Below are 60,948 nucleotides of genomic sequence, written 5' to 3' on the forward strand. Positions count from 1 at the left end.
TTTAACATACGGGCTGTCTACAAAAGCATTAGAACAGAATAACATTTTATACTGTAAAGTCAACCTACCTGTTCTGTAGAAGTTTTAGCAAAAGCTTGTTATGCCCTTGATCACGAGCACAGAAGTTTTATTAGGTGAAGACAATGAAAGAGACTCAGAGCCACAGCAGGTGCATTCCCTGCCTTTCAAAAGCATCAAATAAACCCAAAGAAATTTTCAGGACTCTAGAGCTAGACAACTTATTTCTAGCATCTTCAAGAGCAAAGACTCATTCCAACTGTGGCAGCAGCTAACTCCTGGAGCCAGACAAAGGCCTTGCACTGTAGGGTAACAGGAAAAATGAGATGGTAAAAGTGGACAGATGCGAGTCTGGATATTCACCTAGGCCTGGTAGAGATCCTGTAGCTGCTGCTCAGTGCCCTGATCAAATGACCACCGTAAAAAAAAAAAAAAAAAAAAAGTACTCTTTCAAGGACCCTATTCCAAAGCTGCTCAGGCTGCACAGAAACCTCCAGCTTCCCAGCAGTGATTTAGCCTCTTGTCTTCTCTGTTTACAGTGTAGAGACAGCACCAACCTTTCCTCTCTCCTACCTCTGTAGGAAGAGGCCAAAAGAGCGAGAAAGAGCCAGTAGTGGGTGGAGTGCTGCTGTTTTCAGTCTGTTGTGCAACAGCACCATCCAGCTGTCAAACAAAAAAGTTATCCAACGTTCCTGCCACTATCCAGATTTGGTCCTTGTGCCACAAACAAAATGAATAATTACACCTATTAAAAAAAACAAACAAAAAAACCTCAAACAAAAAACAACCAACCAACCTACAGGTCCCTTCCCTGTTTCTGAATTAATTATATTGATCCCCTGTGTAATGTTTCCTGCATTAGTATACAAGAGTGTGCTTTAGCAAAACTAAGAATTCAGCGCAGTTTATTTCTGCCCAGTAAGACTGGCAGGCTACAGCTTACCTTGGTGTTTCAGTGAAGTGTGGAATATAAGCTCTCAGGTATGAGGAAAAGACCATTATCTTTGGCTCCCAACCAAAGACAGTTAATCACACCACAGAAATTAATGGAAAAACTCAACCATTTCATACATAAGAGCCTATGTTTTAGCTATCATAATTTACCACTTGAGCTTCAGTAGTGAAAGCAAGAACAGCAAACTCCAGTGAGGGAGAAAAATGATGAAAACTCATACTCAACTAACAGATCACTCTTGAGAGACATTATGACACAAGGAAGAAAACTTCTTGCTCTCCCAAGATTTTTCATAAGCTTGTGTTACTTAACAGTAACTATAAGGCATATGTAATGGAAATAAATGGCATTCCCTACAACAGATGACTGATTACCTGAATTAAATCTACAAGTTCACTGCTTAAATTGCTCTCAGTTCTACACTAAACTCATTTTTGTTGTAACACCCACAGAGAGCTTACCATGTGTGTCCACTGATGATCAGGAAGTCTAATATCAGACTACTGTTCTTGCATTAGCCTAACTTGTGATCTCACATTCTTGCATGGATACTTGAAAGAGGGAAAGCATCTCCTTTTCCAACTTTCTGAAGTCCAGTACTAGTTCTTTACAAACACTTTACAAAGCAATACAGGGCACCTATCTAAGACTAAAGATAAGTCAGTCAACCTTTAAAAGAAAAAGAACACAAGTGGAAACTTTCCAAGTAAATACTGGCAGGAAAAAAAAATGTAAATGCAACAGTTAACCTAGGAAAAAGAATTTCTATACTCAAAAAAACCCTGAAACGAGAACGTAGGATAAATGACTGTAGAACCCTGCACTTATGCAAAGAATGAGCATAACCATATAAAGAAGAGATGCTGTTTTTCTTTTGTCTAAAATCTACTGTATGTTTTAATTAATGTGAGCCCAGACTAAGAGCACATCAGCAGAAAAACAGCAAGCACTAGAATAGTAGCTAAAGCCATAGGAGCAAAGAACATGCCCAAAGATATGGCAGAGGTGCCAAACGACAAACCAGTGCCAACTAGGAGAGAAGGTGCCCTTAGACAAGCAAGGCAGCAAATCCAGTTCAGAGACACAGCCCTAAGGAAAAGTGGACAGCAGCTCCCCCAAAATTGCAGCTGAGAGAGGTACGGCCAATGAGGAGGTATTATGGCTAAGTTTGACTAATGAAAGCAAGGAGTTCTTTCACTATGACAAGGAGAACAGAGCACAAGAGGTTCAAAAGGAGATGTATTAGAACGTCATTGCAAGACTACATCATTAGATCAGAGACAGAACAAAGGTGCTAGAAAAAAGGTGGAATGAGAACAGACCAAAATACTCAAATTAGTAAAAAAAAAAAAAAAAATTGGTGCCAAACGGGGGGGGAAAAAAAAAAAAGACTGGTATGTAGGAGGGTATTGGAAGAAGGTGGCAATGAGGCAGTGGACTAAAGCAAGCCCTTAAATCTAAAATGAAAATTTCTTATCGGTTCCACACTAGGAAAAACCAGTAAAATGTCAAAGGTTGCATTTAAGTGCAGAGAAAGTAATTTGAAATAAAGAATCCGATGATTTTGATTGAAGAAAGTCCATTTTCCTTGCCAGGAACTGACAAGAGAACTTGTGACATGGCTTGGAGGCTGCACAGCTATGCTCAGAGAATTGCATACTCAAAGGCATAGAGTTACACACTTATTCCAATAACAGAAGGGGTAGGATCAATCCGCTTCAAAACTCAGATGTAGATGGAGAACGGAAAGGAAGAGCAAATGCAGATTTTGCATAGTTATTAGGCAGATGAAATAAGGAGGGGAGGTGCAAACAGCACAAAAATCCCAGCAAGCATAGAAATAGGCCTCCAGTGGAAAGAAACAAGGCAAGCCAGACAGGAGAAACAGGAAGCCATGAAGTCTTTCCAAAACAGTCTAAATAGAGACAACACTTTTACACCATCCTCTGTGAGGTCAGCCAGAGTTCTGCCAACTTGATCCCAGTAAGTACTAGAGGATTTCACATGGAACCTGAGCTCATGACAGTAGTTTTTCTGTTTTGCCACAGGGTTCAAGCTTTTAAGCCACGACACCAGAAGGCAAAAGCTAAGACACTATCTCCACTAAACAGCAACTATTTACACTTACTAATTGTTCAGTTTAGTTAAGGAATCAATACTTCCTAAGATTAGAGTACCTGTTCAAGCTGAGCTCTCTAGCCTTGTATGAGTAAGCATTTCCAAACCTAGAGCTTCAGCTGTCCAGAGAGTCTTAGATAGATGTACTATAGTTAAACCTGCCGTGTCACTCAGAGTATATGTTTACATGTCTGCAAGTCCTCCCCCCGCCTGCCCACCAGCAAAGTATCTATTTACTATCCACAGAAAGTACTATCTTCACCACCTTTCTAACCTTGTAACAAGCAAAGCTTGCAGATCTGATTTATTGCAAGCTTCTGCTGTCACTGACAAGTACAGTGGCAGACCCAATGACAAGCTTGCTGCATTCAGGATTTTAGATTATGAACAGTCTCATTTGAAGTGGGTACACGGAATACGACACACGTGGAAATAGTGATAAGATCACACATGTGATCACACACAAGATCACAATCCATACTGTTGGGCAGAATAGCTGGGTGCATGAAACCTGTTGCATGTACCAGCTCCTCAACCTGCTCCAGTCTTAGAACCACACTGCAACACTCATCACCCCCTCTTTTCACTCAGACTTTCTGCAAGTCCCATTAATTTTATATTTAGCATTTCACAGCAAGCTAGTTTCTACTTCCAAAAGTATCTACACATAAGTTGTATTGACACTCATGTCTTCCAGTAAAAGGCCAAGCTCCCATGACAGGAAGTATGAATCAAACCAGAAGTCTTATCCTAGAAAGCTCGCTCACACATTTCAAAACTTAAGATCTTATTTTAATCCGAGATATGACAACTGTAAAGTCCAGTTCATAAAACAGTAACTTGCTGCTGGTAAGTCTTCATATGTACAGAGGAAACAGTCAATTCAAGTTTCTAGTCAATAGGGCTTCCCCATTGATTCCAAGATTTTCTTTCTCTCTTCTGCTGAGGGCATCTCTGGTTTCACACCATTTCTTCTCCTTTGCATCATAATGCCATGCTGAAAATAGAATAAAGTGATCATGAGAACAGATTTCTCAGAATCTCTGCTTCTGAGCTCCAAATGAACAAGACTGTTTAATAGAAAAACTCTTTAATATATCAAGAACCAGATACTCTATCAGGTAGTCAGACAACTAAGCTTACTAGTACTGAGTTGAAGATACCTGATAGGTTACCCTGCTGCTTCAGAAGACAGTGAAATCTGTATTCCCATTAAACTATGTCAGACTAATGCACAATTGTCTGCAAATAGTTTTTTTGCAGTTTGCCAAGTATTTAAAGGCTAAGCTAAAAACTCTTTACTGCTACGGCATAGGGAAAGAAAACAGCACAAAACATAGTTCCTCATTATACTTCTTTACCATAAGAGAGAAGGCAAAAAGAGTGAACTCTTACTAAGAATGAACCACCAAATAAGAATGAACGCTTCCTAAACTTTATCTTAAGTTAAAGCAAACATGATCCAAAACAATGGAAAATCAGATAACCTCACCTTACCTCAGAACTTTTTCATTGCCTCCATTTAAAAGAAAACTTATTACTAGAAATACCTGACTCAAATTCAGAGGGAAACATCAGATACTGCAAGAACACACAACCTAAGAGGGTAAACTTAGAAGAACCGAGTGAAATGCTTTGATGTGCATCTGCTTAAGTCTTCCAGCAACACATATTGAGACTACCCGGACCCGTAAGTTATCATAAAGACAGCAGCAGTCAGCATTAGCTAAATCTGAAGGGTTCAGAAAGCAGTGTGTCAGAAGTAATGTACTTAAAGCAAAACAGGGACTAAAATTTAGAAAGTCTACTGTGCTTACCCAGAATTTTCTGCAGTTTTTGTACTTCAAAAAATAAGCAGTACACATATCCTTCTTATAGTTGTTTTCATCCATACATTTTGTAGTGGCATCTGTTTCCTTTAATAGGGGAAAATATACTTCAGAGCTGAGGGAAGTTACTGTACTCAGGGTTTAAATACTTCAACAAGTCCCAGAATACCTATGAAGATAGGAGGCAGCTTCTCAGATGAAAGAATACTATCAAAGAGAGCAAAGGAACATCTACCACAAAGGATAATCAGTACTTCCAAGCAGTGAATTCATTTGGAGGTAACAGACATTAGTACTCTTTAAACAGTAAGGATAGAGTTCACAGAACAGTTGTTTAAAATGATGCTTAGTGTAACTCATAAAAGACTTCTAAAAAAATAACCAAGCTGGTCTAACCAGGATTTCAGGCCATGGTTTTAAGGACAGAAAATTAAAAAAGATTGCTATCAGTTGTATCACTCCTATTTATTGGGAATTGCTCATTACTTCATGCCTACTATAATGGGTGATTTTCAGCTCTTCCCATCTTTAGACTCTTAAACTTTTTATGCAAAATGCTATAATGTAAGAGTGCGATTCCTGAAAAAGGCCTTTAGAAATTACATTATTTAACATCAAAACATAAAAACATAAATCTCAATTTTATCATCTTACCGCTACACACGGATTTATATCGTGATCTCTAAGCTTTTGTGCATGCCTGGACATTCTAGACAGACACTCGTACCTTGGATAGAAACAGAAAATAAACAGGTTAAGTATCTACTTTTAATAGTAACTCAGGGTTAAGTCTGAACTTCAACATGTAATAGAGGCCTTGCAATAACACATAGAGCCTTTAAAGAAACCAAACCAGAGCCAAACCACTGCCAAACTTCTTTTGCAAAAATGGTATTTCAAAAGCAGTACCAGCATGAAAACTCAGGCAAGTTTAGTCCACCACCAAGATTGCTCACTCTCTGATGAATTTCTGCAGAGAATGGAGTCACTGCAGTAACTCTCACACTAGCCTGTGGTATCACAGAGGAAGTGACCGTGTTTAGGAGAAACAGCTCCATAGAAGCTGCTCACAGCCAACACACTGTAGGCGCTTCAATTAATAGTGTGTGGGAGGAATGTACAAGTAAACTTTTCCAGATTTGTGCCTACTCCTTCGCTGGATCACATTTGTATCTTTACTGAGCTTTCCCAGGTACAACAAGTGCCCAACTACCTCCTGTGGTGCTGTATCAAATACTTAATAGAAAGAGAAGTGTTTTCCCTGCAAGGTGGGACCAGACCCACTTACACTTGTGTGACAACTTGAATCACATTTTTCAACACTTTAGTAGTTTGACACTGACTCTAGGAACTGTAAGTTTAAGAGACACAGAGTTCAATGCCAAGAACCTACACTGATCCAAGATGATGACATCAAGATGAAGAGCAGACCCTCTTTCCCTTTACAACTTCCTATACATTGCCTCTGGCACACATATGGTCATGCAGGTATTTGTTCCAAACAAATACTAAATCTAAGCAAAAATAAATTAATGTTGACCAGATGACTGTTTGAGGCAATGCGAGTAGGAAAAGGACTAGGGAGCAAATACTGTTGATGAAGGAAACTGAGCTGGATCTTTCATTTTTTTAATTTTCCCTAAAAATTCTAAACTTAAAACTTGTTTCTGTTCACATAAGGGAAAGATAATGCAAGTCTGCAGTAAAAAGCCAGTTTTGCTTAATACCAGCAAACAAAAGTCAAATACTATTCTTTGCAGTTCACAGATAGAAAACAGGGTTTTAGATGAGATTTCTTCTTGGAGTAAAAGTAAGCCAGTCTCAGCAAACAAGCCCTAGATTTTACATCCTGTGCATGCATACTCTGCTGATGCTCTCTGCATTCCACAAGACAGTCTTCTGCAAATGGGTCTTTTAATGAAGAGCATTAGGAAACCCTTCAACTTTCCTTTGAGAACTATTCAGTGCTTAAGTTAACTTTACAAGCTAGGCAAATGTTTGCTTTCTTTGTGAGTGCAAGAGCATTTTTGATCAGGCACTTCCAACTCAAACGGAAACACATGCAGGTATACTAATAACACCCCAGACTTCAAGAAAGGAGGAGGGAGAGGAAAAGAAGTAGAAAGCAAAAGCAGCGTAACAGTGCCTCACTTAAGTCAGCATAAAAGACACAACAGTTTTAGATGTTTGTTTTTGTCTGTTATAACTCTGCATTTCACTGATATCACCATCTAAGTAGACATGCCACAAGGTGTACGGTATTAGGCTGACTTCAGACTTACTCTCTGAAAGAGTGTTTGTGAGTCATAGGATGCGTTGTCATAATCAGCGTTCATTATACAAACTGCACTTGACGCTTTCAGTTTGATTACACTACCAGAGTCTGCAACCGTGACCGGTTTAAGGAACAATGCACACAATACATTAAATACACCTACTAATGAACAGGCAGTTCAGGTTCTCACGAAGCTGCTTAGCTCAGAACAGGCAAGTGCTTAGACATTTTTAGTACTACCGAAAAGGTCTGATAGCTCCTGCCGCGTGTTCCTCTCTCCCCCTCTCCGAAGTACTTCAGGGCCTGAAACATTATCAGCTGGAAGGGCAGGCAGGTCACGCCGAAATGCCGCCGTGTGACTGAATGAGCAGTTGGGCAGGAAGCGAGCTTCCCCCTCCTCCCAGGTTTTGCACATGCACAGGCTTCCCTTCCTGCTTTCAGATCACAGGTCAGAACCCAACCACAACCAAAGGCCTGTCTATTCCGCAGTTCTTAATTATGCTTTGACACATTAACAGTTGTAAACTGTACCACAGAGAACCAGGGCTGTTGCTGGTACTCCTTAGCCCTTGGGCTTTTTCAGTTCATAAACCCATCAGGGCACTTCTCCACAGGCTCCCTCCCATTGAAAAGCGCCTGGTCTGTTCTAAATGTACATATATGCATGCAAAAACGCTAATTATGCTGCAATACAGACTAGCTTATTAAACTTTGAACCCTAAAGCCAAGGCCGTATTATAAACCCCACGGCTTTCACCGTGGCGGACGGGGGCGGGAGGCGGCAGCCGGCGGGCCCGGGCACGGCCCCGCGGAGCTGCCGCCCGGCCGAGACTCGCCTCCCGGGCCGGGGGCCCATCCAGGTGCCCACCGCCCGGCCCCTGCCTCCCCAGCCGCCGGCGGAGCGGCCGGGGGCTCCCGGCGCTCCCTTCCCCCGGCCCGGGTCGCTCCCCGCGGTCGGTCCCGCTGCCACCCCCCGGCACCACCTGCCGCCAGGGAGCGGTGCCCGGCCCGCGCCGCCGCCGGGCCCGAGCGGGGCTGCCCCGGCCCGCGGGAGGCGAAGGGCGAGAGAACCTCCCGTCCGCCGGCCGGGAAGGGGGAGCGGCGGCAGGCACAGCGCTGGTCGTCGGCAGCGGCACTCACCTCTCCGTCCCCGGCCGTGTCCGCGGGAGCGCGGGGCGGGAGGGGGACAGCCCGTCTCCAATTCGAAAGACGTCAGCGGCTCGGGCAGCGCGCTTAAGTACGGGCGCAGCCTACCCCGCTCCCGGCCCCGCGGCTCCCCCCGGCCCCGCGCCGCCGCCGCCCACGCCCCGGCGGTGCTGAGTGGCACGGCCGGGCCGCCAATGGCGGCGGCGCCGCGCCCGCCCCGGCCGTGAGCGGCGCCTCCTTCCACCAACGGGGCGGGCGGCGCGGCCCGCAGGCGCCGGCGGCGGGGCGCGGCCGCGGCCCTGACTGACTGGGGGAGGCGTCCAACCCGCGGTGCGTGTGGGCGGCGGGCGGTGTGGGCGCGGCGTGTGCGGCAGGCTGGGCTGCACCGCAGCGCATACACTACAATGGCTGCTGGAAAGACGGGAAAGCAAACAATTTCCAGGCCCGCCGCGTCCAGCCCGAAATATGGGGAAAAAATTACAGAAAAATCGGAGAACACTGTAAAGGGTGGAAACGGGGCGCAGAGGGGATGCTGAGGCTCCCGCGGTGAGTCTGCTGCGGGTTTGGGGGGCAGGCGCCGGGGTTTAGCAGGGAAATATCAGGGTTATTTAAATTATGAAGGGGGAGGAGGAGAAGGAGGGGGGAGAGGAGAGAGGAGCAGCGAGCAGTGAGGAAAAGTTTGTGTTAACCATCCCTCGCTTCCATCCCTCTCCCCCCCCATCTCCTGCAGCCCCCCGCCGCCCCGCGTCGGACTCCCCCACCCCCACCCCCACGAGGGGAAAAGCAGGGGAGGGGAGGCGAGGCGAGCGGTGCCCCCCCTTCCCCTCCCTCGCAGGGAGAAAGAGATGATTTTCAGAAAAACCTCTCTCAGGAGTTTCCTCCACTCCTCCCCTCCCTCCCCGCGGCGCTATGTTGGTTCGCGAACGAGCGGGCGAGGCGGCGGGGCTGCCCGGGGGACGGCAGGAGGGCGCGGGGTGCCCGCCGCCGACCCCCGCGCCGGGCCGGGGCCGGGGCCGCGGGGCAGGGGCAGGGGCAGGAGCTGCGCGGCCGCCCCCTCCCCTCCTCGCCTCTCCGGAGCCTGTGCTGTGAATGCAGTGACAGCGGCGAGAGCGGCGAGAGAGGGAGCGGAAGACATTAGAGACCGCGGTGCCGAAAAATGAGGGAAAAAATTAATATAAATTCGCCCACCGCCTCAAACCGGACAAATTTTGCACAGAAATTTCCCCCGTGGACCCGGCTACCCGTGGGGTGTCCCCTGGACCTGGCGGCTGCGGCTTTGGGGGGATCCGGAGTGACTTTGGGGCACTCGACCCCCCTTTCCCGTCGTTTTTTGGACAAAAGTTTTTTTTTTCGTAATAAAGAAACGAATTTGCCTGCTCTCCCCCTCCGAGTGGCCCAGGAGCTTTTCCCTTCCCCATCGGTGTGTGTTTAGAGAAAAGTGTGAACCCAAGTAAGTGCTGAGTCGTGTTGCATTGGGGAGGGGGGTTTTGCTAACTGAAAGCAGGAGAGATCCGGAGAGAGAGAGAGAGCGCAGGGACAGCTTGTTGTCAGTATCATAAACAACCAAAATGGAGGGAGAACTGAGGCATATAACAAAATAAAAATCAGAAAAAAATGCCAAAAAATACCTAAAAATCGGGGCTGCTCCCCCTTTTCTTCCTCAAGGTAACAGAATAAAACCCGTGTCTTCCCGAGACCGTTTTAAGGTTTCAGGGAGCAAGGAGTTAATATTTATTATTTTTTTTTTGTTGATGAATTCTTTGGAAAGGCAAAAGCCTCTTATAACTCTCCACCGACAATGAGAAAACGTGAAAATCCCTTTCAGGAGAGAGAGGTAGGGGGAGATGATGGTGCAGAAAGTGTGTAACTTGGGGGTAATGTGGAGTGATCCTAGATAAGATAAATGCTTTATGTGCTGCTTTATAACTTCTTTTTTTTAATGCTTTTTTGGTATGTTTGGGGGGGGTTTGGGGAGATGGGGGCTCTTTTCTTTACCTCTGTCTTTTTCTTTCCTTTCTTTTTTTTTTTTTTTTTTTTTCGGACCGGAATGTAATGCCTTTGTAGTGTCACTTTCCTGATCTAATTAGGATGTGTGAGGCAAAGAGTAAACCTTTCCGGTTTATAAAGTGCATTTTCGTTGCCTTTGAATTTCAAGTTTTCCTGGTAGCTCCCTTCTCTATTTAAACTGGATTCTTCAGAGTAGTGTGAGGTTGAGGTTATGCTCCATAGGAAAAGAAGAGAGGGCTCTGGGGCAGGGCACCTCTTCTGCGGATGGTTGCTGATTTCCCTGGCACGTTCAGTTCACCTGTTTGTCTCCTACAAAGAATGTATTCTGCAGTCTCCTCGTTTTATTTATGTTAAATAATGATGCCTCATCTCACCTCACATTGAAGTTAATGCGAAAGTGCTGCTGATGTTGGTTCCACGTGGGATCAGGGACATAGCAGGGCATTTTAAAGAGACAGCTTCTCTTTTCCTATGGTTATCATCACCTCTGCAGCACCTCTGCCTCTAGCAGAGGGATGGTTCGTTGTTGATTTTTTTTAATGGAAAGCTATCAAGTCGGCCCTGGTTTGATAAATTAAGACAGGATAACAGGGGAAAACGTGCAGATTCGTTGGGATCAAAGCATTTCTTTTGTGTGTAGCAGGTCTTTAGGGGAGTTTTCTTGGTGTGTTAATTGAAATGCTGTGTTTTGGAGAGTGTTTTTTGGAATGCATGTTGAAGAAATGAAATAGTCTCAAGTTGTTTAATATTAAGACATAGTGCTGTTCTGCTAGCTGTGAATTCCCTGGGTGGAGATGAATTCCCTATGTGTGTAGGGCAATTTCACAGACATTTTGTAAAAGTTGTGAAGTGCATTATTTTTACTTTGAGTACATTCAGTTTTGTTGGGAACACCTGAGTTTGTTGAAAAGCTTGTTCTCTACTTGAATCTCCTGAACAGCCCCCAAAGGTTTTGAAAATAGTGAAAGTAACTGTAGGGGCTCTTTACAAGTACACCTTAGCTGTGTAGTTATAACATCACTTGGAAGAATTGCCTCTGGCTTTGTTTAAAGAAAGAAAAATCATCCTAACTGTGGTCTAGTTTCATGTATATGTGTGCATGTGTGTGTGCATGCATGCTTTTAGCATGGGTTCTGGCTGATATAGTTTTTTTGCTTGATTTTTAACTTGAAAATGTTTAACTGTAATGATGTGAAATGCTCTGCTTATCCCTATTATCTCCTATGTATTTTAATTTTCAGTGAAATATCCTATTTAAAAAAATTAACATCGCCTCTTAGCATGGCAATTTTATATCTTTATGAGAGTTACAATGTTTCCTTTACATTTGCTTTGGTTTTTTTAGTCTTTGTATTTAGTTCTAGATTGAAAGTTGAATACAGATATGTGGTTCTTGAGAGCAGAGCTGAAGTACTGAACTTGTAGGCAGGCTGTTTCAGCAAATGTTTTCTTTGAATTTGTGGAAGTTGAGTATCAGTTGTGATAACCCTCCATGTTCAATAGCATGTGCTCACAAATGATCTGTACCTTTACTGCAAGTGTGACCAAAGAAGCTTGTTGTCTAGGATAGCCTGGTGGTTAAAAATTTGGGAAGAAATCTCAAAGTTTTCCAGTGACTCATAGTTGTGAAAATTAAATCACATTAACTACTTTTAGGCTAGAAAAAAAGGCTCATTAAGGAAGAAAGATTAATCAGTTTGTATAAAGGAATGAACTTGAACATTTTTCCAAAACAGCCTTTTATGGTTTAGAGATGTCTTTTATAGTTAGCAAAAATTCAGACTTAAAAGTTCCTTTCCGAATATTTCTTAAACTGATCTATTATTTTTATTGACTGAAGTAACATTACCCTGGAATGCATAGACATTTGATAAATTAATAGCAGTACACCATGTGTTGGTGGTTTTAATGTACCAGGGTAGATAGACAGATAGTAGTAGATGTGCAGAACTAACTTAAATAAGCTAGTATTGAGAACAGTATTTAAGAACTCTTCAAATGCTGTATCTGTGGCCATCAGTATGAAGTGTTTAGTGTGTTACTATATTTTTACCTAATTAAGAACTTCTCAATCATTATTATTGTAATGCTGAAAATGGGTATAGGCATTGGTAATAACAACATGAAAGAAGCACGTGTAGTGCAGTGTATTTCTTGACTTGCAGCTATGTATTACAAAGTAAATTCAGTGTGTCCAACCATAGTACAAAATTCAGGACATAGGGAGGAGAAAGAGGAAAGGGTGTTCTCACAGAATTTGATACTGTTCTAAACTGGGTTTAACTTTAAGGTGCAGTCCAGATGGTGATAATAATAGTAGAAAATAAATGTTGTTTAGGATTATCTTTTTACAAACTTACTGTCTTTTGTAGGAAACTGAATTTTTCTTACAGTGATGAAGTGTTGGTTTTTTTAATAAAAATAGAAAGTAACTTTCAAAACTTCTTTAGTTCTAAGAGTTAAGATAATCTCCTGTATTATGAGTTGGTCTGATACTATACAAGATACAGTATGATTTTTTCAAGATTTTCTAAAATTAAAACACTTGAAGAAACAAATGCTATGGGCTGTTGTTGGTAAAGTTACCCTACTTTTTGTAGGTAAACTGGAGAGCTGTAAATGTATTAAAATCCTTCTTAGATACTTATCATTCCTATTCAATACTGTTTAAAAGTTAATAACTACAATATTCTACAATAGTACAAGCAAATACAGGAATCTAAATTGATATGCATTCACCTTTCCTTGAGTGCTTAGTTCAAATGTGTCTCTTGGTGTGTACTTTTAATTTGGTAATTATCCTGAAAAAATTAGTTTCCCAATACAGAACTTTGAGATTTAAATTAAGAAACCTTTCAAAAGTTTGTGTAATTCCAAAAGGCACTGCATACTAAGCACAGACACTTCTAATGGTTGTCCATCTCTGCAGCTGGTTAGTCAAAATGGTGCCCTAAAGTCTCCTCCTTTCAGGATATTACATGTGTTTTAAAATTAATGGGTTAAAGAGAGTACTGCTCATGTTCTAAATAAACCACTGTTTGCAACTGTTCAAGGTTATTTTGTTAAAATAGATGTTTTACTTCAAAGTCTAAAACATGTTTTTAAAATTTTTTTATAAAATTGTTTGTAATTGTTAAAACCAGTTTTTGTGAACAAATGCTTTTTGGGAAGGTTCTTGAACAACTTTATGTATTTAAGCAAGGGGAGATAATCTAGAAAACATGAAATATGTTAGAGCACTTAGACCATTCTCAAATCAGTGTAGAGTTAAAAGGAGCTAGCAGTCATCACCACTGAAGTGACAGAGCACTTGCTTTCATGGAGATATTCTCCAAATATCTGCTACTAGTAAGGATTTAGCTTGCAGAGCTTTTGGAAAAAAAATGTGCAGTATTTATCCACTGAACTTCTAAGCATCTTTAACCAATTACCAAATGTTTAGGTAGCCTTAAAAAACTATTTAAAAATAATTCAAATATTAGACCAAAGTAACATTTGTATTGATCAAATATAAAATGTTTAAATTTCTGAACCATAGGGCATTGTTTTTTGCATTTATCTGGGCATTTTGATAGTATAGAAATGTGTATTTTTCCTGCTAATAGAAAAAAACACATCTAGAATTTAATTTAATTTATATTGATTTTTAAATTGTGTGATCTTGTAACTTGAATGTAAAACATTGATTAACTCTCAATATAATCACTTATACAGATGCTTAAACACTTTTTAATTCTTCAAGAAATATTTATCTGAAATTGCATAGATTGCAGTTACTAATGTGTTTTAAATGAACAGTTGGCCACCAAATATCAAATGCAAGAAATTGTAATTGTATGCAACTAAAGAAAACCTAATATTTAGCAGAATTGGTCACCATTGCTGCAGGTTCAGCTTTACTTTTATTTAGATTGGCTTGTTAAAGTGGTTTTTGTCTACTTCAGTATCAGTGTTCACCTGTTATTGTCTCATCTTAAGACAAATAGGAAAAATGAATAGAATGAGAGTTGTTGTTTTTTTTTTTATTTTTGACAAGATATAAAATGCTTTTAAAAGTAGTTATGTTCTAACAGTTTTAAAGGATGGGGCCTTCTCATAGGATATATTAAAATTGTTACTATTTAAATGGACCCTGCATGTCTAGTAAGCAGTTACTGTAGGATCATGGCATTAAAATTAACCCCACACATAGCAGGGTTTGGAGGTGACTGATTAAGTACATACTTGACAGTGAGCAGTGGAAAAGAATATGTAGTTATTCTCATGTTGAAGGAATAAATCAATTTCTATTACAACCTTCTCTGTAATAACTTCTCATTGTCTTTCCAGACTGTAAAAATACCTTGTTGAATGCATTGAAATACATGTCCAGAGTGATAGGCTATTTTTTCATGCTCAACCCTTGTGGTTTTGATAGACTTACAAGAGGGCATGGGGAGAGTAGCATGTGGCCCAGTGTGCATAATTTTATTTTATTTGTTTAGAGGAAAGGAAAGAGAGGGAGAGAAAAAACAGGTCTGAACTGGTATAAAACCAAAAAGTGAGACAGAGAAAACGAATATAGACAAGTGTGGCTATAATACACAGAACAGTAACTTAAAACTCTGAAGTAAACCAGCTCAAATCAGATTTGAGAAAGTCAAGTGGGAATGAGCAAAGCAAAACCTAAGAATTGCCATCAGATGCAATTAAAAAATAACTATGTAAAGGAACTTGGAAAAATGCAAAAAGTGTCTGTTAGAGTAAACTGAATTGCTATAATCTTCTTTTGCACTTAATGTGCTAAATTCCTCTCTCAAGGAGAATATCCCTAGAAATCAGATTAGAAGGTGTTTAAAAGGAATTATTTGTCAAAGTTGTTTTTTCACTAAAGTTAGGATAACTAATAATAATCTCTTCTATATTGCTGTAATAATACTTTATTTGATATCGTTTAACCATGCAGATGCAGATTGCACGTACAGGTAATTTACCTAGTAGCCTGACACTGTATTACTAACCATGAGAGCTTTTCTTTATGGTTGTGAGTCACATCAGATTTGGCAGTCTGCAAAGCATGAAGTATTTCATATGAAATAAGATGTAGATGGTTGATTTTGCCTTATGCACACTTACTGTGAATTGCCAAGTAGTCAGAAAGGAAGGAGAATGTTAGAAAACTTACCTTCCCTCTTCATGTATTGAGTATGTATTTGTGTACTACAGGGTATCAGATTTGCTAGTGCATGAGTTTTCTGGAAAGCCCTGCAAATCACCTGATTCTGAATTAATGAGATCTCATTACACTAAGTGTTTGAACAGAAGAAAGAACCTGTGTATGCAAATCAGATTTTACTGTCCCAAGTGCTTGTCACTTCTAATAAAACTGTTTACTGTGTGGTATATGTATTTATCATGAATGTTACATTTGTATGTAATAGGTACACACACACATTTTAAGGAAACATCTGGCTGTTCAGGGAGAATATAATGTCTCTTGAATCAGTTGTGATACAGGAAATTTTTTTTTAAAGAGACCTTTTAGAAGAAAAGGCAAAAAGAGAGATTCTGGCAGCTTGCTATTAAATTTCAATCAAGCCAGTATAGTTAGTAATAAAACATTTACAAGTTTGTAAATGTTAAGTTTCTTCAAACTCTTACTGTCATGTGTGGAATTTTCATTTATACTAGTTGTGCATTTACTGCAGCTGCCTACATGCAAGGCTTAGTAGTGCTGCACTTATCACATGCAAGTATAGATACAATATAAATATGTAAAAGTAGAAATTGCCTGCAGCTGTTCTTATGTTTTCATAAGACGATGCACTACAAAGGTGTAAATTTATGGTGTTAGCTACCTGCTATCAGTTACTGGTGCTCTTCTCCTCACAAGTACTTTAAGAAGAGTGAATATTAAACTAAAATAAAACAAATATAAAATCCTGTCAGGGTTTCATGCTCTGTTTTAAAGCTAAACATAGTCATTGTTCAAGCTTATTTTGTTCACTGGAAGTTACTGTGGTTGATACTCGCATAATTTGTTTCATCTAGGAAACGGTGAACCACGTAGCTTAGAGAAGAGCTTAGACATAGCTGATCACAATAGATGCCAGTTAATTTAAATATCTAGATTTTTTTCTTTCTTTCTTTGACTTGACAGCTTCCTTTTATTCTTTTGAATGCTAGGACTGTGTTTAGACTAAACCACTTCTAATTATGCCCCAACACAAACATATAGCTTATGGCTATATTTTAATCAGTTTCAGAAAAAGTAATAAAAATATTATTGCATCTGTCAAAGGATGGTGTTGCTACATGCTATTTTAAATGGTGTTTAAGTACAGTTATAAGCATACCAGTACAATGAAATCAGCTCTATTCCTAAACAACAAAGTTACATTATTTTTTACTTAAAAAGTTAACCCAGAATCCTAATATGTTAATTATCCTAATTATTCAGGCTGGTTTTAGTATGTGCTGAAATTGCTTTAAAAAGTATATATGGAATATTTATATCAAACTCGTTTAATTTCTCATTACTTGTAAAATGCAATGTTTCCCCAGTTATAATTTTAAAGGGTTTTTGTCTTAGCTGCACAAGAGTATCTTTTCTTTTGAATACACTCTTTTCTGAACCCAGCAGTAATTTCACTTATTTAAATATCTTTTGTTCTCTTGGAATGAATTTGTATCCCATTAAGTTTTGATATTGATCACTTTTGTACTACAAAAATTGTGCTGAGGAGTACTGTGTTATTAACTTGAGCTGGTGATGCTACAAGTATAAAACTTGGGTGTAGAGTAACCCAGGAAACTTAATCATAATGGTGTTTGGATGATGGGAATAGACCCCAACTGGATGAATGTTAAACTAAACTATGAGGAAAAGATGTCAGATTTTATAGTCTTGTAGCATTAGTCAAATATGTACTATCTCTGTTTCTCATAAGAAATACTCAAACACACTCCTAATATCAATTGCTGTAGAAGGCAAACAGAAATCTAGATTATGCTTTCAGAAATGTTAAATGCTAAGATGGGTTTCTTGGAACAGAAAGTGGTTTTAGAGGTCTCCCCTGCAGTATAATATTATTTCACCTTTGAAAACTTGGCCACTTCAGAATATTTGAGAACAAGTAAGATAAGTTCATCTTGAGTAATACATTTTGGTTTCTAGTACAGTTTTTATCTATGCATCATGTAAAACATACTTCTTGCTTTTCATTATACTGAAATATTTGTACTGAAAGGAAAGTTAATTTAAGCAGTTTTTAGCTGCATTGGTTGCTCATCCACTTAATTGGAGTAGCAAGGTGCTTTAGTTTGGGCAGGTTGAATATGTGTTATTATTTTCATTTTTTCTGTAGTTTGACTAATAAGAATACTGAACATAAAAGGAGACTGCATTTTTATTCAAACCATGAATGAAAAGGGAGGTGTGATCAAGAAGGGGCTCTGGTAACTTAAATCACTGCCTCTCAGTCCTGAATTTGTGATATCAGTCACACAATAATGTTGCAGCCTTGAAACTGGCAATATATTCAGTTATCTTGAGATGAACTCTGTAATTCTTCATTAGGCAGATTAAATTTCCTGAAGGTTTTGTCTGAATAAGTACTTGAGTATTGTGCTATTTATTCTGTTTTTAAATATGAACCAAGCAATAGAAAGTCTCTCAACTCTGAGCAAACTCTCAAAGACTTTAGGGGACATTTAGGGCATCCATTTTCTTGTCATAGTTTTAGTTGTTAAACTGTGGTTGAAGGTCAAATAATCCATTCTGCGCAGATCTTCATCATAAAGGAGGTAGTTTGGTATTTGAAGGTAGTTTTAGCATAAAAGTTTTATGTAAGTAGCTTAACAAAAAAGCTAAAAGGCAGGCAGAAATTTGTTGTCAGGTTGCAATTGCTCTGTATCTGTTCTGTGAAGCAGTACTTAAATCCCATTTCTTACATTGGGATAGTAAGACTCATAGTTTGAAGAAGACAGAGCGTAACTGATTTGTTAATTCTTCCTTTCCAAATATATGTCAAATTTACCACCACTTTGGCTGACAACAGCCTCTGGAGAGGGACTTTCTTATAATGGCGTGTATTGATATGACAAGAGGTAAAACTAACAGAGGACTAAATTTGATTTTAGGAAGAAATTCTTTACTGTGAGGGTGGTGAGGCACTGAAATGCACTGCCCACAGATGTGTTGTGGGTGCCCCATCCCTGGAAGTGTTCAAGGCCTTTGAGCAACCTGGTCTAGTGGAAGGTGTTCCTGCCCAAGGCGGGGGGATTGAAACTGGATAATTTTAAGGTTCCTTCCAACCCAAACCATTCTACAATTCTGTAATATATGCAAGCTTTTTGTAACTTAGGCCTTTGTAGGAAGGTTGTAAGGTCTACTGGACAAAGATCATGTTGCATTTTTATCCGTCTAATGAATTAACTGTTACTTAGCAACTTTGTAATTTTGTGATGTGATTTTGTGTTTGGAGGTGCATCTGAGAGTGAATGTTGTCAAAATTACTTAAACTCCCCGCCCCATGCCTGGCGGAATTCTGGCCCGAAGAACAAGTGTTTTATCTTCTTGCTTTGGGTATTTTTAGACTGGTTATGTGGACGTAAAAAATTAATCCTTTGGGTGTTTTTCACCTCAGCTTGTTGCATTTGTCAGTTGCTTAGGAAGTCTGTTTCTTGGTATATTTTTTAGTATGTCGCAGTGGCTGGCAAAGCTATTAAATGATCTGAACTACAGAATTTTTTGGTGGAAGAGGGAGATTTTTTTTTTTCCTGTCTGATCTTGACCAGATTATTTGAAAGTTTCCTCTGCCTTTTCAACAGTGCTTTGCTATAAATGAAAACAAATTAAATTGAACAAGCAGTCAATAAAAATGCGTGTCCCAGGTTCCTCTGGCGAAGCTTATTAAAATCCAGTTGGATGCTAACAATTCTTTTCACTGTGACCTTCAAGATATGAAGCCTCTGCTTCATGCTTTCCAAATGTCACCATTTCCATCTATCAAATTCTAGGTAGGTCATTAGTAACTGTACAGTAGCAACTGTATGGTCTGTAATGCTAACATATTTAAACCTGTCTTAGAATGAGAGATCTATGTTAAAGCTGAAGTGCTGCTCAGGGAGCGAGCGGTATTTCCCCATGAGCTTTTTCTGTTAATATTGCAACATGCATTTGAGATTGTTTCAGGTAGCTCTCATGAAAAGGGGTGATCTTTCAGGTTGTCCAGAATCAAGCCGTTCAGCAGGTTTTTTTACAGGTTAAAACCAGCATTTTTTCAGCTTCATTCAGAAATTGGTGGTCATTGAGTGTACATCATGGAACAGTAGAGTCATGTGCTTCTCAGCAGGGGATGCTGCTTAATGATGGAACTGCAGTGTCCTGAATGTGGAAGGAGCAGACCAGCAGTGAAGGACTGGTTGCTTTCTAGAGTGTGAACAGGGAACTGCTTTACTCTGGCTTTTACAAATAAATTAATTATTTGGAATAAGATCCTTCCTTCACTCGCTGGTATTTTGATTTTTTCCTATGATATCGGAAATGGACACTTCAGGATGATTTTACAAGTCTCTTAACTTGAAAGGGCAATTAATGTAACCACATATGAAGTTAGAGTGTTTGAAAAATATTTAACTGTCTTGAAAGCAAAGAAAAATAACTACTATACTCATCTGGTGATATTTTTCAACAAAGTAAACAATACTTAGATGTCATAAAAGATTCGTTGAGCAATAACTTGGATCCCTCAATAAGGGAATGTGTGCTAATTGAGTATATTTATTAAAATAATATATAATGTGCATTTAGAAGAATGTAGTTTTCAATAACAAAACCATCAAAACTTGACCAAAGAAAAAGATTGTGTTGTGTCCATGTGCCTCCATAGCTTTTTGTTTTGAGATGAAAAGGTTAGGTACCTGGACATGCATAGGTATTCAGAATCTTCCATGATGATTTCTGGGAGCTGTACAAACACAAAGCTCTTCTGCTGCATTCAGATAGTGCATGATAAAGTGCTTTCTTAGTGAGTTTGTTGGGTTTGTGGGTCTGAATTCAGAATTAAAAGTGATACATAGAAAAGTGATACTGTGCTGACTTAGTAGCACACAGTATTTTAGTCCAGTGTTGAAAGTTCATATTATAAAACCTGTATGTGAATGTTATACGGCTCTGTAATTGACTCTGTAGAAATGTGGATTTTACCCAGGAAAACAAGTGTTTTGTTTTGTCAGAATTACAGTTTCCCTCTGGTGTATTTGCCCTTAACTGAATTCTGCTCTGTGATTATTTTTTTTTCTTGTTATTTGCTCAGAATTGTGCTCATGCTTTTTCCTACAAAAAATACAAATAGCATTGTACTCCTGCTGTGATTATTATGCATAACACCTCTGACTCAGCAGATCAAAAGTTATGTTTACTGGAAAACAGAATTAACATTTTATACTCTTTTTTAAGAACCCTTAAAAATAGCTGTGTCAAAAGAGATTATGCTTTTAACATGCTAATCCACTAAGCCATCATACATCATTCTGAAGACAATGTTTTTATCCTAAGCAGATACCTCTTACTAGAACCCATCTGAAAGGTTTCAGGACACCACAAAAATACGCCCATGAAGTTGAATTCTTAAGAAGAGAAACTTCTTTAATAGAATGCGTAATACATTCATTATCAAATTGCAGACTTTTTTCCAAGAATTGTTTTATACGTCAGCATGTTTTGGCCTGCTTTAAGGCATTCTGGCTATTCAGGACAAATTGATGATTAAAACTGGCATATGCCAAAACCTTTTCGCAACGTGATGTAGATTATTTTGTTGTGATAGTGAAATACCTGAATAGAATGCTATACTGATTAGGGGAAAGATAAAGGGGTGTGAGAATCTATGCCAGCTGGATTGGAGACACTGAGATTCATCTGGATTAGTTGTTTCAATTGCTAATCTTGCCCCATGTCCCTCTGCCACTTTGTTTTCTGAAGTTGTCTTTTCAATGTTTGTAATAGTATACTGTTGCTGAGTAAAGAGTCACACAGACGTGGGAAACAGCAATACTGACTTGGCAGAAAATTCGGTAAAGTGCAAAAATACAAAAAAAATAGTTCTGCCTTATCTGACTTCAGAAATCTTAGATGTTGCTTGTAAAAACAGTATATATGTGTGTGTTAATCCGAAATTTGATTGGGAGTGTGTACCTCAGTGACTAGAATTTTTTAGTTAATAAATACCAATACGAGGAATTTGCTTGTATTTAGTTAAATTACAGTGCAAAGTTTGCTGAAACAGCAGAGAAATAACCATTTTAGTTTATTTTTTAAAATGCTAATTCAGAATGATACAATATGAGTGAAAAGTTTAGTTAATTGTTATTACTTGATACTCTATTCTGGCTAGTTATGGAGCTCTATTTAATGTTATCTGACAGATTAGAGTATTTAACTTGAAAATGTGCTGCTGCTTGACTGGCAAGTTGGGACATTGCCTACTGTGATTTCCTACTGGCAAGAAGTCTGTAAAGATTGTTTCAAGGTGAGTTTGGCCATACTTGAAACAAAGAGAGTTAGGTAAGGTTTGATACAGTGCTCTCTTCTTTAGGCCCACTGAAACATCTTTTGGAATTTGTGCCAGTGTATTTTTGGACTGTAGAAGCGTGTTTCGTATAATCTAAAAGACTCCTCGGGTTTGGTGGGAAGTGGGAAAGAGGATATTACGTGATACAGAGTAAAATGAAACATCCTCAGGCCTACACTGAGGATGCAGCAACAGCCCAAAGAGCTGTCTCTTCACAGTGTTTTGCTGTAAGGCAGCGTACCAAATAGTATGAGATAGCACTTCCTACGTAGCACCTATAGATTATATTAATAAATAGAGTGTTTTCAACAAGGAGTTATATGTACTAGTAGACTGAAGTGCTGCGTGGAAGTAGCTATGCCAGTCTTTATGTAAATTGTTTCTAAATAGACTGTTGAATAAGGTGGTGTTCCAAACAGTCGCAGTTTAAAATCCTGATAAGGCAGGAATTGTTGTAAAGTGTTTTGTTCCAGAGCTGTATACTGAATCGTCCTGGCAGACAGAGTTCTTCATTCTTCCGGGGCTGGATTTTCACTGAACAATTAGATGAAGTTACCTACATTTGAAAGGATTCCTGAAGTTAACCTAACTGGTGTGAGAAGGATAATGCTGGAAACCTGTACGTAAATCACTTTGTGGAGCTGGGTGGTTTACTGCATTAGTAAAAAATATACACTCTTTGACTCACTGCTTTAAATATAAAAAAACTCATCAACAAACACCTAGTGAGTTTTGTGTGTGGTTAGGATAGGGTATTACTCAGTTGACGTGTATGGTCAGTGCAGAAACAGAGAATGTCTCTAAATTCAGCAAGTGGTGTGTGTTGCTCTAAAGGCAGCAAGTGACTCATGTGACTGTCTTAGCAGCTGGGCAGCAAGATTAGAGCGCTACTATGTACACATTCCCTTACTGAGGGGTCCAAGCTATTGCTAAATGAAGTTGTATTACTGCCAACAAGTGAATAACAGGCATAAGAAAATATAATAAATAAGTGTGTCATCAGGTTAGTGCAGTAGTTAGTTCAGACAGTCGTTAAAGTAAAGGGGAAAAAAAGCCCTAACTTTTCCAAGATTCATATTTAAAAGATTTTTGACCTTTTTTTTTCTGACTAGCTTCATATGAGATTACATGTTAAGTGTTCCTTTCAATTTACAGATTTGCAGAAGTCATCTCGAAATGGCTGTTTCTGACACTGCAGGGGAAAAAATGGGAATGTTAGCGAGTTAAGAATCTTATTCCAGAGAACTCATTTATTTGTAAAAGTACTAAAAATATGCTTGTATCATGAAGTATTTTGATTTGAACTGAAATTGGCAAAGTGTATACTTCTTGGTCACTTGCTAATTTGAAGACTTATTCATGATGTTATTCCTCATGTATTTCCTAATTGTAAGAATTTGTGAAGTTTGTTCCAAATTGTCTTTAAGTTTTCCTGGCATGCCAGTATGGATTAGTGGAATATGTATTCTTTTTATTTTTTTGTGTGTGTTTCCCTAATCTAATTTGGGTTTGTTGTTTTTTTTTTGCTCAGATACTTGCTTTTTTTAACAAAGTTGCTAAACATTTGTGACTGCTTTGTTCTTTATACATAATCTGTTTACAGTTACACATTGAATTTCAACTATTATTCATGAATTTAAACTGAAAACCATCACCCTGTCAAACACTGCTTTAGGACTAACCCTCAGAAGAACTGCTTTGAGTCTTGAGGACCGGAGGACATATGCTTGACTGTTGCAATCAAGTAAATTGATACAGAAATCAAGAAGACGTGAATATGAAGCTCCTTAGTGCTATTTTTAGTGTCAGCTTTCAGACGATAATTATGTTTTAAAGATGAGAATGTATTTACCGAAGAGGAGCTTTTATATTTAAAAAGCCAAGTCAGACGAGAGGTCAAGCCTGTGATAAATTTCTTGTAGCAAAGGAGGACCAAGAGAGTATATGTTCCTAGTTATCATCACCATGTCCCACTGTCCTCAACAAGGTTAAACTGTTTGTTATTTTGCTTCAGGTTTTCCAGGTTTCTGCTTTCTGTCTCTTCCTGTCTAGTAATGACTTGCTTCTCATCTTATTACTCTTTCATGTTTATTCCAAGTTTCAGCAGCTTTCTTCAACAGTGGTTTTCATTTGTATCTCCAAGAAAACACAGAGAGTATAAAATAAGATTATCCAGAGTAGTCATTGCATCTGTAAACTACCTTTTACAGGTGGACCATCATTTTAATAATACTTCGAAACACCTTGTTGATCTGGCACTTTAATCTTTGCACGTTGAGATTTTTCATAATCAGGTCTCTCGTTCAGTATTTTGAAATCTTTGACTTAAAGGAAAAGTTCAGTTTGGGTTTTGTTTTGATTCATTCTTTCCTGAATGCTTCATTACTACTTTTTTTAATGTACCATTTTTTGGTACCAGATTGCTTTTCTATTCTGCTTTCATCATTTTTCAGTCCCGTATCAGTTGCAAAAGAAAAATGTTTGTGTGCTCATTTCTGCATCACTTATTCCAGTGGTGCTCTGTGACATAGGATCACTAGGAAACAGAGGAATATTTGTATATTGACAAGTAATTTGTAGATAAAGCACTAGCAGATTGTGACCAAGGATATACATACCTGCAAAATATGTCAAGCCTCTGACTGCTTGAATGCTTCAGTGGATTCTTGTGTGCAGTTCTTAACACATTCCTTGAGATGAACTATCTGAAATGTCCATCTGCCATCAGGGTTTCAGGTCCCAGGTCTTGCTACTCTGTGTTCTGTGCCACAGCAACTTCTTGGGCTTGGACTTCTTGCCCCTGCCCCCCCTCCTCCCCAGGGAAGAACTCTGCTGTACCGCGAGTTGTGTTGAGCTGCTGCACCGCCTTCTGCAATGTGCTCTGCTTTTTAAGAGCACCTTTTACACAGCTGGAAGAATTATATAAAATAAACAGCTACCCTGAGAGGATATTTGCATGAACTTGGACGTCGGCTTGTTTGTTTGTACCTTTCAGAATTAACACCCGAAATCTCTTAGCCACAAGTTTGTGCTGCTCCACTGAACTGAAGAGGGATTCTCATGGATTCTAAGGAGGAAAGCTCTTAGTCTGCCTTTAACCAAAAATACAGTATTGTCTTTAATAAATTTGATATCCAAGTGTCCAAGGAGAAACAGCTGAGCAAGATCAGACAAAAGTATCTTGTATTTGTGTGAGATTGCCTGTGTAATTGCCTCTTAAGCAGTCGTGGCTTAAGAAAGGAACGGGAAAGATTCATTCTTTATATAGTCCTTCTTCTCCTGCTCCCTCATGCTATTCCATAGGAAATTATCAAGGTGTTTGCTTCCCAGGGCTGTTAGAAAATCATGGATATTTTGAAGGAAGTTGAGGTGGTGTTTCTGATGCTATTTGTGTCCTTCCGGTGAGAGTTTCACAGTGTCAACTGTGTGTGCCACCTGCCCAGTATGCTTTCCTTTGGCAGGAAGGCCTACAAATAAGAAGAAAAATGGTTTGGGGGAAGTTAGAAACTTTTTTTTTTTTTTTTCTTAAAAAAAAAAAAAAGTCAACTTGTGCTGTCTGATAGCATTTCTCAGGGCAAGAGTTGTAGACTCACCTCTTTCCTTGCATTGGGGAAGGCTTGGCAAGTTTCTGGAAGTTGTAAGCTGATCGGAAGTGACTCTTCAGCTCTTCAGTTTCAGATATGATCTTGATATTTGCTTCTCTTAAGGGTTGATGAGCTTCCCGGTGATGAGAGGTGATGAGAGTGAATTTCGGTAGCTGCCTTTGGAAAGAGAGAAATCTTAGTTCTGGTGTCCCCTGAGAAAGCAAGCCTTCTGGGACAAGCTGAAAAGTGAAGCATGGGAAGGATTGGAGCCTAGATAACTGAAGCACTCCTCTCCAGTAACTATAGATACTGTAGTCTTTCACAGGAGAGCACTGGACAGGAAGAATGTTTGTTTCTAAGCACTGATGACCGGGTAAGAATAAATAGAACTAAAGGAGGCTTTAGGAGTTGTGTTGCTTTGTTCGTGTCTTAGAAAAAAGAAAAGTAGCATCCATTTTTAGGATTCAGTGTACTAGAGGCTGAAAAGGAAAACACAGCAGGCATCTGTCCTTCCCCTGACAAGCTTACAGTGTTACTCGAAGGAGGAGAACTGACACATGTGGAAAGGAAAGGGAAAAATGCAGTTTGAGTACTTGTGGTTGCATGTATGCACCCTGTTTAATTTTGTGTGTTAATTTAACAACAGTGGCTGACACTACTGTTTTTAAATCAAATAGTAAATTCAGCTGTCCCTCATTTACACAAAGCCAAACTATGTTCCTCTCAGTCATTGCCATGGGCACTCCTGTGCTATCCTATTTTACAGGCCCTGAATCACTGAAGACAAATATCCAGTGGGATGCTAGTTCTCAGAGCTGTATGTATCCTGCAGATGGGAGTTCACAAGCCAGTTTTCTGGCTGGAAACTTATGCATGGATCTTGACAATGGAACATATTTATACAGAGTTCTGGTATGCTCTCTAGCACGTTTGATGTTTTGCTTCAGGCTCTGGATACTGTGAGAAAACCTGCCCTACAGTCACAGTCCGTACCCTGGTGAAATACTGAGCTGCTTGTATGCATTTCTGACTCTTGTGATAGAGAGACACCTCTTGCTCATCCTGCATCATGATACTTGTACTGTAAAGCACCTTGATACCAAAGGAGGAGAGCCTGTATTGCATGCACAGGATAAAATGCAGTGAGAATAAAGTAAATTACTCTTGCGGGTTTTTTCCTTAGGGTTATTTTTTTAAGAATCAAACTTCTGTGGCATTTTTTGGAAAAACCTGTTCTGAGATTACTAGGCTGGGTTTTTCAAAACCATTGTCTTCATAATCTGTCTAGAATGCAGCTTTCACTGCCTCCCAATGAGGCTTCGGGCACTAAGTATTTCTGCAAATCACTCCTTGTAGACACATGCTAAGGACTGAGAAAATTAACCACTTTCTCTGTAGCGTTTAGTTTAAATGACACAGAGCTTTCTAATAGAATCAGAGTCCTTCTAGGACAGCTTTCTGACTCAAAACATTGATTTCTGAATACTAAAGGGCTTCTGGAATAAGTAATCAAAAGTTGGCTAAATCTGGGTAGAGTTCTCAGGAATGACAGCTCTACCACTATCCCTGTCTAATTTCAAGTCTCCATCTCAAAGGGCAGGGGTTCAAAACACTTGGAAAAGTTGGAGAAGTCTGCCAGAACCTTTTGACCCAGACAAAGCTATTTTATATTAACCTTTGTTTTTGAAATGGCTGCACTATTTTAAATGAGTAAAAAGTGAAGAAACAAAACAGGGAAGCAGACTAATTTGTAAAATTTCAGGCCAAACAATGGCAGTTTGGCAAAGTTGTCTTACATAGATGAGTTTGTCTTATAATGGCAAGTGTTTGGCAGCATGGTGAAATGCGATCCTACTAATTCTGCCAGTAGTAAAATATGCTAAATTTGAGTTCATGTTTGTACCTACTGACAGCAGTGTCAGTTCCTGTGTACATTAACAGAAGAATTGTCCTACTATTAAATCAAGAGTTGTAAGAGAACTGTTACCACAGGCCTTTGCAGCCCCATCAAGGCCTGAGATGACAGAACTTTTATTTAACCTGATAAACACTGATCAAATTCTATATTTGCATTTTATTTAGGAAGAATAATTATACTTGTATGCATACCAAAGCCTGGTGTTCTGTTTTTGACACTGGTGAAACCAAAGGTGTCATGAAAGTTAGAGGAATAGGGATGGCTTTCCCAGAGTATTCTCCTGATCTTCAATTATCCACTTGTCAGAGGCTTCCTGAGCCAAACATGATGGGTTTGTATTTACTAACCTTTACTGGACTTTTTCCATAACTTTTTCCTGTGACCTCTTGAGCTTTTGTAAGTTCTAAAGTGTCTAGAGACCCTGTTGCAAGGAGTTACACAGCAGAGATGTGTGAAAAGCAGGTACATTTCCTTCTCAAGCCTGTGTCCTTTCATTTAATGTCATGTCTCTAGCCCTTTTATTGGAAGGGGCAATAGCTACCAGTCTGTTCAGCTTTGTCTCTCTCCAGCCACTTCAGTGCAGGTGTACCTGTGTATTGATTCCTTCAGAGAGCTCCTTTGCTTCGTGGAGCTTGACTTCCTTTCTAAGCTGTGTTGCCTCTTCACCGAGATGTTGTATTTATTCATGTATTCTCCCACCCCTCAGTTGTTATTCAAGTTTATCCTGACTTGCCTGGCATAGACATCAAGCTTACTGTAATACTTTGATGGATTTTGGGTGTTAATTGTTAGGAAAGAAATCAAGCAAGCAGCAATCTGGTATGTCTGTCTCCTCAATACTGTACAAAAGATATGTAGCATGGCAAAAATACAGGACAAAGTGATGAATGTGAAAAAGGAAGGCCTAGGTTGCCTTAGACTTTTCAGCCTGGAATGAGACTACAAAAGGGAGAGTACTGAAAATAGAGATTTCATTTAATTTCTGATTCAGGCAGAATCATAAAGGAACCATGAGTGGCATTGATAGGATGAAGGGGGAGCAAAATCATTAGCTAAGAGAAAAGAGAAATGGTGGGAAATGGGTTCAGAACAAGCTAAAAGAGAGCAGTTGTTAGTAAAATGTGAAATTAAGCTGTGGAACTCCTTGCCATGGGATATTGTCAGTACAAAGGCTTACATGAGCACAAGAGAGGGCTGCCAAAACAGTGGGAAAGAGGGGTATTAAATCTATCTAGCTCAGTAAGTCACTAAATCACAAATGGTGAAATTCCCCAAAATACTACATCCTTGTCTTCCTCATGATCTGCTGTTGGCCGTTATTGGAGCAAGGCTGCTGGGCTGGGTGGACTTTTGCTGTGGCCCACTAGGGCCATCGTTGTGTTTTTATGAATATTCAGGGACCCCGAACCGGAACAAATCACCCAGAAGTGGAACAAATCACCCCGGCTGAGCCAGATGCCTTGCTGTCACAGAAACCATGTCTGTCTCTGTAAACCTATAGAGAACCACTTGCAAACTAGTGAAGTTTTTTCCATGTAAACTTAAAGCCAGTGTTTTGTTGTTTAGAAAGCCTTTTAATTTCCAGCGTAAACTTACTTTTGATAAGCTTACTCTTATTATTTGTTCCTGCTCTGTGGATTGTCTCTTTGGTGTACTTATTAAGAACTGTAGGCTTTTTTTTTTTTTCGTCAGATGTTTTGTTGTGCTATCTCAGATAAATTTTTTTGGTGAATTTGTATTACCAAATTTATACATGGTGTTTCCAGCAAGATCTTATTAGTCCACTGTAGTAGCATCTGTATGTCCCTTTCTACTCTGAAAATAGAGCCTTTTTTCCGTCTTTATGTTTTCTTTCTTCTGAATCAGCTTGTTTTAGTGATTTTTACTAGCTGCTTATAGGAGGGTTATACACAAATTTTTTCCTTCTCTGCTGCTTCCAACTAACAGTTCATCACATTTCAGCAGTAACTAGTAGTCTCTAAGTGTGTTACTCTGTTGTTACTTCTCATCCTGTTTCTGTCCTTAAGATTTGTTACCATTTTTCTTGTATGTTGTTTCAGTCTGCACTGTACTTCTGCTACCTTCTAGTTTCATATTTTCAACACAATTTGGTAGTGCTCACTTAAAGGCATTAAAAAAATTCTGAATGAAAATGTTGAATCAAAAAATACTGAAGACGAGTCTTGGCAGAAGTCCATAACTAACATCCTTCCACCTTTTTCTGAAAGAAATCTGTTGTTATCTCCCCTTGATCTGCTGCTTTTCCTACCATACTGCTCTTGAACTAACCCTTCTCTTCTCAGCTCAGCAAACTGCTGCTCAGGTGGTGGTATAGCAGATTTCTTACTGAGTGAGACTAGAACTGTTGTGCTTCTTTTGTATAAAGACTATTTGTAATGGTGAAGAAAAGTTGGGTGTTTGATGTGGTTCAACTTTTAAGAATCATGGTACATTTTATTTGATTTTTCTCTTTACTTTCATGTTTTCATTCTTCTTTGAAAACAGGCTCCAAGCAAGAGACCATTACTTTTTTAAAATTCACCTTTCAGAAACTCCTGTGTTGGTGTCTGTGATTGACATCCATCTCCGGTGCAGAGGACTGTAAAATTCTACACTACTTTCACTCTAGTAGGAATAGTGAGTTCAAACAGTTGCCCAGTGCTTTCTCTATTGTGCTTGTAGATGTTTGGCAGCCTTAGTTCAAATTAAGTTTATTCAGGGAGATATATGCACCACCAATAATATGAACTTAGTCATTTAGTACCTTTCATCACCCTGGCTAAGGTGAGAGCCTCTCGCAATGTCATGATACTCCATTAGTGTGCTGGGCTCAGTTCTGCCAGGTTTCCTTCCTCTTGGATTTTGGGTCTGCAAGGCAGAGATGGTGCCAAATCCCCTTGTCTAGCAGGACACTGAAATTTCTGTCATTTCTGACTGAATGGCTAATCAATACAGTTAGTATCAAGAGGCCACAGGAAATCTGTGAGTGCAGGGGAGGCTAGGCAAGTGGGAATTTCAAACTGCTCATCCCTGTTCGTGAGGTGGCTCTTCTCTGCCTCCTCTTGTGATGGCACTACAGCCACTCCAAAGACTTAGACTGCATGGAAATGGTTAGCATTTTTTCTGTAGGGTTAATCTGACTGTTTTAGATCTTTAGGGTTAACTTGAATGTTTTAGGTCTCTGACCTGGTATACTGTGTGGCCAGACAAGCACCAGTGAGAGAAGGAAAGGGAGGGAAGAAACAGCACTGTACCTTGAACTGTTTCAGTGTGGAGGCATGCTGAAAATAACTAAGTTCTGGATGTGCTAACAGAGTGCTGTTCTGTGCTCTCTTCAACATGACGGATTTGTCCATCTCCAATCCCAAAGCATTAGCCAAGACACTATGCCAGATCTGTAACCCCTGCCTCTGAGCTGCTCATGGATGCTTTTGCCACCCAGCCTGGCCTCCATTGAGAAGGTGGCTTGTGTTCGGGTGGCTTGGAGTGTTGGCTGAGTGTGGTCACCTCTGCCTGTGGCTGACCCAGTAAACAAGGTGCTTGCTTGGGTGGAGTTAACTGGTTCTGGAGATATCTGCTTTGCTTTTGGGATTGGATCCAGAGATGAGAAGGTAACTGCTGGAGAGTTGCTTGCCAAGGCAGATATCAAATCTGATGAGAGATGAGGCCTTGAGGTTAACTGACAGCAATTATCTGTACCATAGCTATATACTGAGTGATTCTTCTGTGTTTTGTTTTGTTTTGTGTTGAGTTCTGTTTTGTTTTGAAAAGTTGATATCTCACAGTGCTAGTTTGTGTGCAATTCAAGGGAAATACCAGCCCTCATCTTGCCGAGTACACCAAAGTACAGCCTTTTGCATACAAACCTTGAAGTTTTGGTGACAACTATGATAACAATGTAAATGTCTAATACATTCTCACATTCTTATTCAGGATAGAGGTTCCTCTGACAGCAACCCCTGCTTTGGTAAGGAAACAAGTGATTTCAAAAAGGAACATGTTGAAATCATCAGGCCATTGTACCTCTTTTTGTAGCATGTCTTTTTTCTTAGCCATTCGTTTGCATAGCCCTAACTCTTTTCAACCATTTTGTTCACTTTTCATTAGAAGGTGCTTCCCCCCCAGCGCTAGTCATGGTGGCAGCTTGTGCACAGTGGCAGGCCTGGGTGTGTCAGGGGAGAGGGATGGAAGGTTGTCATCACCACAGGTCATAAATAAGTGTATTGTGTGCGGTAGATAATATGTAACAAGTGTGGTTTAGTAAGATGAGCTTCCAGCCCTTCCTGCAGAAGGGGGTGCATACCTTCCTTTACTCTGGCAGATTTCTGAGATATGATAGGAGGCAGGGAAGAAACGTAACTTCTACAGCCAAGTTTCTGTGTGTTACTCTTTCATGTGTTCTTAATGATAGAAAGCTGGGGTGGGTGCCGTGCTGTCAGACTGCTGTCAGCGTGAGCTGGTTATGAATCCGCACTTCGTATCTGCACGTATTTTTTTTTTTTCCTTAAAGGCTTGCTCATTTGTGCAGTTACAAACACTGATGGCATGGGCGTGAGTCTCTGCCTCTCTCTTCTCTCCCTCTGGTAATCAGATTTGGGTAATCAGGGCAGTTGCAGTTTGAAATTTGCAATGGTAACATTACCTGTTAGAAGTTAAGGAGAAGACAAAAAACCTGCTAAAATCAGTAGTATAGAACATACTAGAACAACTAGATCTGCTTCAGATAAGCCTGACCATTATCATGTGCAATTAGACCAAGTGTTTTAAAGGATTAATAGATATTATATTTTGAGAGATTGGTTAGTGATAGGAAGTAAGGCTACCAGTGAAATTTTTCTTTTAGAGTCCGAATGGGGAGATCTCTTATTAAAACTTATCCAATTGTTTAGCTTTTCTTAACAGAAGGTTCCTAGGCCATAGAAACAAGTGTGGTATGAAATTTTAAGCTAAATAGTCACCTGCTTTTAAAGAAAAATAGTAATATTCCATAGTTTCAGAAAACAATGCAGTAAATGCTTTTTGCTGTCAGCATATGCCCCTGTGTGTTTACATTTGTTTGTACTCTAACCTGTTTTGATTTTTGTTTTGTTCATTTTGGTTTTAGCTGTAGAAGCCCTACTAGGCTCCCAAGGATTTACTGGCTTGCTTTCTACCCACTTTTTCCTAAACAGTGACCATACCAAGAGTGTGAAAAATCCTTTCCTCCGCATTGCCTTGTAATTTGTTAACATTGCTGATTTACCTCTGCTTGGCTTCATTTCACTTTTTAGGCCTCCCTCTCCTCTTCACGGCATTCTCTGTTTTGAGGAATTTTTTACCAACTTGTCACTTGCCAGATAAAGTGAGGGATGAATGGAAAACTGTGCTTTCTTATAACTGTTTTATTGAGAGAGCCTTGTTGTCCCTAATCGGCCTCTAATTTGTTTCTGTTTCCCCTTACTTTATCTCATTTTGCCCATATCTCCAAACTTCCTCACCCTCATCTTCTTGACTCCTCCCTCCTTGATCTTTGGTTTGGATGAATCCAGGAGGAGTAGTTAGATGCCAGAATAGCTCAATTATTACTTACACAGGGAAACTTCATCCTGTCTGACAAGCATACTATTCGTAGCCTTGAGGGATATACCTGAAGGGCACGGAGTTTCCACTCAAAATTTAAGTAGATTAGATTATGTGTACATATTTGTTGTGACTTGGCAGGTATCCCAGTGCCTGAGGTCTTAAAACATACACTTTGCTATACTTGAGGCAAGCTCAACTGCATGTTTCAAAAGATGCTCTGGAGAGATGGGAGGCTGCTGTTTGGAGTTCACAAAAGTGTTATCCTCTCTAGATCTGATACAACACAGGAATTCTGACTACTCCTGTATTTTGTCTTGATATGGAGTGCTATCAGATGCTTCAAGGGGTGGTATAACCATGAGATACAAAGGAAAAGCTCCTCTCTTTTTTAACTCTGTGCTGGTTTGTATTTTACCCTGGAAAAAGAGGGTTAGCGTTATTTTTTCCCGAAGCCCTCTTGAAATTGTATTAATTCTGGATGATCCAGTTATTTATGTAAATCTTGTCTGTCTAATTGTATCCTATCTTCTGGCAGCAACAGGCTAATACTTTGCTGTTTAAAAATAAGATTTTGGTGCTTATTAGTTTAAAATTTGTTCTGCTGTGGTTTTATTGCGTATCTCTCTCTGTCATAAGAACAGATGAAACCATCTGAACAAGTTAATTCTACTGCCAGTAATTTCAATAGTTTTATCTTGTCATCTTGTTCAGAAAAAAAACCCCAAACAATTAAACATAAAAATGCAGCCCCAAAATTCAGGTGCTGCAGATACACTGGAGGGAACCGTAAAGTTAAAACAGCTGTATTTTATGAAATTCTGTTTGGTATGGCATTTCTCCTTCTAAGGACCAATGACCAATTGTTTTGATTATTTAGAAGGAAAAAATTCCATGAGAACTGTTACTGAAAATTACTAACTTGGCATTAGTGATCTGTCACTCTCTTACAGCATTTGATGCAATACTGAAGTTAAGGTCCAGTGCTTCAGCTGTTCCTGTGTGACCCATTTATTATATTTTCTTGTAAATTGCTAATGATATCTGTAAATAAATACTCCTCCTGTTTGTAGTGGTGTCTTCTCAACATCCAGGCCTTTGTAAATAAAGAACAGCCTGTGTATCTAACAGAAACCTCCAACACTGGATTCGTGGTGCACAGTGACCTACAGGCTTTTTCACCAAGGAGCCAAAGTGATTCCTCGGGTTTTGCCACTGGAGCAGTGAAGCCTTGGAAGCAGGAGTGTGGCTCTGCGACTGCTCATGGCCAGGGGAGGCTCTGCAAGACCAGATTGGCTAGGGCTGCACTCTAGGGATGGTTGGGTCAGGTTGCAAGAGGAGAGCACACTTGACAGAGAGGTAGGCTGGGTTTGGTTAAGTAGTTTTGTTTCTTTTTTAGGCAAGGTTTGGAAGTTGATAAAAACGTGTATATTGATATGCCTTAGATGTGAGCTGCTTTTGCTCAAGATTACAGAGAGGTATGTGAGAGAGATGGGACCGGGACTTAGCAGATCTGAAATGTATATATCCGTCTGACCCATTCTTTTGGTATCTTAGTGGTTTAGAGATGATCTGCTTGAAAACAGTTAGTACAAACAAGTTGGTATTATCTATTGCAGTACTCTCTTAAAGGTAGAGGATAAGGAATAATCTATTGTGGGGAATTTTTTTTCTTTACATTATGCATGATATTCACTCTGTATGTTGAAAAAGAGATTCTCTGTAACAAACAAAACTGCATGCAAAATTTACTGCATTTTCCAGTTTTTACTTCTGTTTTGTTTTTTGAAGTATGGAAACGTAGGATTCACTCAAGCAGACAACAGGTAGAATTATCTCTTTACGGTCTTTAAAATAGTGGAAGTGAGAAAGAATGTCTAGGCTGATGATTACTGGGAAATGATTAGTAAAACAAATTTACTATGGCCTAGTCCACAGTAGGTTGTTATCTTGAACACACTTCAGTTCCTTTACAGCATCATGAGTCCATGCTGAACTTAATTCTCAATGTTGCATCACCAAGGACTACTTACTTTAGTAAATGCTTGTTGTGGTGAGTTAGTTTCCACTTTAAGGTTTGTTTGGGTTAATTGCTTATAATATGCTGGAGTTTGTATCTGGAGTTTGTATTCCTATTTGGCTCACTACCCATGTCCTATTTTACTCCAGGATCATCCTGAGGGGATGCTCTGTACATTTTGACAGGTAGGCAAGAGTGCTGCTCTTTGTGGTGGAGGTTGTAAGCAAGTTGCTTGGAATAATCAATTAGTTTTGAAGAGTCTGCCAAGGCTATGGGTGGCCTCCAGTTCAGGTATGATTGACCCTACTCAGATATGAATCGTTATGGGATAGACAGGTACAAGTCACTGCCCACATAAGTGAAAGAGAGAAAGCACACCTGGACCTGGCCTTGGAGATGAATCAGCAGGACCACAAAGGATGTAGCAGAAGACAAAGAAACACCACAGGATTCCTGATCAGTGCCCTCATACGTGCTTTGGGCTGTGGTTTTGCAAGTGACATTGCCACCAAATCCACCAGCAATTTATCTTTTTCCTCTCGGATGGTGCACAATGCCACAGCCTGAGGTAACTGGGTAAAAACTCGGCAAGAAAAGGCCAATAGCCTCACCCATGTCATAGTGTCTGCCTGGGCCTGGGCTTGCTGCAAAGCACTGTGTCTCATCAGCTATGAACAATACCCAAGAAACAGCTACAGGATCCTGCAGAGGCTGGAGGAGGAAACTGGTCTGGTAAGTATTGCATGCCCAATTGCACAGTAACTTGACAGGAGGGTTTAAACTACTCTTTCTGGAGCGGAGCTCTACTGCTCAGGTAGCAGACTTTCCCTGGACATTTAACTTAGCTGTTCTCAGACTTAGATCAGATTCCTGTTTTGTTTATTTTCTGTGAGCTCCTCATCCACACAGATGCACTCTCACTCACTGGCTACCTCCAAACTTCTGCACTCCAGCTACTGTCCCTCCATCCTTTCATTTCTCTTGCACTCTCACCCAGAGTATCAACCTTTACTGTTCATATCCCCTACCCCTATCCCTGGTCTATGCTCTTCTAACCTTGCCTACTCATCAGTCCAGCTGTACTGAAGGACTTCTTGGAAACTTTACACTATCAGCTCCCTGATATCTCCATGTCTTCTCCTTCCCCTCATTCTCTGCCCTCTCTACCCTTGGTGTAAAAGACCCATTCCATGAGGAATAGCATCAAGTTATCTTCTCTGCCAAATCAGTTGTTTTCACTGTCCAAATCTTTGCAACTCTGTCCCGTACCTGCCTTGCCCTATTTGGAAAGCCTGGCTGGAAATCTCCAGGAGGAGAGTGGTGACCCTTCTCTTGGTGCTGATGTCACCATGGGGCTCACTGCCCACTCCCTGCCTTCGGGGTCCCTGGGGCTGTGGGGAAGGCATGAAGCAGCCCAGCCCAGCTAGACACAGCAAGGAGCTGCCTGTGCTAGCTGAGCTGAAGCCATGGCATGGCTCACCTCTATGCTCCCTGGAGCTCTGCTCCTCATGTAGGTGCAAGGGGAAATAGTTTGAAGGCTGGAGGGAACCGTGTGTTCGGAGGCATGCACAGACATAGAGTGGATGGTGTTACATGGAACTGTGTTTCCTCCTGCCGCTGCCTACACCCCTGCCCAGGCGACATCCTTCAGTTTCTCCAGTACCTGACTCAGCAAATACAAGAGCTCTTGATCACACTTTTTGATGCTTTTGCAATTTTTTTCTTTTCTCTTGTTCCCGTCACTGAAATGTCATCTTCTCATCAGTCTTACTTTAAAGCTTTAATGATATGTTTCTTTGCTGTGCCAAGTCCCAAACATGAGTTGCACTTTTCTGCCTCCTTTCACAGCTGATTTGATCTCCTCTCATTTCCTCCTCACTAATCACAGCCTTCCCCAGCTTTGGTTATGCTGCCCCCCTGCTCCAGACCTTAGTCATGCTCAGAAAGTTTATATGTCTTAGTGCAGTCTCAAGTATAAAGCTGTGCTGTCACGGAGTTTCATTAGTGTACTCAGTCTTCACCCAGGGTGAAGTACACAAAGAATTTTGAACTGTGTTGCTGTTATAAAACTTTTATTTAGTAGAGTGAGCTTGTGTAGATCTAACCACGTTTACAGAATTTTCTTAGCTTTGCGTAATTTTTGGGAGCTCTAAAAAGAGTGAAAGAGTGTGTGGGAGGAAGGTTTGACACAAAAAGTGCAGGTAAGGGAGGTGTTGGGTTGTTGGGTTTTGTTTTCCCTCTAAAGAAATGCTCTGCTAGCCCTCCTGGATGAGCTTGTCAATAGGTAACCTTGCAGTGCATTATCACAAGTTTGCCTGTTGCCTTTTTAAATGAGGCCCTTAAGTCTCCTGGGAATTTTCTAGGGAGTCATATCCTTCAGGATAAGGACAGCTAGTTGCACATGTATGCAGTTAAATATGTAATGCCTACTAGTTTTTTCTTAAAAAAAACAAACAAAACAAAACAAAAAAAACAACAAACCAAAAGCAGAACCCTTCATACTCAAATGCCTATCCAACAGTGTCTGACCATTTCAATTTTTGAAACAATAGCAACCAACTTACCCCATTATGTGTGTCCCAGAAAAACCTACAACAGCATATGTAGTATGTGGAAGTAATTTGGAAGGCATCTTGCAGTTTTGAAGGGCACACGGTGAAAAGAAAAGTTGGGAGAAAAGAATCTGAGTGTTGTCATGAGGGAAGAAACTATTTAGCAGTGTTAAAATAGAGTTTGTAATGAGTGGGTTGACTAGTAACATCTTTATTTTTTTCTGATTTCTCTTAGCACATAAAAAAGCTGCAGCCCATATGAAGAGGGGAATTAGTAGCTAAAAAATAGCCATCAGATTTCAGAAGATAAACAAAAGGTGGATCTGAAATTGTCAGCTCAGCAAAGGCAGAGTGGTGAAAGGAGGGTTTCCTGGAGAATTCCCAGAAGATTGTGATGGATTATGCCTTTCTGGAAGGGGACGAGAAACAGGCAATTCAAAGATGTTATAAAACAGTTGTAACAAAACACTGTTCAAGCATTTTGTCTCCAACACCCTGCAAAATGTAGAAGATGTTCCATATTGAGACCACTATGTTAGTTGAACTGAAGTGCTTCCTGACTCTTCTGATCCTTGTGTACATCATCTAGAGGAGCACTGTGCATGACCTGCTTTGTTTTTAAGGTCATTATCTTTCATTGAAAAAAATTCACTGTCAGCTAAATCAGTAAATAAATCAGTTCTTCTAAACACCCGCCTGAAAAATTACTGGAACATGTGACTATTGTAAAACTCATCTCCTTGCAGCTTTTTAAAAATAAAATTAAATTAAACATAACTTTCTGATGGCAAATTTTTTGCTAGCCTACAGCTACTACAGCATGAAAGGAGCTCAAGCATCTTGTTGGAGAGCACTTTCAGAGGAACACATTCTACAGGATTCACAAAAGCATTTGCATTTCATGTTTCCATCTGCCCTCCAGGATTTCTTCCCATAACATGCATGAAACATTGATGCATACCATACATCGTAAGACTATTTTTATTCTGTCTTTTTTGTCGCCATCTTCCTTCCACCTTTCTGGAAGCCTGTTGCACTGGCAGTCTGCAGCTGTTTTAAGGCAACATCTTGTGTGTGTTTTTCTCCCATTACCTAATGTACGATTGAAAATCATGGAAGCAGAGTCTACTAAGTTGCTTTAAAAAGAAAAAGGAGAGCTCGTAAATGTCCTGGTGTCTGTGGAGAATAAAAATTACTTTTCAGGACATGGGTCATTCACCCATTATTAGTATTGGTGAATGCTTAATGTGGTAAACTGTGTCCAGCAAGACTGTGTGGAAATATACCAGTGTATTGACAAAGTCTTAAGCCTGTACATTTGGGAGGTGGAGCTGGGATAGAGTAGGGCAACAGGTATGCATTTCACAACCTGTGGGAGCAGGGAACCCTATTGCTGTGCCTTGACATGACATGGAGAAACCCCTGTGTGCTACTGTCAGCCTTCCTGAATTGGTTGCCCTGCCACTAATGAGGTGATTACCTTGTGATTTCATACAAGAGTTGTTTGGTGACCACACTGTTATGACATTTCATCAGGCTGACAGGAGCTCCCAAAATGGTTTTATGTTGGTGCAGCTCCAGGGCAGAATCTGCATGGACTTCTAGCAGGTTCTGGCTTTGCTGCCTGAAACTGATCTAGTAGTTGCTGCTGGTCACCTGAATCCAAATATTGTAATCCAGGTGACTATTCTGGATACTGACTGGCTTGCTTATCTCCCTCTGCTGTGTTCAGTCACATAGCTCTAAGTTATGCATGACTGCTTGTAGTTGTTCACTAATCTGGCATTAATCTCAGAAATCTTATAGATTGAAATGTGCATCCCAAAATGACATGTGTAGCATCGCAGTGCTCTGGAGCAGAATGTTCAACATACTGAGTGGGAGATGGGAACAAATGCAGAGCTGCACACTTACCTCATTCACAAGGATGCTCTCATAGCAAAATGACCTGAGGGACTCTGTGAAGTCAGTCTAGTGACTTTTAGGTGTGTGCTTACATCATTACATAGACAAAGCTGGTACATGAACAAGAGTCAGAAATATATTCAGTTTCTGTGCTATGCAGCTTCAGAAAGGCTCATTGATTACAGCTTTGAAGAGGGATTTGCTTTGTTGTTATCCTAAATATTCTGCATCTTCAGTTATCTTTCCCTAAGACATTTGTGTTTTAGCTCATCAGGTCATTGGTACAATCATCCAACATCACAGCAGTAGCAGAAGCAGTCATGGCTAAATGTGACACTTTCTATTCCCTGTAAAGCTACAATAATCTATGAAGTATTTTGTCTTCACATAAAACAGTATTTTCACATAGAACAGCAGTTCTTGACTCTAGGCTGTTGTGGAAGTTAGTGACTGCTTGGAAACTGGGCACTCTTTCTTACTTATTGCCTTTTCATGAGGGCTGGGATAAGGTGCAGAGGAAACAGGGTAACCAGAATCAGCATTTTAATTGTAATAGCTCCAATAAATAATGATGAAAATCAGAGGTTACAAAAAAAGCACTGCTGAACCCTGTCACAGCTTTTGCCCCCAGGCAGTGCTGTTTAGGCAGTGGGACTTAGGGCTGTGCTGGGCTTCTGCTACAGGGTTTGGACTACTGCACAGTTACCACCTACAGCCAGGATGCAGTTATGTACTGGGGAGACTACGCTGTCTATCAATCACTTTATTTCTGTCCTTCACAAGTTGTCTTTTTGTTCCCAACCATCCAGTGTAACGTCATGAGGGAAGTTATCTCCCGTGAAAGGCCTTGTCCTAGTACAGTCCTTGCAGTTTCTCTGTGGTATTGTGATTTTTTTCAGCCACTGCCTTGCCCCTCTTATTTGAGTTTGTGTTAGCTAGCAGGACTAGAGCACCAGAAACCATTTACCTGACTGATAGTTGGAACTGTTAAAAACATCTTGAGTTACAATTTGAGTTAGGTGACTGTGTCAAAAAGCAAAACTTGGAACTTCATGTCCTATCTCTGTGTTCTCTGCAACACGATGTTGTTTAAATGGTACATGCTAAGGTGTTCAGGTTCTTCGTGGAGAACAATGGAAGGATGTTAAATTGCTGAGGATGTTTATCACCCACAAAATGGGTGATAAAATTTGCTGTAGATAAATGAGCATAACTGAGATGGATAAGTAGGCAGAACAATCCCAATTATATATTAGGTTTTGAGTTTGAGCTGAGTATTACCATTGAGGAGTAAGATTTGGGGATTGCAGTTGGTGATCCTGTGAGATCATGAGCTCATTGGTCACCAAAACACAGCCCAAATGTTAGAGTAAAGAAATACAGAATGAATTTGAGAATGTCACTATGAGAGCGTATGGTCCGGTTGCCTTCTGAGTGCTGTGTGTACTTCTGGAGCCTTCAAAGGTTTATTAGAACTAGAAGAGGCTAGAGAAGGTCAGCAAGGATGATGAGTTAAGATGGAGTGGCTTCCATATAAATAACATTTCTGTAAACTGGGACTTTGGTCTAGGATAGGAACGACTTGAGGGCAATATCATGGAGATCTACAGAGAAGGAAGATGAAGACTAACAATTGGCTTTCAAAACAAAATCATACACAGGAGGAAAGGCAGATTCAGAGCCTTCAAAAAGAAGAGGTTCTCCATGACATCTTGGCCCTGGCAGATGAACCTTAGGATTAAAGGGTGGGCTCAGTTCCGCGCACACTGTGTCTCACCTAAAAAATCCAATGCGCAGGCTGGAAGGTGTAAAGACCTTCCCTGGATCTTCGCTCGCGAAGACTGGCCATTAATCTTAATTAATTAGTAGTAGAGACCTGTGGGGTGACTTGTCAAACACACAGAGTAGATATTATAAACTGATATGGTTTCCAGGGGAAGTGTGGACTATTGCTTGGAAGGGTGATGTGCTGCAAGTTGCTAAACTAACAGAAATAACATATGATTCAGGAAGTTCCTGACATCAAAATAGTTGATGGTCAGAAGAGTGTCAGTGAGAATTGTCACACATCTATGACCTCTTCTGTACTTTTGGCTATTACTGAAGGCGGAATACAGGCCGAGATGTACCGCTAATCTAGCCTGCACATCCAGTCTCACTTTAAGATGTCTTGTGACAAAGGACAATATTGTTACGTACAAACATTAATTAATTCCTGATCATATTGGTGTATAATCTCATATACCCCTTGAGGTTGTGTGTGCTTACATGTACGTCTATAGGATTTGCTTTTGACTAGGCTTTACTATAAAAATGACAGATTAAATATGCAGATGAAATAGTAACCAAAGTTCACTTTAAAAATGGATGCAGATTATTCTTGAGAAGGGGTGGGAGTCGTGGTGTCATTCCAAAGCACGTGAGAACACTTTTGCAGGTTTTAAAAAATTCTGACAGTAATTACAGTATAACAATGTTATTTGTATCACAGCCTCCCCAAAGCTTTTAGAAAAACATCGATGCAGTGCCATAGAGATTCTTAATAAGCCCATAAAACCACAATCATCAGATGGGTTAACTCTAGGCAGCTTGTTTCCTTCAATTTAGTATATAACCAGGAATCCTTTGGAACATTTAGTAACCAAAACTGAGCTCTCAAGATTTAAAGTGGACCTAAGTTATCTGAAACATGGAAAGCACACAAAGAGATGCTAGATGGTATTGTGATTTTTTTTTTTTCCTTTAAATTACAGACTACTAGGTCATGCTAAAATAAACATTGGTAACTTCATGTTCTACTTTTCCAGAAAATTAACAGGGGAAAAAAAAGGACAGGCATGATAGGATTTTTTCTTCTATATTCTGAAGAAAAAGTTATGTAATGCTCTTTCCACTGTAGCGTATTATGAGTTATTTTCTAAAATTAAAAAGCTGATTGTCCAAATTTCATGACTGTAGTACAGATTTGGAGAATTGCGTAGTTTTATGATGAAAAAAACGTGTTGAACTTAATAGTCAAATCTATAGAAATTCCTATTTTTGTATGATGCTCCTCTCTCACAGGAACCTAGTGCATTTTCTTCTCCAAGTGCTTGCTTTATTAATTAATAAAAGATATGCATATTTAACAGATGTTTACTAGTGGAATCTGTGTATTTACTGCTGACAAGAAAAGAAATGGGTTTAATGATTTTATGCATTTTTTTCCATTGCTACCCAATTTTCAGACTAATTTGAAAGGATTGGGATTTTTTCCTGCTCAACTTTATGCAACTTCAGTAGGTTTCTCTGTTTTGTGGATGCTTGAAAAAACAAAACAAAACAAAGCAACAAAGACTTAAATAAAATTGTGTATTGATGAATCTTGTATTTTTCTACCTTCTATATAATATTCTTTGCAGCATAATCATTGCTCTGCACACAGTAGTTATTAGTAATGTGCTGTCACTAACAGTAGAATACAAAGATTGCCTGGTTTTAGTTTCAGTGCTTATGTGATTTCATTGTTTTCTAGATGTTAGGCTGTTTCCCTGAGGGGTGAAGTCTTATGTGTTATTATCTCTAAGTCATTCTTATGTTTATACCTAAGATCGCTGGAAAGATATTTTCACTGTTTTGCCCACATCATTCCATTTTCCTGCAGCACCTTTCACAGGCAGTTCTCCTGATGCATGCTTGGATTTGGTTGTGTCTTCCTGCAGCCTGTGCATGCTCTCACTGCTGTCCTATCACATTTCCTCAGCCACTCCTCTGCACTGTAGGCTAGAGCTTGCATTCATGGAGCAGGATTTCTCTGAACTCAGCTGCCTGCCATAAGAAGTTGTGAAGTTCAAGATAAGATAAGATAAATACAGCCTTGTATGTATTTAAAAAAACAAACAGCTAACTATCTGTTCTTACATGAAACACTGCTGTACAGTAGGGCCAGTGCCTACATCTTTGAATGGTTATTTGCAGTAGCTGTTGTCTCAAAATGCAGAAGGCCAAGTGACATCACCCACCTCTCCATGCTGTCTTGTCCCCCTGGGGCCTCAGTATTGGACCCCTCTCTCTTTTCACATCTCTCTGTCAGCTTCTGAGAGGAGCTGTAAACCCCTGGCTGATTCCCAGCTGCTGTCAGGTACAGTACCTGCCAGCTGTCTCCCTCTCCCTGCCTGCCATACGAAAGAGGGGGCAAGATCTGTCCCTCCTGCCGTTTGGCAGTGCCGTATTTATAGACAGTTGTGCCAGGTGTCTTCATTGATTAGAGTAGAAACACATCTGTACATGGTGGTGCTGTTCAAATCTCTTCCAAATTACACAGTAAAGCAGGTGGAAAATTAAATTTCACTTTGTGAAAGTGTAGGTGTGAGTCCCTCCTGGCCTAGGCTGCCTTTGTGATCAAACTCACCTTCTGGTTGCCTTACCCCAGCAATGTCCATTCTTCTTCCTTACTGTCCTCTAGCATCAACATCTCAGCTTGAGCTTCCAGATGCAGGGGAACTTGGGCCACAGAGGGGCACCTCCCTTTGTTGCCCCCTTCCCTCTCCAGGCCCATCCAGACAAGAACAAGTTGGGGAGGATCAACCCTTTCCTGCCAAAGACAGGATTCTTCTTCTAAACATGGGCAAAGGTGAGCAGGTTTCCCTGGCTCCCTCCTTTAAAGAGTGACATGCTGTTCAAATAGATGCAGATCAAATGGCCTGCCATGCAAAAACAGCGATGTAGACCCCTGCATCAGCCAGAAGACTGATTTTAATTCTACATGGAGAAAGGCACCCCTGAAGTCATCAATACTTCAACATCTTTGCCAATTAAGCATGAATTTTTCTTACCTGTTTGACTGTTTCCATTGGTAGGATCAGCTTCTCCATTTGAGATCTTCCCTTACTGAAAGTTAATCCTCTGTAAGAGGGACCTCTGAAAGTCAGAGGTTGACAGCTAGATCTTCTGCTAATTGCAGCTACTCAGAGGTGAAGCTTCTGCTGCAAATAGCCTAGTATTTTTCTACAGAGCCAGTCAGACCTACTGCTCTCTCTCTGAGGTCTGTACAAGTGTGCAATAGGTACGTTGATCCTTGTTGATCCAGGGAGGGTGTCTGAGCCTTGCAGGGCTGCAGGTCCCAGCGTGCTGTCCTGGAGCAGTGCAGGCACTTTGCCACTTATGCCCTCAGCCCCTTCCGACAGCTCTATCAGCAGAGGTGTCTGAAGGAAGCAGGATTAAATCTGCACCTCCACAAATGGAACTGCCTGGTGAGAGTCTTCTGTTTTAAGTCCACAGCACAAGGAAAGCCAGAGGAGGCTAAATGGTGTTCCTTCTTCAGTTGCCTGAAGTGTGCGTTTAGATTCCTTCATCTTCAGGAGCTCTGGCAACATTTGTGCCATTTTAACAGCCCCAACTGAGGGGGCAGACATGAGGAGATTTGTAGTCGGAATCATAGATCAGTTTGGGTTGGAAGGGACATTTAAAGATCATCTAGTTCCAATCTTCATGCTACAGACAGAGATACCTTGCACTAGACCACAGTTGCTCAAAGCCCCATCCAACTTGGTCTTGAACACTTCCAGGGATGGGGCATCCACTGGGATGGGGCATCCTCTGGGCAATGTGTTCCAGTGTCTGCCACTCTGTAAATGGAGGTGCTGTCTGTCACACTGGCTCTTCTGAGCCACAGTAAGTGGCTACATCAGCTGTCTCTTGCTGATTCTTTCACCAGCTCAGCTCCCCCAGCTATCCCTGACTGCTCAGACAGAGCAGGTGTCATCTGCCAGTGCTTTTTATAGTCACGTGACTGCTAGTCAGTACTTTAGACTACTAGTCACCTGATACAAAGGAGGAAAAATCATTACTTATACTACAGTAATGGTGGCTCTTCCAGGTACATTTGCAGTAGAGGCACCACAAGTCATCTGTTGTCCTTCACACTGTGGCAAACCTGAGAGAGATTAGACTGGAGGATCCTGAGCAGCAGCAGGTCCTTGCTGCCTTGGGCTGCATTTGTTCATCCTTCTTCCTAAACCAGAATGCCAGTCTGTTTCAGCTTTCCAAATCTCTCACCATACTTCCAACTAGGATATCAACTTTTACGCGCGTATTTCTCTCCTGTGACTCTCCACCCTTTCATCAGCCGTAGCAAACCTTGCCAGCTCAATTTCCATCAACACCTGACCCCCTGAGATGGGAGCAGCAGGACTACAGCAGCCACGGAAGAGGGAGGTTGCCACTTCCCAAGCAGCACAGGGATGGCAGTGGTGTGTGTGATTGGCTTTTGCCCCGTGGTGTGAGTGAAGAGCAGAGTGGGAGCTGCCACTGCTGCAGAGCGCATGAGGGGGTGCGATGGTGTGTGTGGCACTGGTGGGGAGTCCTTAGCCTTACACCACTGCCTGGATGGACATAATGTCTTCAGAGGACTTGATCCTGTCCATGTGAGTATGTGCTCACCTGGGATCTGTGTGGACAGCACTTCTTAAAGAATCGCAGTTTCCGTAGGGTAAGTAACCGCTTTTCATTTTGTTTCCTTAAAGAAATATTTAAACCCTGGGATGACTCTGTCATACTATTAAATCCTTATTGCGTTCCACCATTATTGTGACTCAGATGTTTCTAGGATCCTTCCTCTGGTTTGAAACTGACTGATTTCAGGAATTGAAACTAGATTTAGTTTTTATATAAAAGGCAAAATGACAGATACTGTGTTCTCAGTACTGTGTTCTCATTATTGCTCTTTTATTTTGAAAGAAGATAACCATGAAACTTGCTTCCCTTTACTGTGCTTGAACACTCTTATGTATGATACGCAAGTTAGGAGGAGGCTTATTGGTTTTATTTGTGTAATGTCTTCTTTATCCTTTTAGCTGAGATATCATATGTTTTAAAATACTTTCAAGTGCAGCTATTTTCTCAGATTTTTAAATACGATCTGTGAATTTTGAAAAAAGGTTACTCTTTTTTAATATGAAAAAGAATAAATTTTATATTTATATTTTATAGTCTCTATCTTCTTTATTAGAGTTTTGGGGCTTTTTGTTTTTGCTCCTTATATGGTAGAAATTCAAATATTATCTAACCTGGAATTATCTGGGTGTTTGGAAAGTTAGCAAAATTAGTGCCACGCAGATGCTGGAAGTTCTGGTAAATTCTAAGAATTCTGACATATTATAGAAGTCATATTTTGTTATTAGTACCTAAGTGGGCTTTGGGCATGTGCACGTGACAGTGCATTTTGCAGGGTGATGCTTCTCTACTTCATGTGAGGAATAATCTGAGTTTTGTTATTCATTAAAAATTCTTCCTACCTCATATAATTGAGAAGCAGCTTAGGACAATATGACTGTGAGCAGTTACAAAGAGAATCGTACATCTTTGTCCAGTATTCTGCCTCAGAGATTTTCTAACACTAAAAGCTCCTGAGAAAGGTGGTCTAAAAATGAGCATTATCATGGACAGCTTTTGTATTCTCTGCATAAGGAAAAGTCTTTTCTCCAATAGCATATATATTGTTGCAAAGCATAGGAATTATTTCATTTTATCTTTTCACTTAATCCTGTCAAATGTAGTAAATGTGTTTATTATTCATACAAACTTATCCCCTTTTATGTGTATGTTGTTAAGCTCTTTAACTAATAATGGTCTTGTAGAAGTTGAGATCCCAGCTAACGTAGCTTTAGCACTGCTCTCATCTGGATTCACTGCATTGTGATTTTGCTGTATTTGTAAGGTAATAAACAAGAGTACCTGACTGTCCTCCTTCTTTCTCTTCAGCATTTTTGCTACATCTGGTGTTTATCTCACCTATTTACTTGTTCCAATTGCCTTGGTTTCCCTTGATTCAATAGTCTTTCCATGCCTCTACTGGCTTGTTTCTGAGAACCTGTGCTTTTTGCTAGAGCAACTTTAGATGTGTGGTGAGCATTGAGGACTATAAGCATTTAAGAGAAAATGTTAAATGCTGTTGAGAGGGCTTTATAATATTTTAGGTAGGATTTGGGGTTTTTGTTGTTGTTTGTGGGGTTTTCTTTTCCCTGAACAGAAAATAGTCTGTAAGTACAAATAGTGTATTTGTATTATGTTCCCCATGAGAACTTAGTCCATTACATTTATGTGGCTTTCTTAAATATTGTCTCCTTATTGTGAACTACATTAGCAGAAACATCTGGGGAATGAAGCTCTTCCTTTCTGCTGCAATAGCAGAAGATCTTGAGAGGCATTGCAGGTTAACTGATTTATAAGGGTCTTGCTGGGAGAGGGGGTCAGCATTTTCTCCCTTAAACAAGGTGATCTGGGGACTCCCGAAAGAGGTAAAGGTTGTGCTTATTAGTTGAAAACAGAACTTTCACTTACTGTTTGGGTACTGGAGCTGTTTCTGCCTCTTACCTGTATGTGCAAAGCCCCCAATAAATGCTTCTCAGCTGTCAGAGAGCTTCAGTTGGTTGCTCTGAAGCACTTTTGACACTAAGAGGTGTTCAAGGACACCTGTTTGCTCATGTTCATCCTTGACCAACAGAGGAGGCTGTGCAAAGCTGGACTTGGTATCAAAAGGAAGAATGCTTTCTGGAATGAATGGGAAGCAAGAAAGGAAAATGGTTTGTCTGTGGGGAAATGTTACATTACTCTGGGGCTGCTGCCAAATAACTTCAGCCTGCTATGCCACGTGGGGTATGTGCACTGTATAAGGCTTTGCCCTTATATATCTGGGAGAGCTGGACAGGATAAACCTCCCCATTACAATGAGGCACTGAGCATGTTTTATGCATATACCTGTGTCATTCAGTAGGCCTTCTAGCAAAAAAAAGGAAGACCTGCTGCAAATTTACAAAATTATGGTGGCAGGGAAAAGGGAGATGTAAGGGAAATTCCAGAACGGCCCTCTTGGTTTGCTCAGGCATACCTAGACTTGCCCTCTATTGGGATTTACTGCTAGCATGTACTTCATTAAGAGGTTTTATTATTATTTTTTAAATTAATTTTATTTTCCTTTGCAGGTCACCTTTTAAGCTGCTATTTCCTGTATAATTAAGCAGAATGAAGGCATTAGGTTCTAGTAAAGTTGGGCCTAATCCAGAATCTTCTCTTACTCGGTCCTTTCTGAGTAAGAAACTCAAGTCTGGGCCCAGCATTTTATGGTTTTTGCTGTTACTTCTAAATTATTTGTGGTTTGTGGATTATTTTTGTTTTGTTTTAACTTCACGAAAACTCCTTTGCTTTTGTCTAATTTTATCTCTTTATGTGTCACTGTCCAGCATAGCATTAGTTGAAATTATGTAAGTATACTGCAAATTGAAGTGCATAATTGCTACTGATAATGCAAGAATGATTCCTAGAGTTTATAATTAACAGTATATAATGTTCTGTGCATGGGTTGGATCTATCCCTTTTAACTTTTCCTTTCTGATTCTTTCCAATTCCTGGTCTTGCCACATCCCAGCCTTTATGAACATACTGGTTTCGCTGGAGTCTAGTCCATTCTTCCTTTTGTTTTTCAGACCAGTAAAAATGGGAAGTACTGGATTCTGGTTTCCTCCAAGAAGAGTCAGCGGAACTGGTTAAGAGCAAAATCTGAGGACTTTAGTGGGCAAACATCAGGTGTGCATTGAACAGAGGCTGCTTTAATCCTGCTTTAAGTATATGCTTCTTTAAAAATAGTATTATATATGAGCTTTTGTGTAATGTGTTTGTTATTTGATACTGCATATAATCATTCATCCTGCAGTTGTGAAAGCACCAGTAAGAATGGCGATTTTAAGTGATAATATGTTGAGGCACAAACAGGCAATATTACTTGTAAAATTCTTTCAGCTGGTCTTTGAAAAATTTAATATTTGAGGATCAGTGTTTTTTAGTTTTATCTCCATTGCTCAGTCTGTATATCCACACCAAAAGAAAAAAAAAAAAAAGGTTATTTGCTATTCAGAGATCAATACTGAATTGCTTCAACTGTTGAGAAATGGTACTGAGATAGTAGTGCGTACGTGGCTTTTAATAAAACGCTGTCATTGTCAAAGATTGGATCCACACTATATTTGTTCTAATGATGCATTTTTAAGGACACTTAAACACAGTTCAAAGTCAGCTTAATTAGTTTTGATCATAGAGGAACAAAACCCAAATTCTTCATCCCTGTGATTGTTCTGACTTACTTCTGGTACAGCAGCTAAGTTACTTGAAGTTTTAGAGAAGAAAACAATAATATTATATTGGCCTGAATATAGGATGGCCTCCAGCCTGAGGTGTGATCTTTGCATTGAGAGAGGAAGTGAGAAGTTGTCAGTTTTTAATTTTAACAGTTAAGCTTAATATGCTGTTCCACAACAAACACTGCTCTTGACCTCACAACAGACCCTGCAGATCACCCTTCTGCATGGCCTAATATCCTGCATCTCCTCAGCTTGGTGCACGTTAAATTCCTCCTCACCAGCCCTCAGTGTTACCAGCTCACCCCTATCCACATGTCCTTAGATATTCCCAACCCCCATGCAGGACTCCTTGTGCCTCCCCAGCCCCACAGCCCCATCCTGGTTCTGAGCACTGTCCCTCCCTGCGGCAGCTCATCCTCCCTGCCTGTATCTTGCCTGCTGTGCCTGCTTTCCTTGTCACTGGCTGGGCACAGAGTCCACTTGCTGTTGAGTTTTGGACCCAGCATGGTCAAAGTAGCCACACTCGCCTGCAGAAGCCGGTGGAGGCAGTTGCCTTGCCCTTTGACGCAAATGCTGACTGCCCTATCTCAGGCTCGGTGTGGATTTGGCAGGGAGGCAAAAGGGGCTGGAGTGCCTTCTTAACCCTGTTAAGGCTGTAAGTGCCCTAGCCATGCAGTGAGGGCGTGGCTGCTGTGCTGGCTCTGTGTGGTAGAAAAAAAGGCCTGTGTGAGTGTAGATCGAGTCGAATTTTTTTCTCCCCCCTGAATTTAATTTGCCAGGAGAGTTTAGGCTAAAACAAAGTTTCATTCTACATTCAGGCCAATATGCATTGAAGACCAGTGTTTGTTAACAGAAAAGCAAAATTGATTTTATTACCAGATTCTAATTAAAGCTTATATTGAAAAAAAAAGTATCTTTCAATCCACAAATATATCACAACTTTGATGGGAATCAGACCCTTCTTTTGATTACATTGGTGGCTTTATTGAAGTCTTTTGAAACTGGTCTTCATTTACTTTTATTGAAGAAAACTATTACTCCCAAGTCTCCAAACAACTGCTTCACTACTTATGAACTAGATAGTTGATTATGAGACAGAAAGTAAAATTAAGCTGATATTTTGAAGACCTGTGCATGTTCCCACTCGTGGAACTGATGTCTCCAGACTTCGTCCCACGAGTGTGAATGAGTCCAAGACAAGTCTGAAATCATAAGAGTCCCTAAAGAGACACCTTTTCTGGCACGGGGTATCTTTAACAAGGTTAGTGTTTCCTTACAAAATTTGAGGGATTAAAGGTGGTCTTACAAAACTGCTTGCTTAAAGAAGGTAGCATAGTTTAACCTGTCATTCAAGGACTTCAGGGTTGAAAGGAAGCAGATTTTCATCTTGGTGTGCCAGTACTTCTCTCCTTTTCTAAAGACAAGGGAAAAGTTACAGGGAGGAGGGAGGAAAAGGCATAGATAAAGACATAGTCAGCGTACACATTTCCAGTGGAGATCTCAGTCTGAAGATTTCATAAAATGCAGACATTAAAGAGGCACATCCCCTTCTCCGTCTCCCTGCTCCTTCAGCCTTCCTGTCCTGCCCATGCATTGAGGAAAACACAGGCTCTCCTTTCTTCTTGCTTTCTTCCCAGACCACGCTGGGTCTCCTGCAACAACCGTGTAGTTTTGCCACCCATGCACCTGGGCGCTGCTCTCCACTCCGGTCTTGAGCAGTTGACTCCCTCCGTCTCTGCTGAGCCTCAGCAGTGGGGAGAGGAGAGCTAAGCCAGGCCCAGGCTCCCTCCCAGCTATCCATCCTCCCTCGCTGCCAGCAGGGAAGAGCCCTGCTGGTTTGTTTCTCGGGGAGGTGGTGCTGTGCTGGAGCAGCTGCAGCCTGATGGTGCCTGCCCAGCTCCCAGCTGCCCAGCTCCACCTGTCCCGGCAGCTGCGGCTCCCAGCCCTGCGCTGGGGGCTGTGCCGGTGCATGGTTGCCGAGCCCCGGCCCGGCCGCGGCCTGGCCCTGCTGCCGCCCGGCCCGGCCGCTTCTCACGCAGCTGCCCCAGCGGAGACCAGAGTGGACAGCAGCTGCCAGCCCTGACACCGGGGCCAGGGGGTGGGTCGTGACGCTTTTGAGGGAGAAAGGCCAAATTCTGGGGCTTTCCAACCCTGCCAAACGCTTGCATTGAGTGCTGTCCTCCTGCTGTCCTCCTTGCCCCTGCTGCTGCAGACCTCACGCTGCACCCTTACCACAGCTGGTAGCACTGGGTTCTTGGTATCTGTAGTAGCAGTTGTGCTCCGATGATGAGGAAAAGCTGTCAGCCACCCCTGACAAAGGAGGGCTGTTGAGTGCCCTGTGATGGCAGGTGCCCAGTTGCCACTATATGATACCAGATGATGAATTCAAAGCTGTTTACCCAGAAGTCAGACACGAAGGTCATATCACGCACCTCCTGACACTGAAAACCTCTGATTTAGTTCACAGTTTGCCATGCCGCAGGGGCAGGACTAGGAGCCTCCATCCTGATCTGGCCTGAGTCAGAACACTTAGAGCCCTCATGTCTTGCAGGATAGCATGAGGAGGGTGGGGGTCTCCAGCGCTGGGCTGATAATTTGTCTCTAATCCATGGGATTTCTGTTGCCAATACATCAAGTCTGTTTGCAGAGGGCAGGTTTACAGGAGAATTTCACCTGGCATTAGCCATCACTGGCAATGCGTGCATTTTGCTAGAGTGGGTGCAGAGATGTCAGCGATCACAGGGGGGGAGGCATGCCTGAGGGAGAACACAAACTTTGTCCCCCCTACTGTCAGCATGGGTACTGCCGTGTTTTGTGCATGTTTTCAAACATTTTGAGGCTTACAGACTTTCACTTTGATAGCTGCGTGCGTGTATGCGTGCCTGCGTGCGGATGTCTGTACAAACACCACAGGCGCGGCTGTAATTCCTTTGAAATCCGAAGCTACGAAAAGGTGCCTGGGTAGGTAGGCTCTTTGCCTGATGCCTCCCTTAATCTGACAGAAACTTTGCTGTTCTCCAGCGGTGTTTGAGGGAGAGGTTGTGAGGTGTGATTTCAGGGCATATGTGGATCTGTTCATCCTGAGCAATGCGTTTTAAGAGTTGCAGCAAATAGTATAAAGAAACCTGCAGGTATTACATTAGACCAGCTGAACCTAGTTTTATTTTTAAGTTTTATTCAGAAGCATCACATAGCAAGTAAACTTCAAAATCTAAGTTTAGTTACAAACTAGTTGTTTCTTATTTTTTTTTTCCAGTCCCCTTTTGCTTTCTTTTACGACCACATGAAACTTGAGAAGCCATCTAAAGCTAAATCATTTAGTGGAGTTGGGCAATTCCCAAGTGTCCAACAAGAAGGCCTGGTTTAGGCTGCGATGGCCACTGTCATTCCTGGTGATTTGTCAGAAGTAAGAGATACCCAGAAAGTCCCTTCAGGGAAACGTAAGCGTGGTGAAACCAAACCAAGAAAAAACTTTCCTTGCCAACTGTGTGACAAGGCCTTTAACAGTGTTGAGAAATTAAAGGTTCACTCATACTCTCACACAGGAGAGAGGCCCTACAAGTGCACACAACAAGACTGCACCAAGGCCTTTGTTTCTAAGTACAAATTACTAAGGTATTAAACTCTATTTATCTTTCAGATTATATTATCTATTTTATGTTGGCCGTGTAAAAGTATATATTTCTGTACGCCTTCAGCTGATTGCAGAGAGGATGTGTTAATTAAAGTAGCCATTGGATTGTTTCTAGAATTCTAAATTACCTAAGTTTGCAAGCTAATGTCTTTGATTTTGTTTCTTAATTTGTTTTCTGCTTTTGTTTTCTGTTTGTTTTTGTTTTGTTTCGTTTTGTTTTTAATGAGCGTAGAATTTCCCTTTGTATAAGGAATTGTCACAAGAAAAAGAGTATGGACTGAAAGTTCTTTGGCTATGGACTTTTACACGAGTACTTTCATACTTGCCCATATACCCCTGTTACAGTAGCTAAAACCCACCAAAACTAAAGTGTCAATTTAAGAGAAATGGCTCGCGTTTTGCTATATTTAAATTTGTCAAAATGTCTTTGTAGTGTCATGCTTTCAGTTAAAAGGTTCTGTTGCAAAGCAGTCCTTAGTGTAGTATTTAGCTGCCATTAAAAAATGAGCACATGTGTTTTTTGATCAAAATAATTACTTACAGAATATATCTGTGTTTAAAGGCATATGGCTACTCATTCTCCTGAGAAAACCCACAAGTGTAATTATTGTGAGAAAATGTTTCACCGAAAAGATCACCTAAAGAATCACCTACATACACACAATCCCAACAAAGAGGCCTTTAAGTGTGAAGAATGTGGAAAGAACTACAATACCAAGCTTGGGTTCAAACGTCACCTGGCTTTGCATGCTGCAACAAGTGGTGACCTCACCTGTAAGGTATGTTTGCAGACTTTTGAAAGCACAGGAGTGCTGCTGGAGCACCTAAAAACTCACGCAGGCAAGTCATCGGGTGGAGTGAAGGAGAAAAAACACCAGTGTGAACACTGTGATCGTCGGTTCTACACCCGAAAGGATGTCCGCAGACACATGGTAGTGCACACTGGAAGAAAGGACTTCCTCTGTCAGTACTGTGCACAGAGATTTGGGCGGAAGGATCACCTCACACGCCACATGAAGAAAAGTCACAACCAGGAACTTTTGAAGGTCAAAACAGAGCCAATGGACCTTCTAGATCCCTTTACCTGCAATGTTTCTGTGCCTATTAAGGATGAGCTGCTTCCAGTGATGTCTTTACCTTCCAGTGAACTGACATCAAAGCCATTTACAAACACTTTGCAATTAAATCTCTACAACACTCAGATTCAGTCCATGCAGAGTTCTGCATCTGCACACCAAATGGTTGCCACATCGTTACCATTGGGAATGCCTTGTCCAATAGATATGGAGTCTGTCCACCCTTCTCACCAGCTATCATTGAAATATCCGCTCGGTACTACCTCATACGCAATTTCTATGCCTGAAAAAGAACAGCCATTGAAAGGGGAAATTGAAAGTTACTTAATGGAGTTGCAAAGTGGTATGCCTTCTTCATCCCAGGATTCTCAAGCATCTTCATCAAAACTAGGGCTGGATCCACAAGTAGGGCCACTAGATGATGGGTCTGGGGAAGTTTCCCTTTCCAAGGGCTCTGTTCCTATTAGTGAACCTCTAAACGCCCCATCATTGGACTTTTCTCAGCTGTTCAACTTCATACCTGTAAATGGCCCTCCCTATAATCCTTCTGTTTCAGTGGGAAACCTCGGAATGAGTTATACGCAAGAAGAGGCACATTCTTCTATGACTCAACTTCCACCACAAACCCAGGATCCACAAGATCCTAGCAATAGTATAGGTCTTGGGTCTCTGCACTCATTGTCAGCAGCTTTCACAAGCAGTCTAAGCACAACCACCACCCTACCACGATTTCATCAAGCTTTCCAATAGGATGTACAAAGCTGGCTTGTTACTGTCTATTTGTAGAAATGCCTTAGGTGACCATTTTTAACTTAGTGCCTACTATAAGACATTATAAATTCTCTGCTTTTGTACAGTACCAATCTCATGAAGCCAGTAAGAAATTTAAATTAACTTTTTTAAAATGTTTTGAAAGTGTTTATTCTCAGCTGTGTTTACTTTGGTTTTTGTTTTGTTTTGTTTTGTTTTTAAACAGTCTCATTGTATTGTTTTCATATTCACTGCCAATTTACACATTTAAAATGTTCAGTAGAAGGTCATCCCAAGCAAACTCTCAACACTCATCCCTTTTTTAGAAAGTTTTTTGACCATACCAGCTATTCCGTTTTGTTGCTGTCAGTGGTAGAACCGCCACTTTTAACTTTTAATATATTTTACTATTTGCAAATAATCCAGTTAAAATATGTATCACAAATATTCCTGAAGATTTGTGAAAAAAATCTCCAGTCCATTTCCAAACAAATCCTCTTCCCAAATGGTGACACATCTGACCCCTTCTGTAATGACAAATCTAAATTTTTTAAATAAATATAGAATTCAGATTTTTCTGAAAACTTGTGTGTGTATATATAGAAGTCCATATATACACATGTACATATATACAGCATTTTGACTTGTATTGAAGTCATTATAAAAGTTGTTAAGAATTTTGCCATTTTGTGGCTTAAATTTTTGTGGCCTGTTATGGATAACAGAAAAAAAAATTAATTTACTTTAATTCTCTAAAATTATGGCTGAACAGAATTTCAACAGAGATTCTCTGCTTGCCTAATGTTTGACAAATGTTTCAAGTTGAATTTGGAACTGTGTTGTTATGCTTTCATGACTCTGGTATAGGGAAACAGGCAAAATTAATGGCTGATCTTGAAATATAAAAGTGTTGTAATGTAGTAATGCAGAATATTTTGTTGCAGTTTTTGTTTTACTTCTTAACTTGCTGTTTTTTTCTCTTTAGTAGCATAGAAAGAGTACTGCATAGGAATCTTCCAGTAGTGTATTCACATTTGTAGGCATCAGTCTTCTCCCAGCTGCCACCACCAAAGGGTGGATCAAGTCCAGCCAGAAAGTGTGTATCTATTTTCAGTTCAAAACTAGTGTGCAGTCAGAGAGTGAATGTAAATTTGCAGCTACCAGGTTTTTTTTTGGTTTTGGTTTCTTTTTTTTTTTTTTTTTTTTATTGGAATGATCTTTTCAGTTGTGTTACATGGTGTGTTATGTCCTCCTAAGCAACAAGTTAGATGTTAATCACACTTTCTACACCTGGGTACTTGGTTAGGGACTTTTTGCCCGTTGCCAAGATTTAAAGACAGGACTCTTAGGAGTGAAGTAAAAGCATATTGCTTACACCACTTTTACCTAATGCAATATATTCTATTCCCCAACCCCTAATAACCAAAAGAGGAAAAAAAAAAAACCTAAAAAAAACAACCAACCCTGTGATGCATAAGAGCAAACTAGATTTGCTGTAATTCAACAATAACATTATTTTCCTTGTCATTTTTGTACAAGGAATTAAAAAATAGAAATCAAGTACATTAGTGTCTCTCAAACAATAACGAGGATTCATACAAGGTTTTAAGTGGTTAAACTAAATATACTTCACAGAAACAAAAGTTGCTCCCATTTAAGGAGCTCATGCTCCGGATGTTTTATCAGTAGCTCCTACTGTTTTTTTTTTTAATTCTAGGAGCAATATGCAGGTGTAGTTTTACTATTTTATACATATGTGTATTTAAATTTTATTACTGAAAGATAACATTTTTATAAATGTGTTTGTGTTCCAAAGGCATTAAAATAAGGATGTATTAATAAGGAAAATACCTTTTGAAATTCTGCAAACTACTCCTAGATTTTGGGGTTAGGAGCATGTTATCTCAAAGTGGGCTTTTAGCTCTGCTTCACAACTGCTTCCTCTGGTTTCTGTGAAACGGATTGCTCACTTACTTACATCTTTAGTTGAATGATTTGTTCAATATTGCTTTTTTTCCCTTCACCTTTCTAAAGGAAAGAAAAACACAGATGAACAGAGCACAAAGTGAATGCAACCGAATGTAACTCTAGTTTAAATGAGCAACCATAATGCATCAAGAAAAAACTTGGGTTTATTCTCAATCCTTTTCATCAATCTGAGATGAAGATAAATGGACTTGTCTCCTCCAGTGTGTTATGTCCCGCGTGGAGCCGAGCATCTGCGACTCTCTCTGCAGCAGAGGAAAGCTGCGAGTGCTTGTCATCCTGCAGCTGGCCCAGCGGTGAGACCAGGCAGCACTGCCCATCCTGGGTAGCCTCTGGCTCACAAAATTTCCAATCCCAATCCGTAGCCACTGTTTATCAGTCTCAGTTGCCGAACGACTTGAAAACAAAACCCAACAGACACTTTGCCAACACTCGCTTCTTAGTGTGTAGCCAGAGCCCTTACTACTACTTCGTTTGTGCCTTAGCTTCCTGAAAAGGGATTGACATTTCACTTTGGAGTTAGATGTACATTTCACTTGAGAAATAGGGACCTCAGACAAGATATTGAACCTCATTCAGTCAGGGTTTCAGTGGGTGGGTGCACCTGGCGTGCTTGCGGCTGAACTAGGATGTAGGGTAAATGTGGAAGCAGACTGACCCTGTAAGCAATACCACCACCACCACCGGAGTGCTTTTGAGCATCACTTAGGCAGAGTCAATATTGGCCACTACTAAACCATCAGTTTTTAAACCCCGTTTTTTTTGATTTCAGATGAATTCTTGGCGGGAGGGGGGAGGGCTGGCTGATCATGCACCACTCTTTGTGCAACTTCTAAACTTCTAGTGAGGTTGTTTTGGTTTGGTTTTTTTTTGTTTTTTGTTTTTTTTTAATATATATATTTTTGTGTACTTGTTGCTTGTGCTTTATTTAGTAGTAAATTGTGGAATAGAGTGATTTATTGTTAATTTGGCAGTAGCGGTTTTTAAAAACCATATACTGACTGAAACATGAGCCAGAGCTGATTGCTTTATTAAGCTAATAATGAATGTTAAGAGTACATATTTTCAGGATCATTTGCCTAGTGAGCTAAACTTGTATTATAGGCCAATATTTTTTAAAATAAAGCTTGGTCAACCTCTATGTTACACATATTACAAGATATAGCACTTTCAAAAAGAAAACCTAAACCTTTTAAGAAAATTTCTTACAGGTTATGCTTTTTATTATAAAACCTTTTATTATAATTTGTTTCAAGTGCCATTAGATTACATATATGTAGGCCTTTGGTATAATGCTTTGTGTACAAAATGGTAGACATTGTAATTTTAAACAGGTACATTTTTACAGTGTTTTCTTATCAATTTGCTATATTGCACAGAACCAGTGTGTCTTTCTTAAGGGTTTTACAATGGTTTTTACTAGGTTTACATGTTTCAAACTACACTGTCTTCTACTGCCATTTTGAATACCAGTCAAAAACAAATAGGAGTTTGTCCTCTCCGTTTGCAAACTGTGTCCTCTGGAGTTCTGGATGGTAAACTATGTCAAAAATGTTTAACATGCAGTATTTGATACAGATTTTTTTTATCGTGTCCTATCATTGCTATGCTGCTGTCTGAAGTTAACTTAGGGCCTGATCCTGCATCCATAAACGTTGAGGGCAGCAGGATTGCATCCTTCGTTATGTCTGTCTCATACACTGGTTTAGCAGCTTCTCCTGTATTCTTCTCAGTCTATAGATAAGCCTCTGAAATATATGTACTTCTCTGGTATGTAGTAAACCATATAGGCTTAGCTGCCCATCCTGCATCCTCCCAGTGTACAGTTAAAACCACAGCTTACTTAGCATCATGCTCAACTTACGAGTAATGCCACAGTAGTTCAAAATGTGTTTGGGTAGTCCCAAAGCTTTTATGCAATAAGGGTGTCTTACTTTTGTTGGAAGGCAGTGTCTTTTGATAACAGTTATCTAGCCCTGGAAGTGACACAGAACTATTGCTAATCATATGTAAACACTTTTCAGTATAAGCTTCAGTGGTACAGTTGAACCAGAGTGAATGTTTATCTCCTCAGAAACACTCCTGCAATATTGTTATATTGGATCATGCTGCTAATGTAACTTGGGATACAACTCCTCTCATGGTGCTACAAACCTCCCTGTCTCATTCAGATGTATTTTTACCCATAGAAAAAGAGGACTATACTAGACCTATAGTTGTATGATATATTTTTATACTGTGACTTAATTTGTCATTAATGAACTTTGTGCAACACCACAATGTATTCATATGCACTTGCAAAAGTAAAATTTTGGACATGCAAATTTAAACGCTGACAAGCCCAGCTCTTGTTCACAAAAATAGGTGACTGCTAGTTAATGTTAAATGCAGGCTTTTTATATGGTGTGGAGTGAAGAACATACTATATGTTATTAAAAGCCTTTGGATTTAGACAAAAACTGGGAAAAGTATATTGGGGGATGATGACACACCCTAACCTGAGTCGAATTGCTGAAATTATATTTTTAGCTAGTGGAAAAATTGTTTGGACTTGTATGCTAAAATGTTTTTAATGATAAAAGTTTTGAGTCAAAAAATAGAGAAAAAAAAAAAAAAAAGAACACAGAAAACCCTGCATTCCAGACTGAATTTGTATATGTTTCTTGCATTTAAAATTTGCTATCCTGTGATATGGGAAATTGAGTTGCTTATCATGTATATGTACTTTAAAATGTATTCACAAACTACTGTTGTATTTGTATAAAATATAGACAAAAAGATTGCATATATATTTTTGTGTATAAGCTCTGTAAAATAGCAATCACATTATGAAGCTGCAGCAGAACTTCATTTTAAACATTCACATCCAAAGAAACAGACTATTTATTGTCCACATACCCTGATTATAAAATATACCTTGCTGCTATTAAACAATAGTGCTGCAGCTTCTTGTGGCCTACAGTGTTATGTTTGCTGTACAAAAATATGTGAACTCCACAAAATATATCAATAAAATTACAGAATGGTTTTAGTTAATGAATAACTTATGCCTGGCATTTCAATAGTTAATCTTGATCTGCGTGTTTGGAATTACAGAATTACATCCAGTTTTGCTGGGTGTAGTTATTCTGAGTTTGCAAAAGCATAACTGTTCTTCTAATTTATGACTGGTAAAATGTCAGTTTTTCAGAAAATATTAAAGCATAAATATCCGCATTTCATGATTTCAACAAGGAACAAATGGGACGGTGCTACTGTGTCTGTGACAAGACAGATCTGAACTGAAGGAAGCAATTGAGCTTGCCATCAAATTGCACTTTGAAATGCTGTGAGACACTGGAAGGTGAGTGTGGGGGTTCTGTAGTGGGACCACTCATTTGGGAGACATAGGTGAGTGATTCTCTGTCGTTTCAGATTAATGCAAATCATTTACATCGATTATTATGGTTTACAGGACAGACTTTAAGGGTGTGGCATGTGCTAAGCACAGTATGTGGGTTTCTTTCTGCTGTATTTCCAGGAGAAACTCCGTTGCTTTGATCCCATAGTTCTCCCATCTGGCCGTGACAGTGCCGAAGAAGTCAGACTGTAACGCGTGGGGGAAGAGGTGCCTCGCAGCCAGACGAGCAGCCTGCACACAACTGCAGAAAGTTCCCTCTCTGCTAATTCCATGCAGTTGTTCCCTAGCATAGACTGTCTGACAGGAAAGTAAAAGACTAGTATTTCACATTTCCTTGCTTTTTGGAACGCATTTTGTTAACATCTTCAGCCTTGTCTGTACTTCCCTGCTTTTGAGTTCCCTTCTTCTCTGTGTCTTGACTTTTAAGATTTGTTGCTGTAACCCAGTATGAGATAAATGATTGTAGAGAGAGTTGTTGGCTTTTACCTTCTCCATATGCAGACATCTTTCCTTTCTTGTAATCCCTACCTACCCCTTTTCCTCTGAGCT

General features: G+C 40.2%; 2 protein-coding genes across 5 annotated transcripts; one reads left to right on the plus strand and one right to left on the minus strand.

Moving 5' to 3' along the window:
* Nucleotides 1-3,861: 3,861 nt before the first annotated feature.
* On the minus strand, nt 3,862-8,498 carry CHCHD7 (coiled-coil-helix-coiled-coil-helix domain containing 7). 3 transcript variants are annotated; one of them, XM_050330955.1, is made up of 5 exons: nt 8,336-8,486; nt 7,436-7,626; nt 5,575-5,647; nt 4,909-5,007; nt 3,862-4,088 (listed from the first exon to the last, which is right to left on the minus strand). In XM_050330955.1, exons 3-5 carry the CDS (start codon nt 5,626-5,628, stop codon nt 3,987-3,989), a joined length of 255 nt encoding a protein of 84 aa, XP_050186912.1. In that variant the 5' UTR covers nt 5,629-5,647; nt 7,436-7,626; nt 8,336-8,486; the 3' UTR covers nt 3,862-3,986. The 3 variants fall into 3 exon arrangements, 2 of the variants coding, with proteins under 2 accessions (XP_050186912.1, XP_050186910.1); XM_050330953.1 differs by lacking the exon at nt 7,436-7,626 and having other exon boundaries at nt 8,336-8,498; XR_007630771.1 differs by lacking the exon at nt 7,436-7,626 and having other exon boundaries at nt 4,039-4,088; nt 4,909-5,089; nt 8,336-8,494.
* Nucleotides 8,499-8,702: 204 nt separating this feature from the next.
* On the plus strand, nt 8,703-60,188 carry PLAG1 (PLAG1 zinc finger). Of its 2 annotated transcripts, XM_050330903.1 has the most exons (4): nt 8,703-8,887; nt 48,903-49,002; nt 52,810-53,168; nt 53,750-60,188. In XM_050330903.1, the coding sequence occupies exons 3-4, from the start codon at nt 52,927-52,929 to the stop codon at nt 55,011-55,013; spliced, it is 1,506 nt and encodes a 501-aa protein (XP_050186860.1). In that variant the 5' UTR covers nt 8,703-8,887; nt 48,903-49,002; nt 52,810-52,926; the 3' UTR covers nt 55,014-60,188. The 2 variants fall into 2 exon arrangements, with proteins under 2 accessions (XP_050186860.1, XP_050186869.1); XM_050330912.1 differs by lacking the exon at nt 52,810-53,168.
* Nucleotides 60,189-60,948: the final 760 nt, after the last annotated feature.

This window comes from Myiozetetes cayanensis, unplaced genomic scaffold, assembly GCF_022539395.1.
Source record: "Myiozetetes cayanensis isolate MyiCay16 unplaced genomic scaffold, myiCay2020 scf1, whole genome shotgun sequence".
NCBI lineage: Eukaryota > Metazoa > Chordata > Aves > Passeriformes > Tyrannidae > Myiozetetes > Myiozetetes cayanensis.

What these genes read in the sequence shown, in the direction of transcription:
- PLAG1 (XM_050330903.1), top strand. Translation starts at nt 52,927, where the DNA reads ATGGCCACTGTCATTCCTGGTGATTTGTCAGAAGTAAGAGATACCCAG. An exon ending in TCTAAGTACAAATTACTAAG is followed by an intron (nt 53,169 to 53,749) that starts GTATTAAACTCT and finishes CTGTGTTTAAAG; the next exon opens with GCATATGGCTACTCATTCTC.
- CHCHD7 (XM_050330953.1), bottom strand. Translation starts at nt 5,628, where the DNA reads ATGTCCAGGCATGCACAAAAGCTTAGAGATCACGATATAAATCCGTGT. An exon ending in ATATAAATCCGTGTGTAGCG is followed by an intron (nt 5,008 to 5,574) that starts GTAAGATGATAA and finishes CCCCTATTAAAG; the next exon opens with GAAACAGATGCCACTACAAA. An exon ending in AAAACTGCAGAAAATTCTGG is followed by an intron (nt 4,089 to 4,908) that starts GTAAGCACAGTA and finishes TTCTATTTTCAG; the next exon opens with CATGGCATTATGATGCAAAG.